The sequence below is a fragment of the Diadema antillarum genome, unplaced genomic scaffold, assembly GCF_040938485.1.
Source record: "Diadema antillarum isolate AM-2024a unplaced genomic scaffold, OU_Dant_1.0 scf00000146, whole genome shotgun sequence".
NCBI classification, from domain to species: Eukaryota; Metazoa; Echinodermata; class Echinoidea; order Diadematoida; family Diadematidae; genus Diadema; species Diadema antillarum.
Window position 1 is genome coordinate 2,430,649 of NW_027271035.1, and position 72,089 is coordinate 2,502,737.

A 72,089-nucleotide genomic window follows, 5' to 3' on the forward strand; every position below is an offset into this window, starting at 1 on the left:
TGAACTCAATCAGGACAATCCTGTCGGGTCGTATTTGAACGGCAGACCAGATCGTGACAGATCGTATCGCTTGAAATAGACCAATCGTGACCATATCGCATCCAAGCGTACCAACACGTATTGACTCGCATAACCTCGTATCCAAACGTGAAATTTCAGACGAGTTCAACAAATTTCCCACGATCAGTTACGAATGTCCAATCGTGGCATTCGCAATGGATCGCACGATAGTGGGAACCCCGCTTAATGTAGCTATAGTCTGAACTCCCCTAATGCAGATGGAAAACATGCTTTGTTTTAAAGGGGAAGATCAATAGTTGAATAGAGGGCACTCTAGAATAACAATTAAATAAATTTGGCAATTTCAAGCAAAGAGAACTATCAGCATGTATGCTTTTTATTGAATTCTGATTGCTTTCAGCGCTTACAGTATTTGAGAAAAATTAATTCAGAACCGAAAGAAATATGCACAATCTGAAGCTGTGAATTTTGTAAAGAAAATGTATGTGTGGCCTCCGTACAGAATCAAGATTTCAAAAATATCTGCTAAATATGTGCTCTGAAGGATGTACCCTTATGACGCCTACAATAACATGCAAACTTGTATGATTTCTCTCTTATGAAAGAAACCATACTGTAAACACTATTTTTTTACGTACATGATTTTTTGCAGAAGTGGCATTCATGCATCGCGACTTGCGAAATTTGTAATAAAAAACCCCAGCAAAATATATGGCAGTATTCAAGCACTGTTGCGGGAATTTAAGAAGTAGGGATTTTTCTTCAAACATATCAAGGTATTGATTATAAATCAATCAATTAGGGTTAATCCACATCAAATCAACCAATTTTCAGACAATTGTTAACCTGACCCCCAGAGATTTTGCTTAAATTTGCGCCAAATCTTACCAAAAGCATTTCATGAAGAATGGTGACATAATTACCCGTCATTTGGTTGCATCCTCTCCTTGTACATAATGCCATATTGATGCTTGTGGCTTGAAAAGTACCAAAAAAGGAACTCTATTTAAATGAATTAAAATGAAGAATGAATTCAAGAATGAATGTTTTCTGAACAACGGGTGTTAAAGTATTGTTAAGTTAATTGTGTACAATTGTACTTTTGAATTATCAACTGCACCTGTTTTTATGTGTATTTATGTATGTCGATAAATACATTGGCTGCCTTATTTTTATTTACTACTTCCAGTTGCAGTTCCAGGTCATACCTCCCCTAATCATGAACATAAACCGACACCCTTGACTACCCCCCCCCCTTAATTTCCAAAGCGAAAAAATATAGCTACAAACGGCAGTTTTTGGACTGTAAAATGTCAAAATTTTCAAGCTCGCTCGATCGTATCTAATCGTTATGCCATTCTCCCGATGTTGCTGCCAGTAATTGTCAGCAGTTGCGCCCGGTGCGCCCCCCCCCCTTTATTTATAAAGCGCAAAAATATAGCTACAAACGGCAGTTTGGGGACTGTAAAGTGTCAAAGTTTTCAAGCTCGCTCGCTTCACTCGCTCGCATCTAATCGCTATGCCATTCTCCTGATGTTGCTGCCAGTAATTGCCAGCAGTTGCGCCAGGTGCGCCCCCGTCTTAATTTCCAAACCAAAATAATATACAGTGTAGCTACAAATGGCAGTTTTTGGACTGCAAACTGTCAAAATTTTAAAGCTCGCTCGCTCCGCTCGCTCGCATCTAATCGTTATGCCATTCTCCTGATGTTGTTGCCAGTAATTACCAGAATTTGCGCCAGGTGCGACCCCTCTTAATTTCCAAAGCGAAAAAATATAGCTACAAACGGCAATTTTGGGACTGTAAAATGTCACAAATTTCAAGCTCGCTCGCTCCGCTCGCTCGCATCTATTCGTTATGTCATTTTCCTGATGTTGCTGCCAGTAATTGTCAGCAGTTGCGCCCGGTGCGCCCTCCCCCCTTTATTTCCAAAGCGAAGAAATATAGCTACAAATGGCAGTTTTTGGACTGCAAACTGTCCAAATTTTAAAGCTCGCTCGCATCTAATCGTTATGCCATTCTCCTGATGTTGCTGCCAGTAATTGCCAGCAGTTGCGCCAGGTGCGACCCCTCTTAATTTCCAAAGCGAAAAAAATATAGCTACAAACGGCAATTTTGGGACTGTAAAATGTCACAATTTTCAAGCTCGCTCGCTTCGCTCGCTCGCATCTGTTCGTTATGCCAGTCTCCTGGTGTTGCTGCCAGTAATTGTCAGCAGTTGCTCCCGGTGCGCCCCCTTAATTTCCAACGCGAAAAAGTATAGCTACAAACGGCAGTTTTGGGACTGTAAAATGTCAAAATTTTCAAGCTCGCTCGCATCTAATCGTTATGCCATTCTCCTGATGTTGCTGTCAGTAATTGCCAGCAGTTGCGCCCGGTGCGCCTCTTCCCCCCTTCCCTTCCTTAAATTCCAAAGCGAAAAAATATAGCTACAAACGGCAATTTTTAGGCTGTAAACTGTCAAAATTTTCAAGCTCGCTCGCTCCCATCGCTTGCATTTATTCGTTATGCCATTCTCCTAATGTTGCTGCCAATAATTGCCAGCAGTTGCACCCGGTGCGCCACCGCTTACAACATCAAAATGCAAAAAGTTCTCACCGTAGGAGGGGGAACATCCCTGTCCCACACCCTCACCCTCACCCTCCTCCCTCGCTCGGGTTAGGTCGCGTTCATGATAATCAGTGTAAGGATCAATACAAGAAGTTTATTTATGATACCATTTTATAGCTAGATTGTTTAATAATAATCGACATTTGAATATATTGCTACCTTAAACAATTGGGACAGTTTCAAGTCGACAAAACGCGCAAAAACATGCATCAAATTGCACCATTTACAACATTAAAATGCAAAAAGTTCTCACCGTGGGAGCGGGAACATCCCCCTCCCACACCCTCGCCCCCCCCCCCCCCTCCACCATTTACAACATCACAATGCAAACAGTTCTCACCGGTATAGGAGGGGGAACATCCCCGTCCAGCATCCTCACCCTCACCCTCATCCCCCCCCCTCCCTCGCTTGGGTTAAATCGCGTTCATGATATTCAGTGTAAGAATTAATGCAAGAAGTTTATTCATATGATACCATTTTATAGCCAAATTGTTTAATAATAATCGACATCAAAATATATTGCTTCCTTAAACAAGTGGGACTGTTTCAAGTCGACAAAACGCGCAAAAACATGCACCGCTCCTCGCACAGGTATTTCAAAAAAATAAGTCTTCTTACTAAAAAAAAAAGTGTGTGTGTGTGGGGGGGGGGGGGGCACCAAGCTTTACCAAGCCCCCCCCCCCCCCAAAGGCTGCGCCGGTCCGCTTATGGGCTTGTAATCGTGGTGATGTTGACTATCCGATCATCCCCCCCCCCCCCCCACTCCTCAGTACGGATTTACGCCGTTGCTATAGACCACATCTTTTCACGCATCATTTGCTCTAACATAAATGATTCCACGAACAGACACGAGGTTTGCTCGTCCCATTTATATTACGAAGGAGATTTCCAACCTGAGCGTCAGTCCATTGCAAAATCAATCAACTAATTGAACGCAGAGATGCACCATTAAAAGGGCCTATGAGGGAATCGTCATATCCACACAGACACCGAAATATTCGCCAAAGGATCATTTTCCTTTATATGCATTGTCAAAACGTGCATGTACATATGTTGCTACGAAATTGCTTATTTTGTCCTTATAAAGGCCATAATGTTAAAAAAAAAATCATGTGCATGAATAGCCACTAGAGTTACCATTGTAAAAAAAAAAAGGAAAAACGAATCACTTCGAAAATTGTTCATTACTGTGTCAATAGGACAAAACTCTACAGGTGATGATGAGAAAGATAATATTATTTAAATCAGGACTGCACAACTATTTCGATTTAAGCTGAACAAATTCATGAACAAATGAGAAATTGCTAGAGAGAGAAAAATGACTATCATCAATATAATGTAGAATAGGTCTTCGCTCCCTCCGTCATAATACTTATTAATATGACAGAAACATGCGGAAAGAACACAGTGTCCCACATTGAGTTCACAGTGTGTTCACAGTGTGTTCATAATAGTCGACTTTGTGAAAATGCTCGAATTCAACAGTGTGAAGATGATTTCACACTGTGGTGTGGTTTTCACAGAGTGTTCACATACTAATGCTTTGTTTCACACTGTGAATTAACGACTCACATTGTGTTCACACTGTCAAGACTCTCGAATTTAACAATGTGAGATGTCACAGTGTACGTGTTCACGATGTGTTCATACTGTGTTAACGCTTTGTTCACACTGTGGTTATCACACTCTGAAATGCTGTGTTCTTTGCAGCAGGGCATGTACATAAAACGACCATGATAATGGATTTGAAAGAGGAAGCAGAGGGAGTTCAAAAGGTACAGCGATCTTTAATATAGGCACAGGAAGAAATGAGAAAACAGACTATTTTGACAAGTAAATAAAATTAGACGAAGTATACTTAAATGAAATCACAATGAATGGCAGGTCACAGGCTAATAGCCCGGTAAATGTAATGATACACTGTTACTGTAATCAGCGGTTAATATTTTCATCCACGCCTTTTACACTAATTTGAAAAGGTGGTGTAATCCTATATTACCACCTCAGGATAGACCTTTTATCAAAAGCATCAGTTTCTATTTATCATGAAGAAAATATCTAACCATACGTCCTACGGATTGATTTGCACAAGTCACCGCCATTGCGTCCAAACCCTGCTTTTCATTTCAAGCGCTAAGGTTCGTTCAACCTCTTCTAAAAGGTCATATTACTAAAATGCTGAATGAAAACCGTAGGTAAACATATCCTTTAATGTATGTAACTGATAGCTTTGCCCACATCGGGCAAGATATGTGCATAGTAATAACACACCTCCGTTTTCCGTATACAGTGGGAGAAGGAGAAAGAGAGAGAGAGAGAGAGAAGAGAAGAAACTTCCATCACTCAGATCTTGCTCTACTTTGATCTTTTGAAACGTTGTAGAGATTAAACCATATCATAATATGTTTCATCAAAAAGACTGATGAACTTGAATAGAAGGAAACTAATACTATTTCATATACATTATACACACATACATAGGTACAGGTATATTCATAATATGTTGCTATTTTATTATAGACAAAATGATCTTCGCTTAGCAGAATTTTCTCAGTATCAGCACTGCCACTAAATCGATGCATTTCAATGCATTTCAATAAACTTAGTGGCATATCATCAATCAGGTTTTCTCCCCTATTTTCAGTTTCACCGTATTGATATATGTCTGGATCTGGATCTGGATGAATACGCTGAAAATCTCTGGATAGAGTATCACTCAGCACTGTGGTGTGTGATGTGCAGCTAATCACAACGGAGGTGACGCTGGAGCGCTTCTTTGAATGTGTCAAATTTATGAATCTGCTTTATGTTACTCGGCAGATTATTCCAATCCTTCGCTGTTCTATGGAAGAAGGAGTTGGCGAGAGCAGTTGAGGAACCGTGTAAAGTAGAGTAATTATCCGGATGATAACTTCGGGTTGTCATACCTCTCGGTGCTTGAGCAGGACTGATATAATCCTCGAGATTTAAATCAATATTGCCGTGCTTTATTTTATGAAATATTGATAGCCTTAAAAGCTTGCGTCGTTCTGGGAGTGGATGAAGTTTGAGATCCTTTATCATTCCGGAGACGGAAGATTGCCACTTGTAATCATTACAGATGAATCTGGCTGCTCTATTTTGTACTGCTTGAATCTTGGAGATGTTACGTTGAGTGAAGGGGTCCCATACTGCACAGCAATACTCCAAGTGGGGACGCACTAGGCTCTTGTATGCTTGTAATTTAACATTTCTCGGTGCATTATGTAGATTACGACGGAGAAAGCCAATCATGCTGCTTGCTCTGGCTGTAGTTATATCAATATGTCTATTCCATTTTAAATTGTCTGATAAGACAACTCCTAGGTATTTGTGACTGGACACTGTTTCTATCTGGTGACCGGCTAAGGTGTACGTGTGATGAATGGGACGAGACTTCCTTGTAAAGCGCATAACGTTGCATTTGTCCAGCTTGTATTTCATTTGCCATTTTTTCCCCCAAACCTCTAAGGTACGTAGATCTTGTTGAAGTATGACACAATCTTTATGTGTCTTAATGGGACGGTAAACTACACAATCGTCTGCGAATAGGCAGACGTTGGATGAAACTTGTTCAGGGAGGTTATTAATATATGATAAGAAAAGCAATGGGCCCAGAACAGTGCCTTGGGGCACTCCTGAAGAAACATGAACGGGTCTTGAGGATGACCCTTGGACTACGACTGTTTGTTCCCTTTCTGTGAGAAATTGTGAAATCCATGAAAGTAATGAGCCCTGGATTCCAAGATACTTGAGGCGATGAAGGAGCCTCTGATGTGATACAGTATCAAACGCTTTTGCAAAGTCTAACACAACAGCGTCAACTTGCTTAATGGTTTCGACAGAGGAGAAAATATGATGAATTGTTGTAATCAGTTGGGACTCACACGACCGTCTGGATCTGAATCCATGTTGTGTGTTACTGAGGATATTGTTATCCTCCAGATGGCTCATAATGTGGCGATAAATGATATGTTCTAAGACTTTGCAGCAGGTGGATGTGAGGGATACCGGCCTGTAGTTGGCTGGATTGGATCTACTACCATTCTTATACAGAGCATTTATATTAGCTTGTCTCCAATCTCGGGGTAGCGTGCCAGTCCGAAGACTTTGCGTAAATATGACTTGCAATATAGGTGCTACTTGTGCAGCTATTATGTGTAATAACGAGTAGAGACAACTTACTTTTAAACAGACTATATATGCTGCTTTTATTGAGAACATCAAACTTGTGTGGCTATCGTTTTGCGAGTATGGGGGCAGAAGAAGTTTGACATGCAGTCGCCATTTAGCAATCAACAATGTACCTAAGCAGAGTTCCTCCTTGTCAGATTATATTTCTTCTTTCTAATTGACTTCATATACCGGGTGTCCCAAAAAAAGCGGAACGGTGGATTTTCAGTACCTTGCGGTCTTAAAGTTATATATCCTCTGACATCATTTGAAAGAGCATCTTCCGCAGAAGACTATGATACCAAAATCATTAAATTTGGTTCAGTACTTTTTATTCTATGCCAATTTTTGAAAATGCAGTCTTTGTCAAATTTCGCCGGATTTTTGCGACTTATGAGATAATAATTTGAGTGCGACACGCGATCCATACAGTGAATATTGTGTAAGCTCGGTGATCCATGTCAACAAAAGATACAGCTTTCACATTGGGCACGGGACAGGAAAAAACAGTGTGTGTGTGTGTGTGTGTGTCTGTGTGTGTGTGTGTGTGTGCGCGCGCGCTCCCAATATGAAAGCGTTATCTTTTGTTGACATGGATCAACGAGCTTACACAATTCACCGTATGGAACGCGTGTCGCACCCAAATCATTATCTCATAAGTCGCAAAAAATTGAAAATGACTGCATTTACAGAAATTGGCGTATGATAAAAAGTCCTGAACAAAATTTAATGATTTTGGTATCATGGTCTTCTGCGGAAGATGTTCTTTCTAATGATGTCAAAAAATATATCACTTTTAGAACGCAAGGTACTGAAAATCCACCGTTCCGCTTTTTTTGGGACACCCGGTATAGTGTCGTTTCCGCTACTGTCCAGTATTCGATCAATTCACTTGGCTAGAAGCATGGGTGTTAAATTTGTCGCGTGTAGTCGCGTTCCCGCCAATATAAGTTTCTTGTTTTTCCTTTAAAAAAAAGAACAAACACCGAGAGAATATTGAAGAGGACCTTCTGCGTGTTCGCGCGTGCGCGTGTGCGAGCAGTTCTGTAAATTGGTACAATTTACTTGCGCGTGTGTGTTCGGCGAATGTATAAATAGGCCAGTTCGAGAGAGGCCGGTACATCGACCTACATGATCAAACAGCATAGCAGGAAATTATTGTTATATCTCTCCGAGTTGAATGTTTCAGTAGTTTCCGTTTCTCAATTAACCGATTTCTCTGTTTGCTATTCATCGCGCCACGAAGTGACATTGTCAAACTTGCTGAAATGCGGTGACGGGTCTTCGCTTCATCAATAGCTTCCCTCACCGTGACGTCATCCTAGATCGATGTCAACCGCTGTCAGAGCGACTTCTTTAATCTCAAGTCCAGCTCAAAATACCCCCACTTGGCTGCGTATTCGTGAGCAGAACGTTGCTACCCCCATTGGTCTCGCTGCTCCGGCATAGGATCGAATCACTTTTGGCGGTCAAAACTTTTGGCGGTCAAAATCAACTACACAACGAATCAGACTGAGATGTGGAGTAATTGGACATTAGAACAATGACGCCAGCATCGCGTAATTATCTGCCGTGATTGCTGAATGTTTATGTAGATAGTGTACCACCCAGCTGAGCTAGATTAAGAATGAGTTTTTGAGAAAATGAATTGTGCGTCCATGACTGAGCTCTGTTTCATACTTTCCGTCAATCTGCATTTTTACTCTAGCTTCTTGAAAGACACAAGAAACCGATAGTTTTCATGCACGTGTGTGTTACGTCAGGAGATTCCACAGATTACAGTAATATGCTGCTCTTTGTATTTTTGAAGGGGTACCACTAAGGTTTCCTGCATTGTTTTGATAGTTGACGTAAAAACGGCGTTTCTCCTCATCAGTTGCCATCATGGAGTACTCTACGGCACAAGAGCTCGATGAACTCTGTTTGGCAGACGGACACATGATGATTAATCTATCGAAAGAGGAAGCCGAAAGTCTCCTTCCGGATGAAGTGGAAGTGGTCATCAAAGCCTATGTGCTCCCTTGCGTGCTGGCCGTCGGCCTTTTCGGTAACATTCTCTTTCTTATCGTCGTGGCGCGTGTCCCGTCCATACGGACAATCACAAACTTTTACCTTGTCAACCTCGCTGTGGCGGACTTGATCTACCTGACAGTCGGTGTAGGCGAGAAGCTCTGGCGTTTTCACTCATCGCTGCTGGGAGACGATCCTACGCTTACAGGTTCTGGGTGTTCAACGATCTCCTTCGTCGTCGACTTCGCATGCAACGCCTCAGTCCTGCTTATTACTGCGGTGACGATCGAGCGGTATTATGCGATTTGCAAACCGTTCTGGCATCGACGGATCGCAACCTGGGGTAGAACAAGGAGAATTGTTTTCGCTACCTGGCTCCTAAGCTGTGTGTTCGCGGCTTTGCTCATTCCGGGAAACTTCAAAATGATCTTTATCTGCCTAGTATACCCCGACGAGCCTGCCTACGAAGATTTTCCGACTTTGATTGGCATATGTCAAGCCGTTTCGCTCACGTGGGTGGCTATTGCTAATGCGCTCCAGTTGATTCCGTTTTTCCTTGCCCTGATCGTCAACTCGATCCTCTACGCACTCATCATCCGGAGCCTGACGGCTCGCATCAAGACCGAAGCGGCCCTCCACACAGATCGCTATCGCTATACCAAGGAGCGAAACGCCGTGACACGAATGCTCGTCATCACAGGTGTTTTATTTTTCCTCCTGTACTTCCCATACCACGTGGTAATTCTCGCCCTCCTGGTTGCTGGGATGATCGGTGACGATACTTACTTCGCTTTCAGGCACAAAGTCAATCCTTTTTTCCCCATCTTTCAGACTCTCATGTACATAAATTCTGCAAACAACCCCTACATTTACGGCGCCACCAATGCCCGTTACCGTCGGGCGCTGAAGAAAACATTCTATAGCAAACGCGCAAGACGGGAGGACACAGTCGTACGTGTAGTATGCATGCAGCTAGCAAGCTTTGAGCAGACGGCACGGTAGCGTTCATCCATGATGAAAGGATCTATTATAAAATGGCTAAGTAATTTCCAGCTTGCTGATTGGTCAAAGCGTACCACATGATCATTCGCGAAAAAGTTTCTATCCCTGCACGCCCGTGGATTTTCGCGCACCCAAATTGTCTAATTCACGGTTTTGGCGCATGCGCAGTGTCTCAAAAAGTCAAGATTTCGATTTGTACCAGCTTATGCTCAATGAGGTCACGTACAATGAAAAATGAACTTTTCATAAACTAATTTCAGTCATGCACTAGTAATATAAAAAGAGACTCAATGTTGTGTTTAACCGAAAATTGACTCGTGTCCGGTCCACGACAGTCTGCCGTATACACAGGCACAACACTCAAATCGTCCTGATCCACCAGATCATGTTGAAAAAGAAATTGAATTTATGACACAAATTCATCGATCGCCAGGGACGTACCGACGATTTTTCAGCGGAAACTCAGTAAAAATAACATTTCTTCATTTAACCAGATAGTTTCAAGGCCATCACTCACATTATTTTATAGGATTTAAAACTTGTGCTATCAAAAATTAACTCCTGCTGGAATAAGATTTTTTATGGCTCTTCGTTTTTACTGACTTTGATCTAGTCTATCTCACGATCGACGATCTAGATTACTGATTGGCTTAAGTTTCGTCGCTGTAGCCAGCCTTTGTTTTGTGCGTCCACTCTGTTTTGAAATCACAACTCATTCGGAAACCTTTAGATATGGCGTCTGTGAATCAAAGAAAGGAGGACTTTTCCATCTCCTTCCAAGTTATGACAGATGAAGAGATTGACCGACTGTTGTACGACATGGACAGCAAAGGGACAAAGAAGGTATTGAAATTTGCTAAAAGTAAACTCATGGACTTTGCCAAATTCACTGGAACTGATTTGGAAGAAATCGCCAAGGATACCAAAGATTTGGACAAGTTTTTGACCAAATTCTACTCTGGAATAAGGAAGGACAATGGAGAGTCATAGAAACAAGGTCGCTACAAAACATTAGGTTCGGTGTTCAGAGATACTTTGTCAAAAACTATGGAATAGATATTGGTGATAGCAGCAAGTTTCCTCGAGCAAACCGCGTTTTCAAAGCGATGAAAGTGAAGGCAAAGAAAGAAGGTAAAGGATCCGTTGTACACAAACCCGTGATTTCGTCAGACGACATGAGCAAGATACAAGAGTCACTAGACCTGTCCACCCCCAGAGGCCTGCAGGATAAGGTTTTCTTGGACGTTCTCACCTTTTACTGTATTCGAGGACGGGAGAACATTCGTGGGATGAAAGCTGAAGACTTTACCATCAAAGCAGATGATTCCGGACGGAAATACGTACAAATGAGAGACTTTCTAACAAAAAACAACCGCGAAAATGTCATCCGAGAATTCGATGCTGGCTTGATGTTTGAAATGCCTGAACTGGGTGAAAGGTGTCCGGTAGCCACATTTGAGAAATATGTAGCGAAGTTGAACCCCGAAAACCCTTGGAGGTGGCAAAGGCCAAAAGATGTTTCTAAGAAGGAGCTGGCACAAGATACCCCATGGTTCGACAATGCCCCATTAGGCGTTTACACGATTGGCAACAAACTGAAAAATCTGTCACAAAAGGCCGGATGCAAGCAAACGTACACCAATCACTGTCTAAGGGCAACCAGCATCACAACTCTCGATGCCTGTGGATACGAGGCTCGCGATATTCAGAGTGTCAGCGGGCACAAATCGGCAGATTCGCTGAAGCACTATTCCAAAACAAGCCAAACGAAACTGAAAAAAATGTCTGAATCGTTGGCCACTTGCCTATACTCGGATGTCAACAAGGACAATAAGAACCAGGAGCTGGGCGACGAGTATGAGAGCGATATCCGGCAGGATAACATCGTTCTAACCCAAAACCAAACTATTAGTACACAGTCGAGATCGTCAATCACGGTCAGGAGGAACACCAGTCACGTTCGTTCGGAGAGCGGTGGAAACGTTTTCCACTTCCACGGATGTAACGTGACTATGAACAACTAAGATCTAGGCAGTATAAGCTGTCAGATCTGCTGTAAATAGCTGTAAATATGTTGAGTTCTTGAGAGTTGGAACATTTTCAATTTCATGTGTTGGATTTGAAACTTTGGAATAGACCTCATATCACAGATTCAGCACATGCTGGGATAATCTCGGAGAAAGCCTACTCTGTAGTCTGGACCATTTTCCAACGGTAAGTACAATTTTAAAATCTTTGATATTTGATTTATTTCATTATTTCTTTCTCATACAAGGTATATTCACCTCGCGTTTGAAATTACTTAGCCATCTTATAAAAGGAATAACGCATTTTCCCGTCATTGTTAAGCGAGTATGCAGTGCACACGAGGTTTCTTCTTCGTGGATCGCATGCACACATGCATTTGGTATGTAGAAAGTTTCAAGATAACTTGAGCCACTTCCAAGATATGGAGGAAAAAGTTAGTTCAGCACTTTCCCTTGATCTTTGACCTTTTGACCTTTGAGGCAAAAAAAAAGAAAGTTTCCTGAGATTCTCTATTAGGTTATACATGCATACAAGTGTAAAAAAAAAATAATCCTGCTGGCATTGCATAAATGAGGGAAATAGTAAAATTTTGAAGTGTTGCCCTTGACCTTTGACCCCTGACCTTTGACCCCATGAACCCTAAATTCTCTAGATAATCACTGCCAGTCAGTACATGTATATATATATATACTATGTTCCATGAAGATACCTTGAACAATTTCCAAGTTATGGAGAAAAAAGTCAAGTTTTAATATTTTTACTTGACCTTTTGACCTTTGACCTCATGACCCCAAACTTTCACCAGAGAATCTTAATTGGGTAATACATGTATACACTACAGTAAGTTTCAAGAAAATATCTTCAGGCATTGCCTAGATATGGTGGAAATAGTGAAATTTTACGTATTTGACCTTAACCTTTTGACCTTTGACCTTGAACATGTGCACCCAAAAGTTGATAGGCACAACTTCACCCCCTAATACACATACATGCCAAGTTTCATTAGAATACCTCAAAAGGTTTTTTAGTTACGCTGTCCACAAAATTCATTACGGACGGACGGAAGGACGGACGGACGGACGGACGGACGGACGGACGGACAACCCGAAAACATAACGCCTCCGGCACCACTTCGTGGCGGAGGCATAAAAACTAATGTTACAGTAGACCTGTTGAGAGGTTCTTAGTATAGGCCCTAACACTTAACACTAAACAGCCTCATCTGATCTGGGTTAGCCCTACAGCCCAACTGTTACAGGAATAGGTGGTAGCTCAAGTCAACACAGTTGTCAATAAATATCTTGCATTAACACAACAAGAAAGGGCTGTGGTCTATGATCTGAGTCTCAGCTAATTTCAAAGTATAAAGGGCTAAAAAGGCTTCCAAAATATTTCTCAGAATACTAACGTTAACAATAACAGTTAGAGGTAACGTTAGAACCTATTTACATTAGGCATACAGGTACATCTTTCATATAGGCCCTACCACATTTTTCATTCATTTTGTAACACTGATGTCCTGTAGAATCGTCAGTGCAATGAGTGTGTGGATGTCATCACTAAACTTTGGATTTTATATAAAGCCTTTTCCCCCACTATTAAGTCTTACTCTTAGAAACATGAAGTACCAGTACTCAGTAGAACCACATCTGAACTGTTTAGTTTAGTACCAACCATTTTTGTACCAAAATTTATCATGATTCGAAGACTTACAAGAGCAAACTCCATTGGCTATGGTATTGAAGTGGTGACTGTTATTAGAAGAAAATTATTTAAGATTAATATAGGGCCTAGAGGTCTACTGTAAGTTTGAATCAAACTCAATGAGACTGAGAGCTAGCTAGGCCAGACCCTAGCCTGGCCTAGGCTAGTCTAGTCCCTAGACTGTAATAAATCCCAGTGCCATGTGTACATAGTGCTACTGTAGTCTGTACTGCATGTAGTGTGCTGCTGCTGCAATTCCTGCAAAATCTACACAGTCTTCTACTCATGTCATTCAAGAATGATGTGATACAGTCACTGCCATCTTTGTTTCGAAGATTGACGACGTGAGCTGTCAATCAACAGTGTAGACTGGCGGTCAAGGATCATGATCGGGGGGTTGCTTAGATTGCGTTCTGAAGGGGGTGTGCGGCCGAAGCCTCCAAACCCATACCCATGTTTAAGTGTTATTTAGCCAGAAACCATACCCATTATTAAGGATTTTTTTTTTTCGTGTGAAATGTGACCCCTTTTTAGTAAAAGTGGGGGCATTTTTAAAGATTTAAGTAAAAAGAGGCGCAGGTTTAAGGATTTTGAAGTCCAAACCCGAACCATGTTTAGGGATTGTCGTGAAAGATTTACCCATTTGCACCGCACATCCTGCGCGTTCACCTTACTACATGAGAACGCCACCCCCCCCCCCCCCCCCGATCAAGATCAGGGGTTTGCGGTTGCCCATGTGCAACATGTTCTTGTTTACATTTCAGTCATGTTTTCTTTGAATACAGTAGGCGGGGCCAGCCATGTCACTCCATTATTATATGTTGTCTGTGTTCATTAGCTAATGGTAATTCACGAGCTAACTGTGTTTCAACGTGATAAGATTTGTTGACATTTCACTTGGGTGAAGTGGGCAGAGCCAGCCAAGATCGGCTGCTGTGCTGACGCGAGATTGATGTAACCTCGGCACATTTACAATGTACCCTGAGAACCATTTATTCCGGTGCTCGGAACATGGTATTTGCGTATAAAAGTGGTGATGTGTTCGCATGACATGGGTGTCACTGATACAATTTTGTAGGTAAAATGCACTCTCTGCCAGTACACAACTATCAAACAACGCCCTTTTGAATGCCATAGTTTTTCCATAGAACCTTTAGTGCAATTTCAATTACCCTTTTACTACTTAGGGCCTTTTATTAGGTTTGTAACTTTGTTTACAATGCTTATAGTTTTCCAGTGAAAATATTGAATAGTGATCGAGGATTGGGAATTCTATGCGAGCACTTTTGAAAGTACAGAAGTTAGGTGATGCGATATGCATAGTAATATTTCTGAAAATAGATTATATACTAGATTGTTTTGAATCTGTGCCAATCATTCCACAATCTGTTATTAGTTGATGTTATTTTCTATAATTTGCATTAAAAAAAAAAACTTCAGTTTTGCTAGAGTGCAAATATTAGGGGTTGGTTTGGGCAAAGCCCATTGCACCACAACTATTGGCGCTTTACTAAAAATACTGGAGTGGAAATAGTGAGGGTCAAGATTTAATGCAAACAATACTTAAAGATGTTGAAAGGTGACTGAAATGACATGATTATGCATGGCATTATTTCTGAAAAAGAGAAAAAAAACTTGTATAGGCAGTTTAATCATCTTAATCAGCAACATTCACTTCACAATCTGGTGTAAGTTTATTTCATGTGGTAAGTTTCCATATATTTCAAACTAGCATGCAGTGGATGTTTTGGGCACGTTAGTCTAGTGATATTGATATATTTGGGCTTATGACTATACTTAGTAGTATACAAGGGTAAAAGGCTATTTAAGGCACTTCAGTGAGCGACCACCTATTAAGTTAGTTCAGATCTACCCAAGATCTACACCGTGTGACAGACACTGCATCCACAAGTCAAGTCTCATGTAGAATCTACTACTGTATCATGAAAAACCTGTCATTAAAGGACTCAGACACGGCATTCAAGAGGGTGTTGTTTGAAAGTTGTGTACTGGCAAATATTGCATGCTGTTAACCATTGACGCCCATGCTATCCGATCATATCAATACTTAGATGCAAATGCCATGTTTCCAGCGCCCGAATAGCGCCGATCTCGGGCAAACCGTAAATGTGCCGAGGTTACATTCAGTCTCGCTTCGGCTTGGCTGCAGATCCTGGCTGGCTCCTCCAACTATATTGCCATTGGAGCATACGCGAGCAAAATGTCAACAACCTGAATTACATTGAGAGACAGCCAACTCATGACTAAGTCATGAATAACCATTACTTGTAGCTACACTCTAATGAACATATAATGTATCACAGTCAGAGACTCCAACCCAAGCATGCACCTTCTGATCTGGAGATTCTCCCGCCTGAAACCCTGGCAAACGGGAGACTCCAACTTGATGTGCGCGAAGTGCGGAATTCCTTGTGGCCGGGGTCCAGTTCGAGGGTTCCAGATGTTATGTCATGCTATCTAAGGCTTATTTTTCAACATACGCTGCCACTAAGTAGGAAATCATTTCAAGCGGGAGAACAGGAGATTTTGAAAAAATGGGCTGTCAGCGGGAGAGTTGGAGTTTCTGCACAGTTAGGCTCTTAACTGTCATGCTGTTTTTGGTTGGCTGCGCCTAAACACAATTTAGGCGGAAAAATTAAAAAAACATAATTAAAATGTCAACAAGATCATATGCATACGTGAATGCACAACTCTGAAGCCATTATCATGATCCATGACCTACTCTGTTAATTGACAGCTCACATCATCACTCTATGTTGCGAAGATGGCGGTGACTTTATCACATCATTCTTGAATGCTGGGTCAACCGTCAATTGTTCTTAATGTAGCTATAGTCTGAACTCCCCTAATGCAGATGGAAAACATTCTTTGTTTTAAAGGGGAAGATCAATAGTTGAATAGAGGGCACTCTAGAATAACAATTAAATAAATTTGGCAATTTCAAGCAAAGAGAACTATCAGCATGTATGCTTTTTATTGAATTCTGATTGCTTTCAGCGCTTACAGTATTTGAGAAAAATTAATTCAGAACCGAAAGAAATATGCACAATCTGAAGCTGTGAATTTTGTAAAGAAAATGTATGTGTGGCCTCCGTACAGAATCAAGATTTCAAAAATATCTGCTAAATATGTGCTCTGAAGGATGTACCCTTATGACGCCTACAATAACATGCAAACTTGTATGATTTCTCTCTTATGAAAGAAACCATACTGTAAACACTATTTTTTTTTGCGTACATGATTTTTTGCAGAAGTGGCATTCATGCATCGCGACTTGCGAAATTTGTAATAAAAAGCCCCAGCAAAATATATGGCAGTATTCAAGCACTGCTGCGGGAATTTAAGAAGTAGGGATTTTTCTTCAAACATATCAATGTATTGATTATAAATCAATCAATTAGGGTTAATCCACATCAAATCAACCAATTTTCAGACAATTGTTAACCTGACCCCCAGAGATTTTGCTTAAATTTGCGCCAAATCTTACCAAAAGCATTTCATGAAGAATGGTGACATAATTTTACCCGTCATTTGGTTGCATCCTCTCCTTGTACATAATGCCATATTGATGCTTGTGGCTTGAAAAGTACCAAAAAGGAACTCTATTTAAATGAATTAAAATGAAGAATGAATTCAAGAATGAATGTTTTCTGAACAACGGGTGTTAAAGTATTGTTAAGTTAATTGTGTACAATTGTACTTTTGAATTATCAACAGCACCTGTTTTTATGTGTATTTATGTATGTCGATAAATACATTGGCTGCCTTATTTTTATTTACTACTTCCAGTTGCAGTTCCAAGGAAACGATTTGCCAGAAGTTCGGGTTTCAAAGGTAAGACCACTTCTACAAATTATAATTCATATTCATAATTGATTGTAACATTTATTCTATTCATTCTACTCTCTAAAAAAAAAAATCGAGTGAAAATATTCACTCTTAAAAGAGTGAATATAAAAAAGAGTGACTTTAGAGTGAGATTGGAGTGAATTTTGAGTGAAAATGTTCATTTTCACTCATTTTGGAGTGACCTCAGGGATCACTCGAAGATTTTGGAGTGATCCCTAAGGTCACTCCAAAACGAGTGAAAATGAAGATTTTCACTCAAAATTCACTCCAATTTCACTCTAAATTCACTCTTTTTGTATTCACTCTATTAAGAGTGAATATTTTCACTCGGTTTTTTTTAGAGAGTATAATACAGACAAAAGTCATAGATAAAGCGACAGTCATAGGTAGAAGGCTTCATGTTACACCACATATTCTTTCTGGAGTATGTGAGTGGCCCTGAAAAGGGCCTTCCCAATCCCGACATTTCGGCAAGCATGTTCTCGTTGTTCTCAAGGGAATGAGAAGGGCAAGAACATGCTTGCCAAAACGTCGGGATGGGGTAGGCCCTTTTCAGGGCCACTCACATACTCCAGAAAGAATATGTTGTGCACCGTGAAGCCTTCTACCACCCAACGTTCTACCACCACGGAAGCCTTCAAAGATTTCGACAGTCATAGATTTTCACAAAGCCATATTCATGAAGTGTACTAGAATTACTGCTTGGTGAAATAATCTTCTTGACTAAAATATAACTGGTTGAAGTTAAGAGGAGAAAGTGAGCTGAAGTTATGAATAGTTATATGATATTCTATCCTACAAAATCCAGAGTTCCTTCATGTAATCGTTTAGAGAAGTGCCCGAAATGTGTGTGTGTGTGTGTGTGTGTGTGTGTGTGTGTGTGTGTGGAGGTGGGGGGATCGCAGAGCTGCTTCCGCTGGTAAATATCCTGTTAATTTTTTTTTCGAAGATTAGTTCCTTAAATTTGCATTTTTAAGATATGAATTATAAAAAAATTATAATCCAAAGTACGTGCTGGGCATTTCAATGAGGAAGGGGACATTACCCTAAATGTTTAAGGCTCTATCTAAAAGTCACATTTTGTTTTTTAAGTTCTTTCCTGTCGGTATAGCTGAGATAAGGGTGCAAAACAATTTGCACTTTAGGCCCCGTTAAATGAAGTATGTCACAGAACATTTCCATGTACCACTACCCTGGGATTAATGTCCTGAAATATTCCGTAGTATCTGATCTTGGTCTTTATTTTACAAGCGCCAAGAAAAATGGACTGGGGGGGATTGAGGACAATATACAAAATTTTCTAAAACTGAAATGGCAATAATTACTTACCTTAGAACAAATGAACTTTGTATTTAAAATTTATTTAATGAATTTGTGTCCCATTCTTGATACAGCGCCAAATAAATTATCATTACATTTTTTTTTCACTCCAAAATTCTGTTGGTGGATGTTATTGTCCTTTGGCATGTCATTTTAGGTCCTTTGACGTGCCATTTAAGCTTAATGCTTGTAAGGGATGTACGTGCAGAGAAATACAAGGATTTCTCAAAGGTTGCCTGTGTAAAGTTAGGTTTGTTTAATGGAGTAACTGTACAAACTTACAAACACTGGTGTCGATATGTAAGAATTTCTTTTCACCAGGGGGATGAATGAATAGGTCATCCCCCTCCCCGCTGAACAAGAGAAACCGCTCGCAGATAGACACCCATGCAGTTACAAAGTTGTACTTCCTTTGCATCTGATGAAATGATGGTTATTATACCCCCATCTACACATAGTGTGTAGGCGGGTGGTCGGGCGGTCGGTCCGTTGCAAAATCTTGTGGGTCGAACTCCTCTCTCATTTTTTGAGCAATTGACCCCAAATTTGGCATGTGTGACCGCTATCAAAGGTAGATGTGCAAGACACCTTTTTCGTTAGTATCGCATAATGCGTTGCCATGGAAACGGCATATTTTCGTAAAAACTTGTGGATCGAACTACTCTCTCATTTTTTGAGCAATTATCCCCAAATTTAGCATGTGTGACTGCTATCAAAGGGAGATGTGCAAGACACCTTTTTCGTTAGTATTGCATAATGAGTTGCCATGGCAACGGCAAATTTTTAAAAAATCTAGCAAAATGTTGTGGATTGAACTCCTCTCTCAATTTTTGAGCAATTGACCCCAAATTTGGCATGTGTGACTGCTATCAAAGGTAGATGTGCAAGACACCTTTTTTATTAGTATCGCATAATGCGTTGCCATGGCAACGGCATATTTTCATAAAAACTTGTGGATCGAACAACTTTCTCAATTTTTGAGCAATTGACCCCAAATTTGGCATGTGTGACTGCTATCAAAGGTAGATGTGCAAGACACCTTTTTTTTATTAGTATCGCATAATGCGTTGCCATGGCAACGGCATATTTTCATAAAAACTTGTGGATCGAACAACTTTCTCATTTTTTGAGCAATCAACTTCAAATTTGGCATGTGTGACCGCTATCACAGGCAGATGTGCAAGAGACCTTTTTCGTGAGTATTTCATAATGCGTTGCCATGGCAACGGAAGATTTTCATATAAATCTTACAAAATGTTGTGGATTGCTCAAATCTCTTAGTTTTGTAGCAATTCATTTTGAATTTGGGATATGCGATCAATGTAATGTATATTTGTGCAAAACACATTTGATGTGTGTGGTGATGAATCTGTTGCCATGGCAACAGATTTTTTTTTTTACCAATCATACAAAATGTGTGGATTAGCCTAACTTCTTCAGTGTTCAAGCATTTGGCTTAAAAATTGGCACATGTGACCACTATTGTATGTAGATGTGCATACTTACTACTTCGTCATATTTTATCTATGTGTTGCCATGGTAACAGCATAGTTTGAATGAAAGTCATACGAAAATATTGTGGATGAAGTTAACTCCCTCAGTCTTAGAGCATTTGACTTGAAATTTGGCACACATGACCACTATAGTATATAGATGTGCAAACTTAATCTTTCGTCAGTAATGAACAATGCGTTGCCATGGTAACAGCTTTTTTTTAAACCAAAAAACATACAAAAATATTGTGGATTCAGCTAACTTTCTTTAGTCTTCAAGCGTTTAGCTAGAAATTTGGCACACATTACCACTGTGGTACGTAGATGTGCAAAGGTAATCTTTCGTCAGTGGTGTTCAATGCGTTGCCATGGTAACGGCATATTTTGAATGAAAATCATACAAAAATATCGTGGATTTAGTTAAATCCCTCACTCTTTGAGCATTTGGCTTGAAATTTGGCACATGCATGCAACCACTATAGCATATAGATGTGCAAACTTAATCTTTCGTCAGTGGTGAACAATGGGTTGCCATGGTAACAGCAGCTTTTCACTAAAATGCATACACAAATATTGTGAATTCAGGTAATACCTCAGTCTTTGAGCATTAAGCTTGAAATTTGGCACATGTGACCACTATAGTACGTAGATGAGCATACATAGTCTTTGGTCATTGTTGATCAATGTGTTGCCATGGTAACAGTATATTTTGAATGAAAATCATGCAAAAATATTTTGGATCCAGTTAACTCCCTCAGTCTTTGAGCATTTGGCTTGAAATTTGGCACAGGTGACCACTATAGCATATAGATGTTCAAACTTAATCTGTCATTATTGTTGAACAATGCGTTGCCATGGTAACAACATTTTTTCACCAAAAAGCATGTGGATTCCGCCAACTCTCTCAGTCTTTGAGCATTTAGCTTGAAATTTGGCACACCTGACCACTATAGTATGTAGATGTGCAAACTTAACTTTTTGTCATTGTTGATCATTGTGTTGCCATGGTAACAGCATAGTTTGAATGAAAATCAATATAAAAATATTGTGTATTCAGGTAACTCCCTCAGTCTTTGAGCATTTGGCTTGAAATTTGGCACATGCAACCATTGTAGTACAGAGATATGCAAACTTTGTATTTCATCATTGTTGAACAATGTGTTGCCATGGTAACAGTGCATTTTGAATGAAAATCATACAAACATTTCAATTAGATCCTAACTCTCTGTTTAGAGCATTTGGCTTCATATTTGGCACATGTTACCTCTACATTACCTAGATGTGCAAAAACTCTTTTGTCAGTGTTGAAAATGTGTTGCCATGGTAACAGTATATTTTGAATGAAAATGATACACTAATATTGTGAATTCAACGAAGCCCCTCATCCTGTTAGCATTTGGCTTGAAATTTGGCACATGTGATGGCTATGATATATAGTTCTGCAAACCTTTTTTTTTTCTTAATATCCAACATTGTGTTGCGCCATGGTTATACAATTTTTGATAAAAACCATAGAAATCGTCAGTTTATTGATCTTGCTCACTCAGTTTTCGAGCACTTGACTTGAGATGTGGGACATTTGACTAACAGTGAGCAATACATTTATTTACTGTTGGACAGTGCATTGCCTTGGTTTTTTTTTCAATAAAAAGTTAAAAAAATCCTGGTTGAGCTAATTTCCTCAGTTGTGGATGGGGGTATATTAATCACAATGAGTGATAGTTCTAGTTAGAAATAAAAAATTAAATGTACATTCACAATTTTGATTTTGATTTTGATTTTATTGTTCCACATTTCAAACATCAAACATGATACGATCTATTGAACATAAGATTGAACATAGCGTCGTAAATTACAAAAAATACAAGAGAAGACAATTTAACAAACATGAAATGTGGGGACCTACTAAAAAGCAAAGCTTGTAATGTATAGGTCCCTGTATATATGAAAGTGTTGGTCTTCTTAAACAACCTAAAAACGAAAACTATGAAAGGAAGGAAAGGGACGTAAAAGAAAAGAGAGCAAAAAGAGCAAAAGAAAGGAATAAAATATATAATAAGATATAGGTCTACAATTGCCCAGGTCGTCCTGTCTGCCTTTCTTAAAAACAGGAATAATCTTGGCAACTTTCATTTTACTAGGAAAAACACCAGTCATTAAAGACAAATTGAATACATGGGTCAAAGGTGCGGCTACTTCATAAATGATTTGTTTAAGAAGAAACATTGAAATACCATCATAGCCTGAGCTTTGTTTAGCTTTAAAATTATTTACAATATCAATGACATCCAATGCATCTACGGGCGTGAAAAATATAGAACTAGGATTGGGATTCACAAGAAATGAATGAAATGTTTTTTCCGTTAAAGGAATATTTCTGGCCAAATTTGACCCAATATTTACAAAACACGTGTTGAATGCTTCAGCAATACCACGGGAGTCATCAATTATCGTTCCATTTTGTATTATTTTATCAATTCCCAGTTTCTTTCCATCATTCTTTTTTAATACACCATTTATAACTTTCCAAATAGACTTGATATCATTTTTATGGATTTGAAATTGTGCAGAAAAATAATCTTTTTTTGCTTTACGTAGCACAGAAGTCAAAGTATTTCGGTAAGCTGAGTATTTACGTTTTGCTTCTTCTGTACCACTAGACTTATATCTATAAAATAAATTGTTTTTACGATTTATAGATCTCAAAATTGATTTGGTGATCCAAGGACTTCTTGGGATTTTTTTATAATTCAATTTGATCGATGAAACTGGGAAATGAGCATCATATAAACGCAAAACAATTTCATTGAATATATCAAACGCTATATCAGCGTCATTCATATTATAAACAGCAGACCAGTCGGTATGATCAAGACTCATTTTAAAACTTTCTATACGTTGTTGTGACATTACTCGAAATCCCTTTTTATTATAATTTGTTTTACCTTTTTCAAAAATATCGTGTAACGTCACAAATATAGGGAAGTGATCCGATATATCAGAAACAATGATTCCTTGATCAGCAACGTAAGATAAATTTGTAAATATGTTGTCAATTAGTGACGAAGTTGTATCAGAAACCCTTGTTGGTTTCGTGATACAAGGTATAAATGAATTGTACATCATTGTATCTAAGAATTCCTGACACTGGGGCTTTTCATTATAACAAAATAAGTTAACATTAAAGTCTCCCATTAATATACAATGCTTGTTCATAAGAGAGGGAGAGTCAAGTATAGTTTGCAGTACACCGACAAAATCGTTAAAATTACTATTTGGTGGCCTGTAAATTTCTCCAACTATAAGGTTTTTCGCATTCGGTATAACAATTTCTATAAAGACACATTCAATCATATCAGAAACTTGGCAAAATGTTTCCATAACATTAAACTTGACATCATCTTTAACAAACAAGGCCACACCACCACCATGCTTACGTGTTCTATCCTTTGAAACTAAAGTGTAACCGTCAATACATACCAGCGAATGAAGCGGATCATGCAACCAAGTTTCGCAAAGACCAATAACTGAAAAAGTAACTGATGAAAGATTTAAAAGTAATTTTAATTGATCAAAATTTTTACTTAAACTTCTCACATTATGATGCATTACAGAAAAACTATTACGTGAAGAAAAAGTTTCGCGGTGTACCAGTTGTTGTGGTAAAACATATTCAGTGGTTATATGAGGTACAGCTGCATCATTTTCGTCATATATTAAATGTAAGTCAGGCATTTGCTCATGTAAACGATGAATAACATCAGACTGAAAATACACCTCATTTGTTTTGTGAGACGTAGTATAATTACTGGCAAGAACTGCTTCTACAAAATCATCGTTTGACAGTGACTGCATTGGAAGACTATCCATTATGATGAACTATCGGGGAATCAACACAACGGATTGCAAAAGTGTAGAGAATTCCATCTCCATGACTACCACGCAATTCACGAATAGCAAAGAACACTATCAACAAGTACTCAGTGTGTAATATCAATGCTTGCTTACAATCAGTGTTACGTAATCGAATGCTGATGAAAAGGAAGGTAGGTTGCTCGGGTGACTCGGGCTTTATGTGAATACATGAAATTTGGTTACGGCGCATGACATTTACATATCGTATAACAGGTGCGAGAAATGGTACCCGGTCATTTACCAGTGAGAAGGATTCATACATTACAAAGTAAATTGCTATCACTAAAGAATAGAGGGAGTGGAACATTGTCATATCGTCACCCTGTGTACGAGGTAAAACTCCAGGTACAAACTCAAAATTTGTACAGCACAGGGATTCACAAAATGAAATAAAGAATGCTACCGACACGATACGAACGCACAAAACCATGACCTTAACGGGTACTGATTGAGCTAAAAAAAACAACAACAACAAAGGAGGTTCAATCCACCTGTATCAGAATATGAATATTGTGCTGTTACATTTATTTATAAGCAACAACTACGACAAATATCATGTGTTATATGCTGCTATTTTAAGAGAATAAAATAAATGTGCCTACTTTACATGAATATCAGCAACTTTCAATGTAAATTAAATTTACCTATAGTATCAATTTTGTCACACCCACCAAAATTTCAGAATGCCCTGGGGGTGTTTCACTAACACTAAGTTCAACTTAAGTTGGAATAAAGCACAACCGGTGAGCCTTTTTTTTTTTGGTACAAAAATAAAAATGCCAAATCATTTAGCATAAGAAAGGATCACCAGTCGTGCTTAAGTTGAACTTTAGTCTTTTATAGTGAAACACTGACCTTTTTATGCCTCCGCCACGAAGTGGTGCCGGAGGCATTATATTTTCGGGTTGTCCGTCCGTCCGTACGTCCGTCCGTCCGTCCGTACGTCCGTCCGCTTTCGTTTACGCGATAACTTGAGTAATATTTACTGGAATTTTACCAAACTAGGTCCAAGTATGAAGTATGATGGGGCAATTATTTGATAAGATTTTGGGTGAAATCGGCTAAAGGTCAAAGGTCAAGGTCAAATCACGAAATTGTATCCGTTTACGCAATAACTCAAGACTGGATGGAGCAAATTTCACCAAACTTTGTTGGAGGATGATGTATGATGGGACAATTACTTGATTAGTTTTTCAGTGAAATCGGACAGAGGTCAAAGGTCAAAGATGAAGGTCAAATCCTAAAATTTATCTGTTTACGTGATAACTCAAAACTGGATGAAGCAGCTTTCACTAAACTTGGTCCAAGGATGATGTATGATGGGACAATTAGTTGAGTAGATTTTAGTGACATTGGCAAGAGGTCAAAGGTCAAAAGGTCAAGGTCAAATGCTACAAATGTTGCAATTTCCCCCATATCTATGCAATGCCCAAAGGTATTTTCTTGAAACTTGGTGTGGACATGTACTAATGCGTAAAGATTCTCCAGAGAGAGTTTCATGTCATAAGGTCAAAGGTCAAATGGTCAAAGGTTAGGTGAAATTGTTGCAATATCACTTTTTCTCGCAAATGGTTCAATGTATCTTCGTGGAACTTGGTACATACGCATGTACTGACGGGCAGGGATTATCTAGGGAATGTAGGGGTCATGGGTCAATAGTCAGGGGTCAAAGGTCAAGGTAAACTCCTCAAAATTTTACTATTCCCCTCATATACTAGTATATATATGCAATGTTTGCATTATTAGTTTTAAAACTTAATACATGCATTACCTAATGGAGATTCTCTGGGAAATTTCCAGTTCAAGACATTTCTGACAAACCTGCCATTTCAATATTTTGCCAGTTATGTGAAACTGTCATAGATCACACATTGTGAGGACATTGTACTATACGCCTATTGAGAGAATCATGCATTATGGCTGAGGCATCAGTCGCCATAGCGACATTTCTATTTTTTTTTATAATACTGGGTGGCCAAGAAAGAATATTACAAAATAACTTTGAATTACTGTCTAAAGAATTGAATGACTGAATGAATTTATAGTTTGTAGTATTCAGTAGAAAAACATTTGAAGTTTTATTTGGCACCAAGGTAATCAATTTTCATAAAGGTGTTTTAATTCTTTGATCATCTTATTACTGAAAAGTTGCGATTTCAACATGTTTTACTTGTTTGGTCTACGAATTCATTCTTGACTGAACATAAGCGATTCATGACTTTAAATCTCAACATAAATGACCTTTGCTAGCCTATAGAAAACGAACACAAAGACTGGCTGTTACTGTTTGTAATCCCAATCAAAAAGTTACAAAATCAATCCCATAAGTAGTAGCCAGTCTTTTCTTCTTCTTTTTTTAAAGGTTAGCACAGGCAATTTCAATTTGTATTTGTCATGAGTCATGAATCACTAATGCTCAGTCAAGACTGAATTCGTAGACCAAAGAAGTGATTTTTTGAAATCACTACTTTTCAGTAAAATGGCCAAAGAATTAATATGCCTTTATGAAAATTGATTATCTTGATGGGAAACTGCAAATATTTTTATATCAAATACTACAAACAATACATTTTTTCAGTCATTCAATTCTTTGTAATTTAGAATTGATTTTTGTAATATTCTTTCTGGGCCATCCGGTATCATCTCTTATATTTTGGCATCTCTTTGTGTGGCAGTGTAATGTGTGCACTCCCTGGAAATAATGAAGCATTTCATTATCAAGTTTCAATGTAAAAAAAACATCGATTTTGCCAACCTTAATCTGCATTCAAAGTGTAACATGAGTAGCTGTGGGATTGTCCTGCTTTATGTGTGCTAAAAAAACACTGTGCATATATTTTTCTAACATTTGATGTAAATCTGTTGTATTGCTGTCCCCTTCCAGATGTAGTTCCAAGACCAATTCCAACCAATAGAAAGCTTACGTTTGGTCTTGAACCAAAGTCAAAGCAGAGCCTAAAGGGGGAAGGATGTTCAACTTCAGCAAATATCACAGGTAGGACCAGTTTTACAAGTAGATATTTATGACAGGGTGGTATTCTGAACTACATTAAGATCGCCATTAATTGTACCATTTAGTCGCATACATGTACTTAACGGCACCAGCCTAAAGGACTTGAAGATCCCTTTTGCGACCCTGAAATCTTGCAATGTATAAGAACAGTGGGGAATAGATGTTAATACAATTTATGTAGAAAGGTGTATTGTCTCTAATAGTTATTCTGTGTTACATAACACTTTCACATACTTTACCCGTTACTTATGGGAACAGGGTGGTCGTTGTGTTTACTAAACCTGTGGGATTCAGCTATTCTCGATGGCAATGGGTTAAATCTTTATGTCATGTACATCTTGGTATAGAATTTGCAAGAATGGACTTTCCAATGTGCCTTTCATACTGCAGCAAGATAAATCAGAAGATGATGAGATCTTGACGAGAACACTAATCCAGGGTCTCAAGGCCATGCAATCATTCTAGTACAGGGGCTGATACACAGAATATATATCCCAAAGTGTACAACTAATTAATGTTTATGAGTGCAATGGACTGAATATTTCTCGAGGTGAAAGGTGTAATACACGTATGATCCATTCAACAAGGCATAGCCAATTTGAATGGATCGTTTCATACCTTTCATCTCATGACAGATCATCTCAAAATCTAAGGTCAACAGACTTTAGAAGTGAGAAAAATAACAATTCTTGTTCTACGTTCATGGGCAAGACACAGTTTGGGCTAAATAATAATGCCTTTTATTTTTTTCCTGTATTTTCATTCCACCAAAACACAAAAGATATAATCTATAGTTTTTGCTTTATATGTGCTTGAGAACCCTCAAATGTGTATTTTTTTTTAATTATGCTGTTCCCCCCCCCCCCTTTCAGATGCCATTCCAAGGCAAATACCAGCAAAGAGAAAGCTTTCATTTGGTCCTGCACAAAAGGGGGAAGGCTGTCCTAGTTCAAAACATGTCACAGGTAAGACAAAGTTTGCAGGTCATTCAAACCAGACCATAAACTCTGCCAACATCTGTCTGACAGTGAGGATATTGAATTATGACAAAATGTTTAGTTGTAGTCAACAATCCACACCTAGCTATTTTCCTGCTGGCCCTTGATGTGAAGAATATGCTAATACATTCTTTCCCAGAAATAAAATCATACCTTTAACTTGTTTAAGATGTTTATATGAAAACAATGAATTTAGAAAATTGCTGTTTTCATTTGCAGGTTGATTTATATGATCATTTATGAAAACTAGTAATTTCTCCTCCTACAGGCAAAACAGTGAATGGATTTGTAATTGTTGAAATTTATCTCCCTTAATATTCATTTGAGAAAGGCTATAAATCTGAAGTACATGTATGCTTCTTGTGTGTTTGAAAACACTCGGCTTGTATTTTTTTCTCCTATTACTTGTATGGTTTCCTGTTCCCAGTTTTTCCAAGGCAAATACCAGCAAAGAGAAGGCTTACATTTGGCCTAGAACCAGAATCAAAGCGGAGCCGAAAAGATGAAAGATCTTCAACTTCATCAGGCTTTACAGGTAGGACCAAAGATGTTGCTTCTATAATTAAACCACTGTGCTCTGAATACTAATTGCTGAAGGCCGTGTCACACCTTTCCGGGCAAGCTACGCGGGCTTGTGGCGAGGAGGTAGTTTCCAGCACGTAGAAGATTTTCCGCGGGCGAACAAGAATGTTTGCAATTTTCGCATTTGTTTCTTACCTACTAGACGCGTGCTACTTAGCTTCTACTTGCGCGCATTCCTTGTGATCTGCGTGAGAGCCAGCTCCTATGAGGTGCTGCCGGTGAGAGTCTCCTACTGGTGTTCTGCGTGTACTTCTGCGAGTGAACTCCACGACTCACGATCGGAACAAGTTTTGAGCATGCTCAAGGCCTTGTTATATCGTACCTGGGGAAGTTTTGCGGCTTGACTTGCGGGGACACAAATTTGCTCCCTGGAGCTCTCCACAGTTGGTCCGCACCTGACAGTATCCCGTATCTCGCCTGTACTTGCCCGGAGGTGCTCACGCAAGTCCGATTTAACCGCAGCCAAGTTTTGAGCATGACCAAAACTTTTTCCGGGTAAGTGGCGGGATGCCCGGAGAGGTCCACGCAGAACTCCAGTAGGAGGCCCTTAGCGGCAGCACTTCGCAGGCAACTCCCACGCAGGCACATCGCAGTCCCCGTATGCAGCCAAGATAATGACATTCCGTAGGACTTCTGCCATTCCTTTAGAGGAATTCCGTCACTGAGTTGTCAGCCCCCGTGCGACTTGTACAAATGTCACACAGTATACCGGCAAGTAGAATTTAAGTAGAACGCGTCCAGCAGGTAAGACACATGCACTAACTCGCCCAAATCCTTGGTCGCCCTCAGAAATTTCCGGTATGCTGGAAAATCCCTACACGCAACAAGCCTGCATAGCTTGCCCAGAAAGGTGTGACAGGGCCTAAGCATGGTTGCGGGTAAAAAGATTTGCATGCACACCTCCGGGTGACTACGGGTGAGATACGTGCTAGGTACTGTCATGTGCGGCTCATTCCGGGGACCTCCGCGTAGTAAAAATTGTTCTTCATAAGTCACACGCAATGCTTGCTCGGAAAGGTTTGACACGGCCTGAATTCATTAATTCGTCAACACGCGTGTGCGTCGCGGTTGCTTAGGCGTTTTGGATGCATTTGGTGATCCGCTTCATCCATTCCATTTACCAGATATGACTGTCGTGATGAGGAGCTCTTATACACCATATTATTATCCTTTATGAGTTACTGATCTGATACGCTACCCGTTATCCAACCTCTACATTTTCGTAAAGATTTGCTGATCTGAAAAGATTTGCATGTGATCAAGACTGATAACACACACATGGACATCAAGTACTTTACATTTCTTTGTATTTCAAGGCCATGCCATTTCAAAGGAATGCGAATCTAACCGAATGGCAAACCGCAAATGCCCAATATTGTTGTGAGTTACTATTCAGAGTTTCGGCAGCATTAAATTCTGTCAGTGTCATATCTGGGATAGCCGGGTTACCTTAGACATTCAGGTACATGCAGTGGTATTTTGTCCCGATAAAATTACGCTAATTTAGGCTGTCAAGGTCATTGTTTCGTCTAAGTTATTGTCAACAACGAAAATGACTCTATAACAATGTAGTGATTAAGAAAAAAATGTTATTTATCTGTTTAACGACCATGATCATTCTTGTGCATTGTTTTCTGGCCAATCAGACGCGACAGTGCAAGAATGCAGCTAGACTCGTTACCAGCAGACAAGTCATACGTCATTAAGGACATGGCGTATGCGGTCACAGACTTCTACGACGTGCTGCCCAGCAAGGAGGCTAACTTCAAGCACGTCTTCCTTATCCGACGCCCAGATTGCATGTTCCCCTCATGGCGTCGGCTGCTCTTCAAGCAAATGACGGAGGGAATGTCAGCAGGCATACAGCTGGTGGAGGAAACCTTTGATATGACCAAGGACGTTCCGTTCATGATGCCTGGATATACGTACAAGTGTCAGTACGATTTGTGGAAGCACGTCCAAGAGAACATCGATCCGAACCCGACTGTGATCGATTCTGACGATTTGGCCACGAATCCGGCGCTGTATCTGCCGAAGCTGTGCGAGGCTGCCGGTGTCACAGGCGAATCGTTCCGGGATCCGGGGGAACCGATATACTGGCCGAATTCAGTCGAATTCAGTCAGGTTCCGCCAAAACGAATATACCGCACAATAGGCAGTACGCAGAAACGTTCAGCAACCGCCGATCCTATCCGGGTTGTGCGAGTAGGCCTCATTAAAAACAAAACAATATCTGCTTATTATGGATGCCTATACTAGCCCCCCCCCCCCCCAAGAAAAATAAAATGTAAGCAAGCTATTTCTTAATTTCTTAAATGATATTGATGACAAACCTATGTTTACGTTCTGATAATGTGCTTTTGATTATACTATAGCCTCGTACTTAAATTGCGCTCGAACAAGTGGCGCGAAGAAATATATTACTGTACAATGTATTAGCTAAATTGCATGCACACATACGTACGAGTCGATCATCTGGATCTGCATGTAATATGTATTTTCCATTAAAATAATGCATATACGTGTATGTATGAAACTTAATGTGTACGAAGAGATAATGTAACTTTTTTTTTGTGGAACACCAGATTTTGGACACAGGTGCACTGTTTGGATATTCAAGTTAGGGTATTATTAGAAGTCAAAAATTTACCTGAGTTTTTGATACCCCATATTTTGCATGCAATCTACTTTCTTTACACAGAAGATCTGTTTTGGGGCCGCAGTCACTATCATGAAAATGGAAGGCATTCAAGATTAAATGGATGTTACAGTATTGAATGAGAAATGGGGTTCAGGTTTCCAACTAAACAAACAATCAACAAATAAATAATAAAACCCTGCAATATAAAAGAGCATGGAATTCTTTTAGGAATTCAAAGTTCATTTGATACAGATTTGCTTCAAATTGCTATTACATCCATAAACAAAGAGGCCTTAACTAAAGGATGGACCCACCTTATCTGCCCACTACACATGTATTTTTTTTTTCAGTCCAAACCGATTTTGTATAATGTACTTTGAATTTCTCTTAGAATCGTACATGCTCTCCAATATTTCATATAGTCCAAGAGCATTAGGTCAAAATAGGCTTAAACCTGGACATTTCTGGTAACAATCTGATTTTTTTTTCAGGATAGGTCAAGAAATATGTGTAGAATAGCATGCTTAAAGTCCTCATAAATCCTCCTTGAGCGTTTTCCGCAATCCAAGATGGCGTCCAAAATGGCCGCCAATTCCTGAAATTCTTCTAACTTTTCAACCAGGGACCCCAAATACGAATTTAAATGTCTAAATATATGTTTTAAAGCATGAAGAACTCAATAAAATACATATTAAGAGATGTTTACGCACACAAGTACCGCAATCCAAGATGGCATCCAAAATGGCCGCCATTTCTTGAATATCTTTATTACCCTTCACCCAGGCAGCCCAATACAAAATTTAGGTGTCTAAATATATCATGTTTTGAACCATGAAGAACTCAATGAAATGCACAATAAGAGATGTTGACTCACTCAAGTTCCGTAATCCAAGACGGCTCCAAAATGGCAGCCATTTCCTGTTTATCTTTATTACCTTTCAGCCAGGAAGCCCAATACAAAATTTAAGTGTCTAAATATATCATGTTTTGAAGCATGCAGAACTCAATGAAAATTAAGAAATGTTGACTCACACAAGTACCGTAATCCAAGATGGCGTCCAAAATGACCGCCATTTTCTGAAATTCTTATAACCTTTCAACCAGGTAATCCATATACCAAATTTGATTTTCTAAATATATGTTTTGAAGCTTGCAGAACACACACGCACACACACGCACACACACACACACAAATCATATTAAGAGATGTTTAAGCACGCAAGTATACCGATAAAACCGCTCGAACTTTTCCTAGCATGCAAAATGGCGTGTAAAATGTCCGGCAATAACAATTTTATCTCACGATTATGTAAATACATATCAGTATATGATTAACATGTGATTTTTCATCCGAAAAATTATTCCAAAACCTTTTTTTTTTTTTAGTTAAAAATAGTTCTTATGTGTAAAGTATACAAATTAAAGATTTGAATGTTGGAATCAAGGAGTGTGTCCTTGTTACGAGAGAAACATTTCACCATTTGTTTTGTCAAATGTTTGTTGCTAAACAGACAGCCTACTAGAAGGCGATATTTTTGACCATATGGCCTATTTTCGTCACCTTAGGCACATGAGATGAAAATTTAGTGCTAGCCTCTTTCTTTTTTTTTTGCCAACGCATATGATGTCTACCATAAGGTGAGCTCCATTTGAAACTGTCAATTATCACCTAGGAAGTAAAAACAATTCTTTTTGGTATCTGTACTACATACATGTTCAAAATAAGTGTATATTACATGTGCCACAAAATAATGTGCAATTCATCACATGACAGTAAATTTCTCTGTTGCAGTCTATTGCTCCAACTAAAAACATAGTGATTAAGTTATTTCATTCATTTCATGTAGATTAGATAGATAACAGATAGAAATCAGAGGATATGACACTTGTAATTGTTGGTACATAGAGGAGAGATACTCCCCTCCCACACGAGGGATTTTTTCTCTTTTTTTTATAGACTTGAAGATGAAACATGATAGTGCACACGTTTGGTAAAATATTGAATTGTTTCCATCAAAGAGTAAGAAAAATATAAAGTAGTATTCAGAGAAACGGGCAACAGGAGGGTTTGGAAGGGGCATCAACCCTCCCCCCCCCCCCCCAACATGAGGGAGATTTTGCATTTTCAGACTTGATATTCAGACATCTGATGCACCCTATTGGTGAAATATTAGATTTTTTTGTTTCCACCAGAAGGGAACAAAAAGATATATTCATGGAAGGGTGCGGTGGTATAGGGTTGCCCCCCCCCCCCTCCTCCCACACAAGGGATATTTTTCGTATTTTCAGACTTGAAATTCAGAGATCTGGTGCACCCTTTTGGTGAAATATTCGATATTTGTTTTCTGTTAAAAAGAATGGAAAAAATATATATTCAGGATAGTGTCGGGAGGGGGTGCGGGAGGAGAATATTCTTTCCCAAACGATGGAAATTTTGTCATTTTCCAACTTGAAACTCAGAGATTTAGCGCTCTCTTTTGTTGAAATATTTCTTATTTGTTTTTATCATAAAGTAAGAAGATATACATACCCAGGGAAATATGCGGGGGAGGTGTAGGAGGTGATGCACCCTCCCATAAGAGGGAGGGTTTTTTTTTTCAAACCTGAAAAGCTCGGGTTTTATGGTGAACATTGTTGATGAAATACTACATTTCTTTTTCTATCAAAAGTGTGAGTAGAATAAAAACTAGCATATTCAAGCAATAAGCTAGTGGAAGATATGGGAAATGGAAACCCCTTTACACTGGAGAGTGTTCTTGCATTTTTATGATCGTCGTTAAACTCCCTCCTTCTCCGAGAGCGGGGGGGGGGGGGGGATAAATCCAACTCAACCCATACCCATGTTGTGCACATTTAAGGCAAAGATTCCGCTGGACCTTCAGAGTTTTTGAATCTTTAAGATTACATTGAATTTATTTGTCTTTTGAAACAAGCTAAAAACAGCAATGTGTTGATAAAACGAAGTGGCGGCTATTTTGGGCACTATTTGGGTTCCGGGAAGAACTCGCGTGTTTTGTTTTGTTTATTTGGTGTTTTTTTTTTGTACTTACGTCACGGTGTTTCAAGAGCTCTGAATAAATATTCTATTGGGTTACTTATGTCTCAAAATGTATATTTAGACATTTCAGTGCGTATCGGGGTTACATAGTCGCAGAGTTATGAGAAAGACAGGAAATGGCGGCCATTTTGGACACAATTTGGATTTCTGAAAGTGCTTAAGCGCTTTATGTTTGCTTCAGAATCTCTGAAAAAGTAATTTATTTGATTCCTTGTGACTCAAAATGTATATTTCGACATCTGAAGTGTACACAGGTGAAATCTACTTGCAAAGTTATGCGCAAAAAAAAAGAGGAAATGGCTGCCATTTTGGACTCCATCTTGGATTGTGGCACTTGCGTGCTTCAACAATTTCATTGAGTTCTTCATGCTTCAAAACATATATTTAGGCATTTAAATTTTGTATTTGGGCTACCTGGTTGTACAGTTATAAGAATTTTGGAAAATGGGGGCCATTTTGGACGCCATCTTGGATTGCGGAAAACGCTCAAAGAGGATTTATGAGGGCTTTAACTATGTTATTTTAGACACATTCTTGGAGCTGTCCTGAAATAAATCAGCTTGTTACCGGAAATATCCAGGTTAAAACTAATACTCTTTGCCTAATATGTGCTTTCTAATTATCTTGCAAAACGTTAAATTTTCAATCGCCCATCTCAACTAAAACTATAGTATCCCTTTAGAATACCTTTCCTGTTTGAAGTTATCTCTGTGTAAGACATTAATAACCCAGAAGAGATAGACCGCCCCCACACACAAACACACACTTTCATGTGCACATTCACACGGACACAAAAAAGAACAAAGACAACTGAACACACAAAAACAAAATTCACCCCGTCATTTGAAGTTGTTACAACTGATTTAAAAAATAATTTTAAAAAAATGCATGTATAGACGTTGGCGATTATATGGGTCGTTATATCGTACTAAATGATTAGATTCTGAGCGCTGAAAATCATTAAAATGAAGGTGGGCTCTTTGAGCTCATATTGTATTTAATATGAAGCTCCTTGTAGTACAGTAGTTAACATGAAGCATGCCGAACATCCCGACTATACAGTAACTCATTCGATCTGTTCAAGACGATTCAAATCAGACGTCAGAGAGAGGTTGGCATGACCAACGTCATATCGGTACCCGGTGCGTGCATGTACTGTATCATGGCCACCATGAGATTAGGGAGAAAAAAAAAGAATCGCTTTGTACAGTCCGGGTCTCAAATTGGCAACTTTGTTCGACTTGCTGGTCAGAGAGATTTGGAGAAGGACTCACACCCGTAAATACAATGGAATGTCCCAGACCCCTTCACAAATTCGTACCAAAGATACCAAAAAAAAAAAAAATGAAGAAAAAAATTAATTAAAAATCAATGATGTAGTTTGGCAAAAAAACTGAATAGCTGCAGATATTGAGTATGAATTCCTCTACAAATTGCATTTTGGTTGAATGATGAAAGCTTTTCTGGTGGAATTAGAGGGGACTATCTATTTCATTGAGTTCGTGTACGGAAAATGGGTGATTTTTTTTTGAGTGACAAGAACTCGTAGTCTGGCTTTGCGGCCCCCTGGACAGAATTTGAACTGAAGAATCCACCCTGAAAATTTGATGGATGAAAGGGTATATCTAACTTATCCAGATTATAGTGAAGCTGAAACACCTCATTTCTCCCAGCTATTTTACAGAATTTTTTGGAATTTGATTTTTAACACACATCCCTATGGGGAAATATTTATGGGTGTGAGCCCAGAAGTTCCTTGGTTGTGGAGGGACACTGGAAGAGTACATTTTACTGAAGGGGTGTTTCCCCATTACCACTTTGTATAATTGTACGGTAGAGACCCGGATCGAATCGGCGGTGGGGGATCGTATCGGCGGTGAGACAAAAATCCGGGGGATCCGATATACTGGCAAAATTCCGCCGATTCGTTCCGGCGGAACTTATCTACTGGCCGGAACGGATCGCCTGTGACACCGGCATGCCGTACACTGATGCCCTTCTGGAGTGGGACGGGAGCGCGGATATTGTCAAGACGTGGCGATGCTTGATTCCTTTACAGGAGAAAATGCACGAGATGACCTTAAAGAGCACCGGGTTCCAGACCCCGAAGCCGGCGCCACCCCGGAGCGAGATGAAACCGGATACCATTAAATGCATCGACGCCACTCAACAATATTATGACGAGATGGCAGCCTTTAAGCTTTAAGCTCGTGTGGTTCTTCTATTCCCTACCTAGCGTTGCTTTAATTGCTAGTTTGTATTCCTCGGTAACTACTCTTTAAAGACAGTGTCAGGACGGGTATGGCAATCTTTGGCGATGTTTAGGTTAATAATGAGTCACAAGTTAGTGTTTGAAAACTAGCAAGGAGAGGAAATACAAGCTTTAGAACCCTATGATAGGACTAAGACGTGTACTTATCTCATTCATTCGATGGTCATAAAACAAGTCTGTATGAAAAGGCAATGATGAACAAGTATATCGGTGGTTGTATTAGCCAGTATCGGCATATATCGGCACGTCATTCTTGTGAACCACTAATAGAGCAAGTTATTGACATTCTACTCAAATTTGACATTTTATTTTTTTAACCAGGTTGGGGAGGGGAAAATACTCAAGGGGGGGTAACGCCCCCGTTTATCGTCTTTTCATTACAGACGAGCGGACGATTCCGAGTTACAGGCAGAGACATGGCGGCTTTAATCTCATACCTTGGAAACATCCCTTTGAAGGTGTATCAACATTTATTTTTCTATCATAGAACAATATTAAATTGTGTTTGCTCAACTTGTGTCTCAGAGAATCTTAGTGCCTTATTAATGACGTCCGATTAGATTGTGGATATGTCTCTGCGTATAAGCGTAGGGTTTACTGTATGTCAAACTGCACAAATTATACTGTTTTATAGAGCCTGTGATTTGGAATTGATACGATGAAGTCTACAGCATAATGTCAATTCAAGACTGAGAATTCAATGGGCCCTGTTACTATAAGAATTGATAGGTTTCAAAGATAATTGAAAAGTGAAATACAATTGTAGAATGTAGGCTTTTTGAACATTTATAGCTTGCATCATGTTCCTCATGAGGCTGCTTTTGAATGAAAAAAAATCTAGCAAATGGTACCATAAGCAGCTTACTTTAAACTTATTGACGTTGAGCCACGCGATACTCTCAAACACACAAAAATATATAACATTTCGTACTAAGTACTTTGTAGCATATCGCGGCTCTACTTCCATATTTCGCCCTTGTGCCTCTTGGCTGTCATCTTCTTGTCATACTTAAGCAATGATAGGCCTATCAATTGGAAATCCTATACATGACTGGTATAAGTTTTGTATACACGCGCATAATATGTGCAAATCATGCCTACAGGTGTGTTTTCACATATTGTGATGATTTGATTCACTTCAAGTTCTCGATGTAGGCCTACAAGTAATGTCCACTTCGATTGTGTTTAAGCTGTACCAGACATTAAATTGTAATACTCCTTGCTTATGCAAATCACGTAATAGCCTTATGAGTTTTACTTTCTGTAACACGTAGGCCTATATTATTTTCTATCTTCTACGTGGAGTATGAATGATTAAAAATGTGCATCTTTTGAGTCACTTCATCACATCGTATAACATGAACCGTTTTGATTTGATTTGATTTGATTTATTGGTTTCTGTATCATCATTGTACATATACACATTCATGTACAAACATAAATATCATAATATATATAAGTATTTTCTTGTTCATTGCCTGTGTACAATGTACAGCAAAAGTACAACAAAACATACTACAATGAATAATACAGAGGGGCTACAGCATAAGCGTAGCTTGATTTGCGTGCAGCCCCCGTAGCATAACATAATATATAATGTACATCGGAAGGAGAATAGGAGGGAGGGATGACTTGCGTAGAGATAGGATAGTTGAAAGGAGAAAGGGAAGGGAGAGGCTTGTCTGCTTTCACTAAAGGTTTATACAAAATAAAATCACCTGTATTACTGATTAGCAAGACATGACAAAATATTTCTTCAACGAGGTACAGGTGGACAGTTGATACAGGTCATGGTCGGATACATAATCATTATTACATAATAGATTAATTGTGTCGATATTTGTACGAAAGAATTTCGTGTATATAACAAGACAATGGAATTACTGATATTCAGATAACAACATCGTTTTTACAGCCTTCCTAAAAGAATACGTGGACTTTAAACTTCGAATTTCAGAAGGAAGAGAATTCCAAACATCGGGTCCGGTGTGTCTGACAGATTTCAGAGCCATCACTGTTTTGGGATTGTACAAGTGAAACTTATCAGATTGTCTTGTTGGATAAGAATGTATCTCCTTATTTAATTGAAATAATGAGTAAAAAGAAGATGGCAACTGACCATTATGTAAGCGAAACATAAAGAGTGAGTTTTGCAAAAAATTAATGTCATTTACCTTAAGTGTTCTTAATTCTGCGAATAAAGGATCTGAATGGTCTCGATAACCTGAGTTGGTGCATTATTGTACGTATTGCTTTCTTTTGCAAAAGTAATATACTATCAATGTGGCTTTTTGATGTTGCCCATACAATGTTGCAATAAGAAATGTGCGATAATATCAATGAATTATATAACATAAATAAAATATTCTGAGGGACATAATACTTTAACTTTTGAAGTATACCAACATTACGAGATACTTTATCAGAGATATATTGTACATGAACATTCCATTTCATATTTTCATTTATATATATTCCGAGGAATTTAATACTCTGTTTTTGTTCCAATAATACACCATCCACTATAATATTTAAATGTTGCATTTTATTGTTGTGCTTCTTGTTATAGAAATACATAAAATTTGTCTTTTTCAGATTAAGTGATAATCTATTACTCTTAAACTACATAGATAATTTCGGTAATTCAGTGTTAAGAGTTCTTAGGAGCGAATGAAAATCAGAATTGGAACAAAACACATTGGTGTCATCAGCAAACATAATATATTGCAGTGACTTAGATGGGTTTGAAATATCATTTACATACACTAGAAATAATAACGGTCCCAATATGGATCCTTGTGGGACTCCACATTGTATAGGTAATACTTCAGAGTTAACAGATTCATAGTACACATATTGCTTTCTATTTAACAAGTAGTCTCTAAACCATTCAAGTGGAATGCCACGAACACCATAAGACTGCAATTTACGTATGAGGATAGTGTGGTCAAGAGTGTCGAATGCCTTGCTTAGGTCCATGAAAACACCGATGACATGTTTTTGTTCAGCTAAGGCAGTCGACACTCTATCGTATAATTGGGCTAGTGCCATATCTGTTGAATGAAATTGCCTGGAACCATACTGGTCTTGGTTAAATATATCATATTGTGTCAAAAAATCATACAATCTGTTATATACAAGCCTTTCTATTACCTTAGATATACTAGGAAGAATAGAAATAGGACGGTAATTTGATACAAAAGAAGAGTCATCTTTTTTTATATATTGAAATAACTTTAGCAATTTTACATGCATTCGGAAATATACCAGTTGAGAGTGACAAATTACAAATGTACACTAAGGGTGTCAGTATACTGCCAATAATCTGTTTTAAAAAATACGTACTCATTTCATCATGACCAGTTGCATAACTTGATTTTAGTGAGTGAACAATGTCAAGAATCTCACCATAATCTGTTGGTTTAAAAAATAGTGAATTATCATTTGACGCACCTAAATACTGCGAAAAATCAGTTTGTGTGGGACCTATTTTTGAAGCTTGACTTGGACCTATAGCAACAAAATACTCATTGAAACAACATGCTACATCCCTAGGGTTACAGAGTGTTTGACCGTCACGCATAATTTGAAATGTTGACATATTCTTTTGCTTACCAATAACATTATTGATAACTTTCCAAGTGGCTGACATATTTCCAGTAGCATTTTGAAAGGCTTCTGTATAAAACATCCTACGGGAAAGCCTTATAATTTGTCTCAATTTATTTCTATATAATTTATATCGATTAACATTATCATTATTAGGATACCGTAAACTGCATTTATATAACATATTTCTTTTCTTTATTGATCGGAAAATTCCTTTTGTTATCCATGGATTTTTAATTTTTCTATTACTTTTCCTTTCAATTGCGGGGATATGTTTGTTAAAATAAGAAAGAAATATATTCCAAAACGTATCATAAGCAATATTTGGGTCTGCGCAAAGCAATACATCATCCCATGTCTCCGAGATTAAATCGTCGTTGAGTAATGATATATTTTCTGATGTGAATTTGCACTTCTTCTTACTTTCTGTTTGCTTGACATGGGAATGTTGTATCTCGTCACAGATAAAAAATATAGGTAAATGATCAGATATATCACTATACAAAAGACCAGATTTCGAATGATCTGTGTCAATATTAGTAACAATATTATCAATCAATGTTGATGAGTTAATCGTCATTCTCGAGGGCTTATCTATAGTGACATTACAGAAATTTGCTTGCAAAATATTGCAAAACTTATTCTTAGCATTACTTCCTTGATTCAAAAGATCAATATTGAAATCACCCATCAAGTAAACATCTTTGTTTTCTTGATTGATCAGCTCAAATAAAACATCCAAATTTTCCAAAAATAAATTACTGTCTGTATGAGGGGGCCTGTATACAACACAAAGTATTATATTTCTTGTATTACATATATTGATTTCAACACACATGCAATCAAATTCATTTCCGTTATATATCAAATCAGGTCTTACTTTAAACGATAACGAGTGGGATAAGAACAAAGCAACTCCGCCCCCTCGTCCGCATTTTCTATCAGACCGGACAACAGAATATCCATCAATGTTATATAAAGGGGGAGATTTGTCGTTAAGCCATGTTTCTGTGACACCAATAACTGAAAATTTCATATCTATCGCAGACAACAATAATTGCATATTTTCAAAATTTCTTTGAAGACTGCGAGCATTAACGTGTAATATACTGAGAGAATGTTCGTTGCTAGAAAATTCTGAATTAAACTCGTCAGGTAAATAATACCGACATTGGACATTTTTATGCGTACATAGATTTATTTCATCCATATTTTATATAGGAACAACATATTGACCATAACATGATCATAAATACTTGCTTACAAATTACTGAAAGCAGACAAGAAGGGAAGGAAGGAATAAGGCAAGTCATACAGAATGTGCGTGTGAAAGTATGTGTGCTGATGGATGAGTGCGAGGTGCGACATGGTATATCATCATGGCACCTCATTAAATTACGAACTACAAAATTAGCGATTGTTTTGCACATCTCAACTGAATTATTTTCAATGAAACATAAGGACGCTCCACAGCGATCAAAAGTACATACTTAAAAAAAAAGCTCAATTTCGAATCGAGCTCTGTTTGTCGAGAAGACTATAACAAACAAAGTCATTATTATTATGGTGTAACAAACTTGTCATTATAGCTGACAACTCGCAGCGGCAATGACAGCAAAACATAAATTACTTAATATCGTTTAACATTTATCCAATCTCAGCAACATTCATTTAATTTCTAAATTATTCATATCGTTTATATTCATCCAATCTCACCAATGATCTTTTAATTGTGGAAAAAACATTCAAAATATATTTATTTTATGTAGGTATATGAAATTCATATCAAATACGGAAAAAGAAAAATGTCCGTTTAAAACGGAAAAAGAAGAAAAAACAACAAGCGAGGCATGTTGAGGTCTGGTGTGACATGGAATAAATAGCCCAGCAGTGGAGTTACACTGATATGGATACATGTACAAAAAAGAAAAGGAATTCAAGAGGAGCCAAGCTGGCGTGTATTAAGAGCACGTCCGTCCAATGAGTACACAAATTACAATTACGGTATTATTCCGCCCAGCTGACAAAGAGAACGGGAAATGCTTGTAGGACAATAACAGGGCAGATACCAAAGTGGCGAAGTTCCAGAGTTCATGAACCTTGTACTATCGGTCCTTTAAATGCTCATAAGAAATGAGAGAAAAAAAAACGAAAACAAAAGCAAAACTGAATTTCATTATGATATAGGTTAACTAGGTGACAAACACTTCTTACATGAGTGTGTACAGTCCATTCTAAGGGTAATGAACAATGTAAGAAGGCTTAGGCTGATATGAATACATGTACAAAAAAAAAATGGAATTCAAAGGAGCCAAGCGGGCGTGCATGAAGAGCTTATACACATACACATTGGGTACACAAATTACATTTGAGGGATTGCTCCGCTCACCTGAAAAAAATGGTGTTGCATAACCTATGTACTAACATTTGCTGTAATTAGACTTGTTGTATGAAAGTATAAGATTGCTGAATATAAGAACGGCTGACGTAAAGGCAACGGAATTCAGGTACGAGAAGTCAATGTAAATGCTTTAGAAAGTACCTCTGATCGATACGCAGAAGACATACTGTATGCATTCTACTCGTGTTGTGCATTTTATATACCTGTCCTCTTTCCGTGATGACACATTGACTCAGTTAATAATCAATGCGGTAAAATAAGATCAGATAATCATAATATTACGATATCATACTATCGTCATTTCTCAACTGCTTTGTACATTGTGGCGTGCTTATTTAAAGATGTCTCAAATTTCGAGTCTGAGAAACGCTGCTCGTGCATTATGAGCCATATCACGATCAAAAGTTATCCGCTCTTACATATCGTAAAAAGAATGGAGCACAGCTATCCATAAAAAAGTGTGCAATAATATGAAAATACAAATGCTGTCATTGTATTACACATGCACAAAGCAAGGAGATGTACGATGATGGTCACAATATTTTACGTACGGCACTGTTGAAGGAATGCAGAGGACGCCACCTTCGGTGGATCGTTGATATTGTAGCAGTTCCATATCTTGCTTGTGGAGCAATCAATGGTATAGTATGGTCTGTCGTTTTTGTTTTTTACTGTCACTTCTTCACGTTAACGTGACTCTATTGCAAAACATACGCACACACATGCACGCACATGCCCCGCCCTTTACACAAAATAAAAAATCAGTTGGTGTAAATTAGGATAACGGTTAACGAATTCTCCCAGTCTCGATCATGTCCCGAAGTAATTGAATCGTTACTGAAGAATTGAATCGTTACTGACGAAAAGAATCGTTTCTGAAGTAATTGAATAGTTACAGTATAGAGCAATGTGGAACACAACAAAAGCACCATAGATTCAGCAATATGAATGCGAAGTCACAAAAAGCAGGATGGTGTGGACCACCACACTTGCACGAAGAAAGGAAAATTGATAAACTATAGAAATAACCCTCGATGGACAATATGACAATTTCGGAAAGAGAATCCATAATTTATTGCGAGTGCCATCATGATTTTGCAAATTAAAGTCGTTGTAGTAAATTTCCCCTTCCCTGATTACTTCCTTCGTGGCCGAGGGAGACGGGGACGATGATCATGAAACTCGTCTTCACGAGGGCGATTCATCGTCAATAATTAACACTTGAACTTCGAGTTGCGCAAGGCCGACGCTGTGAGGAGCCCTATAAACGGAGTTTAATCGCCTGTTACGCACGGGGTAACTACAGCGGAATGTGCGCCGAATTGAATAACCGTGGCACATTTTATTGCGTCGTAATTTGCAAAATTAGGTCCGTCTTAATTGATAATTCCAGTGTTGTTAGTTTACAGGACGATCAATTAGTGTACACTTAGTTGACGTTTTAGGTCGCAATGGGGTTTTCTCTCTCATAAAAAGGAACTGTTTTGAAAACACCAGCCCTTTAATTTGAGTTTTATAAAGATGATTACGTGAAATTAGTGTTAAAGATTTATATGATACTGCGAGAAAGGAGATTTGAAAAGGCAGCAAAATGATATAAACCGTATCCACGCTTTTGCTTCAGATTGCAAATCATGACTACTCACGACAGTGAGTGTAATTATGATTTTTTTGTTTCTTAATGTCTATTTCACGAAGGGAATGAAATGTACAGAAGGAGTCGAGAAGGATTGTAAATGTGTCAATTTTCTATATATAACATTAAAAGTTATGAAATATAATGTTTAATTAAAGGTAGAATCTACATGTACAAATTAGAAGAGGTGTGATAATTGGGACATAGTAGTTTCCCCATGACCTACACACAAATCCTCACTTCACATTTTTTTTTCTTGACATGAAATGAAATAAAAAAAAAATTTGCATCCTCCGTCCGCGCTTTTTTTTTTTTGCTTTTGTAATAGGTTATTCACAAAATGTGTATTCCATTATTTTTCAAATTAACGGTACACATTCCTTTGAATTATTACTGATACGTGTTCAGAGTGACTACATCCTTCACGCCTAATGAAGGCAATTCTATATTGTTTTGTCAGTATGTTAGAAAAAATCTAATATTTCCTTATCTTTTATTTATTCTATATATTCCACTACAGTCCCGTATGTAATTAAGATTGTTTTCCTAATCGGGGAGTGGGGTTCAAAGAAGTAGATCCTTATGATAGACAAATATGCCCCTTTAATACATGTCGTTTGTTTTGACGTAATATCAGCTATGAAGAAAAGCCTCTGACCATCTTCGTGTCTACTGAATTGATATAACCTATTATCTATACCACGTTCAGCATTATCCTTGGATTTGTGCTACTGAAGATGTCATTCACCCCCTTTCAAGTTGATCACTTCCTGGTAATGAATGTGATGGAGTGCGAGAGACGCTACTCGAGTTCATGGCCGTATACGCAGTAATGTGTTCATGTGGTGCAAGAACAATATGTTCAATATTCGAGGAAACGCACAAGGGAGGATGTCTGGGATGGGGTATACTTCGGTTATAATGTACATGTACTTGAATCTTGAATCTTAAATCTTGAATGTATTCATGTTGCAAGAAAAGGCGTCAAACAAAATAGAGTTATTGTTTTATGATTTTTTTTTTATTTACCGATCAATGTATTTGAAAATGTAATATGCAAGCGCAGCGACCGAGCGGTGCAAGGGTTTGGGAGGGGGATACCCTCATGTAGCGACCATGACGAGGGAGCTTTTGCGTTTTTTAAAGTTGAAATTCAGCTCTCTTTGAGTTAAGGAACTTCCGGAATAGAGAACCTCTTTTCATTTTCGGTTTAGCGAACCTCCGTATAGTAAAGAACCCTACTTCATTTCCGTTTTTAACGGACCTTCGGGATATCATTCGAACCTTATGTCATTTCCTAAATTATAATTCTTTGGAATCGTGAACCTTCGGAATCGTGAACCTTCGGAAGAACCTTCGGAATGATTTTAACCCGTATGGGGTACCGATCTCACCTGAAGACTTTCTACTTTTGCCAAGTCTTGTGGCTTTTCACAATAATCTGATTCCCTATGGCTTCTAACACTCTGTGCTCCGTTTGATGGCATACCCGAAAGAACTCAACAATCTGAGCCCCGAGACCCCCTCCTCCCTCAAGACGACAATTAGTCGGCTTGTAAGATAACTTGGCTGTCTTAACCATGGTGTGTGCGTGAGGAACTCAATAGCCTTAAGTGAGAGAGCGAACAATGTGAACGTTCCTTTCAATCCGGAATGTCTGTTATATAAGAATATCATATAAACTTTCATGACTATTCACATACAATGTATCTGATGTATACGGTACATGTATTAGTGTTTGATGCAGTGTCTGTTTCCATCGTCCTGCTATTGTGTAGAGGCATCTTTGTTCTGTCACGTCGAAATCACTGTACGTGACGTCACAAGAAATGGCGCCAACATTCATCGGCGACCGATGGAGAGCGTGATCGACAATTTGACATTGACATGATTGCTACGTGCCGTGTGCAAGGATAGGAAAGGTCAGTGTGAGCACAAATACTCCAAGTTTGTGGAACGTGCCCGGAATATCCAGATGTGTGAAGGACTATCAAATAAGTCAGTGGTGTCCTAATAGACCACATCTTTTCACGCATCCTTTGCTCTAACATGAATAATTCCACAAACAGACACGAGGTCTGCTCGTCCCCTTTATATTACGAAGGAGATTTCCAACATGAGCGTCAATCCATCGCAAAATCAATCAACTAATTGAACGCAGAGATGCACCATTAAAAGGGCCTACGAGGGAATCGTTATATCCACACAGACACCAAAATATTCGCCAAAGGATCATTTTCCTTTATATGCATTGTCAAAACGTGCATGTATGTTGCTACGAAATTGCTTATTTTGTCCTTATAAAGGCTATAATGTTTTACCAAAAACAAACAAACAAACAAACATGTGCATGAATAGCCACTAGAGTTACCATTGAAAAAAAAGGAAAAACGAATCACTTCGAAAATTGTTCATTACTGTGTCAATAGGACAAAACTATACAGGTGATGATGAGAAAGATAAAATTATTCAAATCAGGACTGCACAACTATTCCGATTTAAGCTGAACAAAGGCAAGATATTCATGGAGCAACAGAATATTGTTGTATAATCTCGGGCAAAACAAACATGCGTCACAAATCCTCGGCCATGTTGGATTCTGATAATATTTGCTCTGCTTGTTATAAATCATGGCGACGGGTAATTAAAAGCTATGACGGTTTGTTCAGGGGGACTGGGGAAACGAAGAGAATATATGGTTGCGAACAATACTAAGGCCCGTCTCAATAACACAGACACACGAAAACATGCAGACACAAAAAAATACAGACAAATAAAGAGAGAGAAATCAGGGTTAAATAAAAAGAATCACAAATATCAGCTGCATTTTCTTTACTCAACCGGCTTCGATTCAAACGCTAAGAAATTACTCAATCTGGAAAGAGTCCAGCCTGAAAGCTTGGTAAGTAGAAAAGTAATACATGTACTGTACATAACCTGTTATGCAACCGCTGCGGCCGTGTTAGGAACGGAGCCGTATAGACAACGGAGCTTCATGAAAGAGCAAATAGAAAATAGTCATAGCACCCTAAGCGCTTGTGGAGGAATAACTTAACAGCCCTAACTCTCGCCTTTTCTCTCAAATATGACGTGTGCCCCATTTTACTTCACACACCATATACAAACATCCAGAGAAAGGTATGGGGTACATAGTACGTAAAGGAAGAGTGCGCCTTTATCGTTTAGAACCACTGCCATCCTGATCACGTTGTCTTTGTAGTTATCTGAAACCTATTATCACAGTCTTTATCATTATCATGCTTCTTGAAATATTCATTTTCATTTATTGCAATCGCACACTTTCTTAACAAGCAGATAGTAATTTCATGAACAAATGCGAAATTGCTTGAGAGAGAAAAATGACTATCATCAGTATATAATGTAGAATAGGTCTTCGCTCCCTCCGTCATAATACTTATTAGTATGATAGAAACATGCGGAAAGAACACAGTGTCCCACATTGAGTTCACAGTGTGTTCATAATAGTCGACTATGTGAAAATGCTCGAAATCAACAGTGTGAATATGATTTCACATTGTGGTGTGGTTTTCACAGTGTTCACATACTAATGCTTTGTTTCACACTGTGAATTAACGACTCACATTGTGTTCACACTGTCAAGAACCTCGAATTTAACAATGTGAGGAGATGTCACAGTGTACGTGTTCACGATGTGTTCATACTGTGTTAACACTTTGTTCACACTGTGTTCATCACACTGTGAAACGCTGTGTTCATCACACTGTGAAACACCGTGTTCTATCCAGTAGGGCATGCGCATAAAACGACCATGATAATGGATTTGAGAGAGGAAGCAGAGGGAGTTCAAAAAGGTACAGCGATCTTAGAGGCACAGGAAGAAATGAGAAAACAGACTATTTTGACAAGTAAATAAAATTAGACGAAGTATACTTAAATGAAATCAAAATGAATGGCAGATCACAGGCTAATAGCCCGGTAAATGTAATGATACACTGTTACTGTAATCAGCGGTTGATATTTTCATCCAGGCTTTTTACACTAATTTGAAAAGGTGGTGTAATCCTATATTACCACCTCTTGCAGGATAGACCTTTTATCATAAGTATCAGTTTCTATTTATCATGAAGAAAATATCTAACCATACGTCCTGTGGATTGATTAGCACAAGTCACCGCCATTGTGTCCAAACTCTGCTTTTCATTTCAAGCGCTAAGGTTCGTTCAACCTCTTCTAAAAGGTCATATTACTTAAATGCTGAGTAAAAACCGTAGGTAAACATATCCTTTAATGTATGTAACTGATAGCTTTGCCTTCATCAGGCAAGATATGTGCATAGTAATAACACACCTCCGTTTTCCCGATACAGTGGGAGAGAGAGAGAGAGAGGGGGGGGGGGGGGGGGGAGAGAGAAGAAAACTTCCATCACTCAGAACTTGCTCTACTTTGATCTTTTGAAACGTTGCAGAGATTAAACCATATTATATGTTTCATCAAAAAGACTGATAAACTTGAATAGAAGCAAACTAATACTATTTCATATACCATATATTAAATACACACATACATAGGTATATTCATAATGTTGCTATATTAGTATAGACAAAATGATCTTCGCTTAGCAGAATTTTCTCAGTATCAGCACTACCACTAAATCGATGCATTTCAATGCATTTGAATAAACTTAGTGGCATATCAATCAGGTTTTCTCCCCTATGTTTAGTTTCACCGTATTGATATATATGTAATGACGAGTAGAGACAACTTACTTTTAAACAGACTATATGCTGCTTTTACTGAGAACATCAAACCTGTGTGGCTATCGTTTTGCGAGTATGGGGGCAGAAGAAGTTTGACATGCAGTCGCCATTTAGCAATCAACAATGTACCTAAGCAGAGTTCCTCCTTGTCAGATTATATTTCTTCTCTCTAATTGACTTCATATAAAGTGTCGTTTCCGCTTGTGTCCAGTCTTCGATCAATTCACTTTGCTAGAAGCATGGGTGTTAATTTTGTCGCGTGTAGTCGCGTTCCCGCCAATATAAGTTTCTTGTTTTTCCTTTTAAAAAATTATTAAAAAAAAACACCGAGAGAATATTGTAGAGGACTTTCTGTGTGTTCGCGCGTGCGCGTGTGCGAGCAATTGTGTAAATTGGTGCAATTTACTTGCGCGAGTGTGTTCGGCGAATGTATAAATAGGCCAGTTCAAGAGAGGCTGGTACATCGACCTACATGATCAGACAGTATAACAGGAAATTATTGTTAAATCTCTCCGAGTTGAATGTTTCAGTAGTTTCCGTTTCTCAATTAACCGATTTCTCTGTTTGCTATTCATCGCGCCACGAGGTGACATTGTCAAACTTGCTGAAATGCGGTGACGGGTCTTCGCTGCATCAATAGCTTCCCTCACCGTGACGTCATCCTAAATCGATGTCAACCGCTGTCAGAGCGACTTCTTTAATCTCAAGTCCAGCTCAAAATACCCCCACTTGGCTGCGTATTCGTGAGCAGAACGTCGCTACCCCCAACGGTCTCGCTGCTCCGGCATAGGATCGAATCACTTTTGGCGGTCAAAACTTTTGGCGGTCAAAATCAACTACACAACGAATCAGACTGAGATGTGCAGTAATTGGACGTAAGAACTATGACGCCAGCATCGCGTACTGCCTTACTTGCTGAATGTTTATGTAGATAGTGTACCACCCAGCTGAACTAGATGAAGAATGAGTTTTTGGAGAAAATGAATTGTGCGTCCATGACTGAGCTCTGTTTCATACTTTCCATCAATCTGCATTTTTACTCGAGCTTCTTGAAGCGTGTGTGTTACGTCAGGAGATTTCCACAGATTACAGTAATAGGCTGCTCTTTGTATTTTTGAAGGGGTAAAGACAGACCTAATTAAAAAGCTCTTTGACTAAGGTTTCTTGCATTGTTTTGATAGTTGACGTAAAAACGGCGTTTCTCCTCATCAGTTACCATCATGGAGTACTCCACGGCACAAGAGCTCGATGAACTCTGTTTGGCAGACGGACACATGATGGTGAATCTATCGAAAGAGGAAGCCGAAGGTCTCCTTCCGGATGAGGTGGAAGTGGTCATCAAAGCCTACGTGCTCCCTTGCGTGCTGGCCGTCGGCCTTTTCGGTAACATTCTCTTTCTTATCGTCGTGGTTCGTGTCCCGTCTATACGGACAATCACAAACTTTTACCTTGTCAACCTCGCTGTGGCGGACTTGATCTACCTGACAGTCGGTGTAGGCGAGAAGCTCTGGCGTTTTCACTCATCGCCGCTGGGAAACGATCATACGCCTAAAGGCTCTGTTGGGTGTTCAACGATCTCCTTCGTCGTCGACTTCGCATACAACGCCTCAGTCCTGCTTATTACTGCGGTGACGATCGAGCGGTATTATGCCATTTGCAAGCCGTTTTGGCATCGACGGATCGCAACCTGGGGTAGAACAAGGAGAATTGTTTTCGCTACCTGGCTCCTAAGCTGTGTGTTCGCGGCTTTGCTCATTCCAGGACACTTCGATATGATCTTTTACTGCCTAGTATACCCCGACGAGCCTGCCTACGAAGATTTTCCGTCTTTGTATGGCCTATGTCAAGCCGTTTCGCGCACGTGGGTGGATATCGCTAATGCGCTCCAGTTGATTCCGTTTTTCCTCGCCCTGATCGTCAACTCGATCCTCTACGCACTCATCATCCGGAGCCTAACGGCTCGCATCAAGACCGAAGCGGCCCTCCACACAGATCGCTATCGCTACACCAAGGAGCGAAACGCCGTGACACGAATGCTCGTCATCACAGGTGTTCTATTTTTCCTCCTGTACTCCCCATACCACGTGGTAACGCTCGCCCTCGTGGTTGCTGGGATGATCGGTGACGATACTTACTTCGCTTTCAGCGACAAAGTCAATCCTTATTTCCCCATCTTTCAGACTCTCATGTACATAAATTCTGCAAACAATCCCTACATTTACGGCGCCACCAATGCCCGTTACCGTCGGGCGCTGAAGAAAACATTCTATCGCAAACGCGCAAGACGGGAGGACACTGTCAACTCCATCACGATGAAATCGTCAACACAAACCATAAACGAAATTGTTTATGACGCAGATTGAACATAACGGAGAATGATGTGACATGCAAACATTTTTAAATCGATCGTTAATCAGAACTGATTTCAATTTTCTCTAAATTTCATGGGTTTCCACAGGGAGATGATGATTAAAGCGGAAATTTCATCAGATGTCATGGAAAACTCCACTATGACAGATAACCTGAAAGATGTCGAGTCAGCCCTACACCTTTAATTCTCAGTTGCTAAATACGAGTGAGTGCTGTACACCATGGTACACACAGTGGCTTGACATGAGACATGGCTATAAGTGCGGATCGTTACAAGTGGTTTTCTCTACATTATGAGCAAATAACAGGGCCTGACAAATGAATATTGCCGATTCCATATCAAGAGCTCTCTTATTGCGAACTGCAAACAGTACCACCGACCAAGATGTGGAATGAAGAACAATTTAAAAAAAATGTAGACGCGTGCTCGAAATGCTTTCTCGAAAATCTAAACATGAACGCCGCCGATATTTTGTGGATTTTGCGCGCCGTCCAAATATTTTTGCTTTGAACATGAATAGACATAAAGTAAATTGAAGAGACACTCATGTCTAATGCTCTCAGAAATGACTGAGACAGCAGAAAGCTCGTTTGTCAAAACGAAATGAAGTAACATCAGAAGTTTTATCTTCTGTTCATGTTCAGAGATAGGAGAATATGCAAAAAATATTTACTGATTGTGGAACTCTTTACCACAGCTTTATTGTAAGTCTAGTGCTATTCGTAAATCTATCATCACTCTCGCATTGCAATGTAATAGGATAAGAGAATTCTGTGTTTTCAGAGAAAAATTATTGTCCTGAATGAAGTTTCATCTCTACAGTTTCCCCCATTATCTCAAATAGTGTCATTGTATAAGAGAGAAGGATCTTAAGATATCTCTATAAATGTCTCATATCGAAACTATAATCCTTGTCTCGGGAGTGAAGCCAAATTCTATTTGCTGTCGAAATACCTATGACATAGTCAAGTGATGTGTGAAGGATGATATTGCGTTAGTGCATCAGACTCTGTCACTATAATCATGGTCATGGTATGGAGGTTTAAATGCTGGATCGTTCAATGGCCATATAGACTGATAGAGCTGTGTCAGGTCCATTATTCATGGTATAGAAATCTTCATTCTGAAAGGTGTATTTACCACCCCCCCCCCCCCCCCCTTGAGACGTGGCATCTTTTGCCGAAAAATCTTCAACCGCTACAGACGCAGGGAGTGGAGATAGTGCATTAGACTCTGTCACTGTAATCATGGTCATGGTATGGAGGTTTAAAAGCTGGATCGTTCAATGGCCCTACAGAGCTGTGTCAGGTCCATTATTCATGGTATAGAAATCTTCATTCTGAAAGGTGTATTTACCATCCCCCCCCCCCCCCCCTTGAGACGTGGCATCTTTTGCCGAAAAATCTTCAACCGCTACAGACGCAGGGAGCGGAGATAAAGATACAAAATATGCACTTATCCTTATTTCAGCCCGCGACTATTATTTCAGCAGGCTGTCTTATCTTCAAGCTATAATAAGCTAATTTGACGACAGTCTTCTGCATTCACAATCCCAACACATGCGCTATAATTCAGTAATATCATTAACCTTGATTCACTACATCCCGAGTGGTCCCCAATTGACATGTTTTCTTATTCTTTTCTTCAATCTGTACACGTATATCTCAATTATGTTGGGATGCACACACTGTATGCTTTATTGTCTTGAAAATAAAAAGAAATGACTGCACTTCATTTGTAATATATTCAATGCAGAAAATTCCTAATAAATTCATTTGAATTGTATTGAATTAGATTGACTAAGATTGAGGCAGAGTTGTTAAACTTCGTTTATACCAATGGTAACATGCTTGCACACAATGTCAATGCCGCTTTGAGGTAGGTAGAACATTACTCTATAAGGGAGTGACTGAGTTAAGAAGTTGGGAAATGGGTCATAACCGGTCGACATTGTATATGTATTTCAGTCACCATTAAAGTTAGCAGTGACGTCAATTCTTCCCTGAGATAGGGAACCAAGTTTGGACAATGTCCGTTCAATGTTGTGTCTCAATTGTTTGAACAAAGCTCATATTAGCCCATTTTAAACAAGCATGCCTGGTCATACTTAGTCGATGCACTATATCTCATGGGATCATCCCAGGAAGCACATGTATAAGATTGTGACAAAAGGACTTCAAATATTTGTTTCGTATCATTTCGTTGACGTTTCATTAATCTACGGCAACAAATGTAATATAAACGACGAGGTAGGGGTAGGCCCTTCCATTTGACCACAACTCAAACTTGGATTAGCTACACAAATAATTACTTACTGCAGCTCCTCTCTCGACAATCTTTAAAAAATCAACATTGACACAAACATTCAACCATACGGCTTTGTAATTAATAACCACCAGTTAATGAGAAATTGTCGCTCATGAGCAACGCCACATGCACCAAACCCTAGTCACTGAGAGAAGAAAGCATGTTATTCCATCAGGGCACGACGCTAAAAGTTCCTTCAACTCTGAAACCTGAACATTGACGTGGTATATACTATTCTTATCACGAAAATGCCTTAAGCTCGAGGTAAGTCTCTCTGATGAAAGTATGCCACTTGACTTTTGTCTTGAAGCTCTGGAAGATTAATAACAAATATTGCGCGGGATCCAAAGTGAATGTGGCACTTTGTTGCTTACAAATGAGTCTGTCACAGAGCGTGACACATGAACAAACACTGAATTGAATATAAGAGGTAAAAAGATGAGATATTTGTCATTATGTTTTATGGTGACCGGAGGACACGTCTAATTCTCAAGTGAGAATAATTGAACGGAAATATTCGCGACGAGGAAACATTTAGAGTTAAAGGAGAATTAAAAATGGCATGTACATTAACAATGTGAAGAGGGTTATTTCACAAGGCTCATATCAATGAAATAAGAAAGCGACATTTTATGTTGAAGTTTCATTTCTATACCAAGAACCTGTATCATCTGTTCACACCGACAACTTTAGAAAAATAATATGCACAATTATAATAATTTGCTAAAACAGAAGTTTGGTATGTTGCTTGCAGCCGTTTCATTGTAAACGAACTAAAGTTTTAGGTAAGCCCCGTTTTTGTTTTGTTTTGTTTTTGTTTTTGCTTTTGGCTTTGATCAAGGGCTGTTCCTGTAAAGCTTCTCACTTACTGATTGATACATGTCAACTCAAGTTCGAGGTAGGAGTAAGCTATTGTAAATAGTCTGAGAGGACTTTAACGCTCATTAGAACAAACTCGGGAGTGACAGCCTGAGTGAGGCAGACAACGCCCTATTAAAGTGCCATGCAACCCTGTTTTTAAGAAGCACTTTAATTCTTTTTTTAATAAGTCAAGAATAAACTGAATGACTATCTCTAATCGTCTGATTAATTATTATAACTGGAAGCATTATCTTCAGATAGTCAGGCGAACCTTTAACATTTTGTGACACAAAAATACTAAAATAATGAATCCGATTGTTGTGAAACTCCTTCTTCTTGTTTGATAGGTTTTATAATATGCATGTATTTCAAAGTCGAATTAAACATGGAGTGGATCTGTACTTTAAATACAGCAGAAAGATACTTGTATGCAATATAAGGGTTAGTGTTAGGTTTTACTCGACCAGACGTTTACAAGTAAGAGTCCGTGCATATCAAAGGGATCTTGGGTAGTTTTGTATTGGACAGTCCACTATAGGATTTCATAAAAGCACTGGATATGACCCAAGGATAAATTCATCAATTCATCCATCGGGCAAGCAAGATACCCCCCCCCCCCCTCCTCCTTTACAAGTCCCCCCACTCTCCCATATTCAGGACGTTGCCCGTCACCCACTCCACCGTATTCAGGACGAAATTGATGAGCGCGAAATGGTCATGTGCTATTTTATCCATATTTCTGAGTTTTCTCTCGTTTGTTTGTGTATGTGTACGTGTATGTGTATGTGTGTGTGTGTGTGTGTGTGTGTGTGTGTGTGTATGTGTATGTGTATGTGTATGTGTATATGTATATGTATGTGTGTGTGTGTGTGTGTGTGTGTTTTATTATGTTTGTGTCATATTGAATGTGGAAATATATAAATGACATTCAGACAAACTGGATTTCTTGAGGAACAATAGTTTTTTTTTCGTGAATCACAATGTCAAATATAGGCCGCCGCTATGAGAAATATCTTCAGTGTTTTGTCAGTGCATTGTATGTGCATGCTTAATATCTCATCATACCCATCAACGCCTATGTCACACATGCGCAAAATAATACACTCTAGGGGGAAAAAAACGCTGGCAACAGATTTCATATAGCTCAGAGGAAAGGGTGGCCATGCACCGCAGGATTATAGATGATAGCAAAGTTCATTTCACTGTGAATTATTGATTCGCTCCGTTCTTGCTCCTTTCCCCTCTCCTCCATTTCCCCACCCTACCCCTTTAACGCATTGTGCAAATCATCGCTGCCCCATCCCGATCAAATACACATAAAAATTACACTCCTTCAACGGAGAATTTCATGCCGTCATCAGGGGTGTATCCAGAAATTCTGTTAAGGGGAGGCGCCTTTGCAAAATTAAAGGGGGCGCACGCACCCCCTCCCTTTTTTCTTTTTATTTCTTTTGTTTTAGCCAAAAATGAAGAGGTGCGCGCGCCCGTTGAGCCCTCCTCTGGATCCGCCACTGCTGGTATGGCGTCAGTCCGTTGAGCTTGGCGAAGCAAAATTTGTGTACATTCCCAACATGATGATCAATGCTCTATTCTTGGTCACGCGAGCGTATTGTTTGCGCACCCGTCCAATATTAATAATGAACCGATCGCATTGTCCGATCGCTTTGCCCAGGAAGACCAGTCCGCAGCAAATAGCTTACCGGGCATGTCAGATGATGCAATCCAATTAACTCGCAAAATCCCGAGCAGACCTGAGCCGATCGGTCCACGTTCATAACGTCTCAGCAGCTGGGAACGACAGCTTATTTAAACATCCATTTCGAAGTGGTGTGACAGTTTAGGCAGATCGTGATCACGGTAGAATCAGAACCAGAAAAGTGTCAGATTTTGCTACGTTGCGATGGAACGCCCATGTGTGTGTATAAGTATACATTATTCACTCCGTTTTTCCGGCTCATTAAAAAAGTGAAGTATGCGCTTGTTTGCTGAACACTCAACAGAACATTAGAGTTTGATCGACAGTTGAGCCAGTGGAACATTAAAGTTTGATTGTCTGTCAAGAGGACAGGTTTCGTCACTCGTGGAGCTGAAGCGACACGTCCTTTGTTCAGGATCCCTGAGCCAACAAAGAGTAGTATAAGGACCTAAATCAACGACAGGAAGTAGAGTCATCGTCGCGCAAACACTTCACCAAGGCAAGGTAGTAAATGAAAATTGTACCCCATCGAAAGTCTCTCGCAATGAGGATAATGCTCGATGATATTTGTGCTAAAATATTAGATTTATACTGACAAACGGGACAAATCTATATACATTGTACAGATATAACCTGCTTTACCGCCCTTAGCTGTCTCGTCTGGAGCTAAAAAGAGGGAAATGTTTCTCTTTGAAAAGCTCAAACATCTACACACTTAACAGTACTGCTTGACTTCAAAGTTCTGATGTAGTGGCGTCTTAACAACATCTGCATCACAGATCGATAGCTCAGTCGAACTTTCAAGAGCGGCTCAAAAATACTGTGCGTCAACTTGACAAAACGAAGGATGTAACGAAAGTGGACCCGGATCAACTAAACAAGCCGCTGTTTTGTCATCATATTCGAACAAGGAATTCTAGATTGATTTTTGATATTTGAAGTAGACGAGGGATCTACAGTTCACTACAGCTCACCACAATTTTTAGAGACATTGAGATTTGGTTGACTCCTTTGCAACAATGAGCTACTAGATATAGTATAGCCATTGAACAGTTGGGATCATCATATTCGGTAGGGCAGCAGAAAAAAAAAATCTTCTGCATCGTGAGCGGGAGCTACGAGGACTGCTTGAAACAATCTGGTTTTTATTTTAAGCAGGATGAGATAACAATAACAGGAAACGAAGACAAGATAACAACAAACAAGTATATGCAGCATCACACTTAACCAGGGCAAGTATTCAATTTTACAGAATTGAGGCAAATTACAAAGTTCATCAGGAAAATGTCCCTGAGTTGGATTTGTTCAAGGTTGGACAAGAAGTGCCAGCGAAATTCAATAAGATTACAAACTGCTATCGACTGAATCTTAATCAAGTTGCCACGGAGCGTACGTCATCATTCAGATTTCCAGCATGAATTACACACTCTTCGACAACGACGAACAAGTTTGTGATGGGGTACGCAATCTGACCCTAGTTGATGAAGAGGAGTTTCTTCCGAATGAAGTTGAAGTGGTCATCAAAACCTACGTGCTCCCTTGCGTGCTGGCAGTCGGCCTTTTCGGTAACATTCTCTTTCTTATCGTCGTGGTTCGTGTCCCGTCCATACGGACAATCACAAACTTTTACCTTGTCAACCTCGCTGTGGCGGACTTGATCTACCTGACGGTTGGTGTAGGCGAGAAACTGTGGCGTTTTCAGGTATCACCATTGGCCAACGACCACACTCCTAAAGGTCCTATAGGGTGTCCAACGATCTCTTTTGTCATAGACCTCGCCTACAACGCGTCCGTTTTGCTCATCACGGCCGTGACAATCGAACGATACTACGCCATCTGCAAGCCGTTCTGGCATCTCAAGATTACTACGTGGAGGAGAACGCGTCGCATCGTCTTTCTGAATTGGACAGCCAGTGTTGTCCTAGCAGGGGTGCTGGTCCCCGGTCGTTGTATCATGCAATACACGTGCCTGATCTACCCAGACGATCCCAGTTACGACGACTTTCCAACGCTTTCTGGCACTTGTGGGACTCCATGGCCCTTTTTCTTAGTCCTTGGAAACGCACTGGAACTGATTCCATTTTTCATTGCCTTGTTCCTGAACTCCGTCCTCTACACGAACATCGTAAGAAGTCTCACAGATCGCATTAAGACCGATCTATCGTCACACAACGATCGATGTCGCTTCACGAAAGATCGCAATACCGTAACACGCATGCTCGTCGTAAGTGGCGTGATGTTCCTGCTGCTCCACACCCCATACCATGTGGTAACTCTTGTTTTTGCGATCATGGGAACGCTGGGAGCGGATGCTTACTATTCATTACACAGCGAGGTATCGGCCTACTGGCCTGTTTTCCAGACACTGATGTACATAAATTCTGCCAGCAACGCCTATATTTACGGCGCCACCAACGCTAAGTATCGCCAGGCGCTATTTGAAACATTTTCCCGTCATCAGGAGGAAACAAAAGATGTAATCGATTCAATAGCCAAGAAATCTTCAACAACACCTTCTACAATCTCAGATGATAGCGCTATTGATAGACATTGACGTTTATGACGAACATGAAAATTTCGCATGCATCATTATCTAAACGGAATGTTTGACATTAGAAAAAGTACTGTCAGTGCTTTGTTGAAACACACACACATATCAGTCACAACTTGGTATTTCATATATGTGCATGTATGTGTGTGCGTGTGTGTGAGAGATAAGGGTAGAGTATTAGGAGAAAACTGAAAATGAAGAAAAGAAGAGCAACTGAAAATGAAGAAAAGAAGAGCAACTGATATTAATAGTCCCCTACTGCAGACGTTTCGCTTGCAAATTGATTTAGATATAACTCTATTAGTGGAATGTAATTTCGCTTCAAAATGTTTCTTGGCACAATGCGTGTTGCAGTGTATCAAGATGAGTATTGTTCTGCTCTCCAAATGTCCAGCAGGATAAAAGGACAATGAAATAAATAAAGAAGTAGAAAATTTGTTGAGTCACATATGTCTTGGCTGTCACGTGAGTGAAATGAATTGTACATCAGGGTCTGCCACAAGTACCTGTTGCTAGTATGTGTCCGTGTGTGGGGGGTGGGGATCACTAGTTATCCATTCCTCCGTGTTAAAATCAGTGTTTCAGGACTCCCCCTTACATATTTTATTGATTAGACACATAGAAATAGAAAACGATACGAGTGGAGCAAACGTAAAACCATTTATTGTATTTTGGACGCACGCATCCTCGATCTGTGTGTACATGGGCCAGCTACTCCAAGCCCTGCTAATATTGACGTATGCATTTTCCCGCTTCGCCCAAGTCTATACACCGTTCCCTAGATAACTAAAGAATCTGACGATCGGTGTGTATGTGTGTGTGTGTGTGTGGGGGGGGGGGTGTAATTTCGATGAAATTCAATGAAAAAGGATATTCAAATGAAATTTTCAAGAGTATATAAATCTAATGGACTAGCGTACACGCTTTATAAATATACAGTTGATACAGAGCTGAAATTCGATTTGCGTGCTTGAAATCGAGGGATAAGAAGTGTCGAATGTTGTTGGTGGTATTTTGTATCTTTAGATATCGGTCTTAACATATCGTGGCTTTCTAGTATCGAGCAAAACAGATTTCACCTCCCCCTCTTCCCCCCCCCCCCCCAAAAAAAAAAAAATATATATATTCGTTATATTTTGAATCGTTACTTTTTGGATATCAAAACATTGCTCTTTAAAGAACGTTACGACCACCACCCATTAAGCCGACTGGATTTTTCGATCTTTGAGGTTGATTTGCTATCTCGATCATCATCAAAGGACATTCATATAAATCAAAGATACTCCCACTATGCTAAATTTAGTGGGTAAGTTCAAGAAATAGAGACAACTTGCATTTGTTTGAAGAACAGCTCGAACATGGCGTCTAGAGCTCCCTCTTATGAACTTAAATAAACTTCTTCATCCGCTTCACAACTGTACGTGCAATCTGAAAAAAAAATAGATGAATTTAAAAATATCAAAAAGATGTTCAGTAACATCCGAAACAATTATCATTTGACTCTCGGTAAGAATGGGCCTACATATATGTTTCTCTCTCTGCACAAATTTGATTTCATATGCACTCATATTTTAACAACGTTTCATGTTATATCACAGAAAAGAAATTTTATTTACGTATGAAATTATGTTGAAGAAAATAAAATCAAACAAACAAACGCATAAAGAAAGGCATACACTAGTATTCGCTCTCCGCTTTTATCACTCGATCGATCTCGGTCAAAGTAATGCACACGAGAATTCACAAAGGTATGAGTTTAAAACTAGTCCATGTGTAATGCAAAATCAATTTCGATTGATTGTATATATGCACGTGACAAACACCTCGCGTAAACTTGTGAAGAGGCAGTCAGTAATGAATGCCTACTGGCACGGGCATGTTCAAGGTATTCCTATTGCGGGCTTGTTTTTAGTCCGTAGAGTACTGTAAACGTCAATATTTTCGCGCGATTAATTTTTCGCGCTGAGCGGCTCGAAAACGTATTCGCGGGTTCTTAAATTCGCGCTCCGCAGCAGGTTACTTTACTGTAGTACACATTCACTGCTTTCATCCAAAGCCTCTGCTACATAGCTTGCTATGCCAGCGTACGACAAGCGACGTAGCGAGCGGCTCGACTGCGAGTACAAGCACTCAAATACGTAGTACAGCTGTGACTCTAGTACCGTAGTCACGGGGGACTGTAGCATCGATGCGTGCGGTGCACACATGCATGCTACAGTACACAGCAATCTAGGGTATCGTCTCTTCGCACAGTACTAGTAGCGTAAACATGCCTGTACATTGTACTACGTAGCAGTATCATCGATGAAGCGCACACAATTCATCCCGTTCAAAATGTGCGTAGAAAATTGTGAAGATATATTCGCGCGTTTTTGAATTCGCGCTAGCCGAGCGTAGCGCGAAATCCGCGAAAATTAATGTACCGCGAAAATTTCCACGTTTACAGTATCGGACCATTGGCATTGTGACGTAACTCGTCAGGATATTATACCTTAACATCAATCCGAATGTGTTCAGAAAAAAAAATAACTAAAAGAAAAGCTGAACAAAATGTCACCCTGTGGCTTGACATTTATTTAATGGTGATTATGTATGTATATGATATAGGCCTAATTATATAGATACATACATGTATGCATATGAGCAAAGTGAAATCAAATACGAAATCAAATCAAATATGAACAGTATTCATATTGATAGTAGAAGTACTGAGAGAATCCGTTACTATTGTGTAGTAAAAGAAATGAGAATAATGATATCAATTATGATAAAAATGTTATCTTTATTATTGTCATCATTATCGCCAGTATCATAATTGCTGTTTTATGACCATTGATATTCTATCAATTACTTATCTACGAGTCAAGACAGTTATTACTAGCGGTTTTTAATTTTGGTATCGTAATTCTAAATAAAATAAAATTCCAGTACCCTTTATAGGGTCAAGGATATAAAGACGCCTAGCCAAATGATCTACATTCTTCATTTTGCAGCTTTGATTTGTTTTTATTCTGTGTTTTTTTCAACCGAATTAACAGCTAAGTGAAAGTAAAAATTCGTTTGTCATGGTAACTCCACTTGCATTGGACTTTCCGTTCATTTTGGCAGTGCTGGCAATTTCCGCGCCAATAGTGCTGACTCGATGATAGCAAACAATGAAAGCTGGGAATGACGTTGAAATTGATCTCATCTTTGGCGGGAAAGGTTAAATACCTTTTTACATATCAAATAAACGTCTCGATGATATCTGGAGCGGGCAAACAGAATGATCCAGCGTAATTTGAAGATGGTGATTGATTTGCACTTAGCTGTACATAATAAATTAAAGGCTTTTGTAACACTAGGCCTCCATCACTAGTCCTGAATTTTTTTTTAATTTTTTTTTTTGGGGGGGGGAGTATGCATGTTTGAATATATATCTATCTATCTATATATATATATATATATATATATATATATATATATATTATATAATATAGATATAGATATAGATATATACATAATATAGATATAGATATAGATATATACATAATATATAAATATATATATATATGATCCACATCACAGTAAACGACAGCAGTCTCTTTTATTTTCAGTGAGCATTTAGGATGTCACACTCTTTTTTCCACTGTTGTAATATGGCGTTACACTGTATAACAAACCAATTGCAACAAATAAAAAAATACAGTGACTCTCATTTTACAATGTTAATCATGCCATTTGTAGACCTGACGATGCATCACAAACTAAACAAAGGTATAAATCACGTGACATATTGTTCATTCCCGACATATCAGCATGGCTTGCGCAGATGCTGTGTAATAAAGAAAGAAGCATGTACATCATCACAAAAGCAATTCATCTTATCTATAATAATGTTAATAGCTACATACTATTATCTATTTACTTAAACATATAAATATAAATATAATAATACATACACAGGATATATATATATATATATATATATATATATATATATATACATATACGTATCTTTATCTGTCAATCCACTTGAAAAGCAATATAGACTTCTACTCTAAATGACCCATTTGTGTTTTTATTGAATTTTATTTTCTTTTGCGTATCGGCGGGGTGTGTTTGTGTGTAATCATAGGCGAAATCCATCATTCTGACAACTTTCTGACAGCTAGTTGGCTGTCTTTATTGTTGAGGGGAAACGAAACCAGTGACCCCAGCTCCTCAATAAATTGTTATTTTCGTAGTCAAGTCATATCTTTCTCGCTAGTCTTATCAATAGCGTATAACTACAGCATGTAGATTAGATGTCCTTACGTGCATTTCCGTAGATTTGCATAACAAAAGAATGGATCATGAGACTCGGAGAAACCTTAGGTCATTGTTCAAGCTGCGTTTGACAAAAAAGGAGCAAGCCTTGATTTGATTTATTTGATTTATCTATTTCTGAATTTTTCACAGATTAAGTATTGCATTACAGTGAATTCTGCCAAGAACAATAACTAGATATTGCGTATACAAATCACACAATATGTACTAAAATGTACCAATTTGACATTAACAATTAAATCAGTTATTACAGAGAAATTTAGGAGATCGCCATCTTAGGCGAACTTGAGTTTTACTTTGATGGCGTCCTCTGAAAAGAATGCGTATGAGTAATTTGCCATTGCATATAAAATTTGTAATAATACTTATTGTGGGGGAAAAATTTAGTATATATACACTGCAAAAAGTCCGGTGTTAAATAGTGAACACCGAGCTGGTGTTAAATTTTCGGTGCTCATTTATGGTGTTGAATTAACACCTCCGGGTGTCATTTCCAAATTTTAAACTGTTTTTTGAAGAGTTTCTTAGTAACTGCACTTCTTGTTGATTTTTAATTCAAACAAGACGATCAAGAATTCTACATTGAAATACTAGATTTTTGAAAAAATGTGAAATTAAATTTACACCAAAGTAACACCAGCTGGTGTGGTATCTTATTGAAGCTGGACGGGTGTTAAACCATTGATATTAACACCAACAAATATCAAATCAACACCATGTGGTGTCATTTTTTAATTAACACCAGTACAGTGTCAAAATAACACCAGGTACAGTGTCAAATTAACACCAAGAAGTGTCAGGTGAACACTTTTCAACACCATCACAGTGCATTTTCAACACCTGTGGGTGTGGTCCTTTATTGAAGTTTGATCGGTGTTAGATTTATTACCCGTGGTGTTAAATCTAACACCGATGTTTTTACAGTGTATAAACAAAACAAAAAAAAAAACATTTGCGCATATAGCCTAGGTGAGTGCGTGGATAGATATGCAGTTGTTTGGGGAAGGATTTGGTATGGATTGTATGCATCCAAGTCAAACATTTGTGTATATGTAAGTATCATTTGCAGTGGCGGATCCAGAAAGGGGCGCACCGGGCGCGTTCCCCCTCTTTTTTCTTTTTTCTTTTTTCTTTTTTCTTTTTTTTTTTTTGGGGGGGGGGGTTCAAACAAAAGAAATAAAAAGAAAAACCCGCCCCTGCGTTGTGCGTATACGAATATGCACACAGCTTGTGTACTACTGTATGTGAATTTGTATTAATGTGAGTGTGTGTGAATGTGTGTGTGTGTGGGGGGGGGGGGCATTGTGTCATTTCGGTGAATATGATAAACCGCGTATGTCTGTATAAACTGTGTATATGTCTTAGCATGAACTATCATAGTATTCTGATATGTTTCTAATGGGGATGAGACCAAGCGATAAACAGACAATATTTTATGCAGATCAGAGAAGTGGAGAAAATCATGGAATTTGGTAGGTTGACATGTTTTGTTTTGCTGTGTTTTTTTGACCACATTAAACAAGGCGATGGTACCATCAATTCACTAATTCAAAACGATTTTTCATATATTGGAAAATATTATTGCATAAATTATTTTCATTGATAACTTGGTAGCTTACCTAGATCTTAAAAGACAAGTTATTAATATCTATTCATTAAAACACTTCGAATCAAAAGGAATTTCAGTAAGGCGTTGTTTGCAGATAAATGAAAGACTTTGGATTCAGTCACATCATCATCATCTCGTCCATATATTATGTAAGTGTAAATGAAATTACTATTTCGTCAAGATATTTGCAACCTTGTATTTCAATACCTCTCTCTGTCTGTCTATCTGTCTGTCTATCTCTCTGACAGTAAGTGCATGCTTTATATTTTGGTGATAAGACAAGAATTCTGGCTCGCAGATAATCGAGCTGCGCTCTCTAAACGTGGTTCCTGTTTAAATAGGCCTATCTACACATGTAACAGAAATAGACTCCAAATTTCACTGAATTAGAGTTGCGAGCAATCTTCCCCATTTCACGAGCTGTGAATGTCACTTAGAAGGGCATCACTGGTTTCCATGCGAGCCAGCAAAAATAGACAAACAGCTTAACAAACAATTGTGCGTGATAACAGCTGCATCCAACATGAACATGTGAAGACAGCGGGGCATCACGATCACGGACAGGAAGTGGTCAACAGAGTTCTGTAGATGGTAATGATGGTTGTAGGCGTGGTTGTGGTGACGGTAGGTGAGATGGCGCTGTCACCAATTAAATACGGAACAGGAATTCCTCGCGTGATTGGTGATTTTAAGAACTGACAAAATAATATAAGCCCCGGATCATGAAGAGGGTGGAAATATGAAGAGCTTGATCGCAAAACGAAATAACTCCATTTGTGTCAATTTGAAATGTTTGCGATTAAGGCTGCTTAAAAAAACACGAAGTAAATTATTGGAAACTATGGGATGTTTTTGTCCATAACCTCAAGATAGAATGCTCCTTCTTCAACAAGTGAGGTATCACCACGACGGTTTTATTTTGCTCTGATAACGGACTTACTTTGAGATGTCTAAAAATGGTACTTAATCCGTTTTTCGATCAAATTTTTCATACCGTCATTTATTTGTTGGAACTAGGAGCACGTACAACTTCCTATTCTCGGTAAACATATTTGCACGTTACGTACGTCTGTTTTATTCGGCATTTTCTCCTTATTTTCATAATTACTGTCCATATTCACGGCAAGGCAGTAATCCTTGCGGTACCTATGGCTAATGGATGTACATAGTTGCATAGGTGGCGTTAAGTGTGTGTGATGGTGGCACATGTGTAGATTAGGTAGTACGCGATGTGCTTGTGGTGGCAGTTACTGTAAAATACTAGTACTGTGTATACCTTGGGAATATACATACGTATATATATATATATATACATATATATATATATATATATATATATATATATATATATATATATATTTTTTTTTTTTTTTTTTTTTTTTTTTTTTTTTTTTGGGCGGGGGGAGGAGTCATATTATGTATGTAGGAGTAGGTATGCCACAAGTAGATGAAAACTTATTGGGCATTCTTGGTGTGTGCATATTTTGTGTGTGTGTGTGTGTGTGTGTGTGTGTGTGTGTGTGTGTGTGTGTAAGTGTGTAAAACACACTTTCTGTAACATCAGAATAGTGTTAATAACTTTGTTCTAAAGTATAAAAGGTTATCACCTGTATTTACACTTGAGGATATATCTACATCATTTTAAGATTTGAAGTAGTTTAAGAATAATCAATAGGAATTTGTTCATTAATACACAAGTCAAATGATTTCAATGCCAAACATGTCAATACATGTCTACATAACATACAAATTAATGTCAACAGAATTGTACATTATCTGTCTATCACGCCATCTACCTATCAATCAATATATTATTCGCTTTATATTCCACATCTAGGGTCCTAGAAATTCCCATTTTATTCCACATCTGAAACCATTTCAGCTGTCTTTAGGTATCCTTAGGCTTAGGCTACATGTGGGCGTAGATGACAAAACAATGAATTTGCTGCGCGCACTGCGTGGCACCGAAATGAAAGTGCGTTGCACTGTGTACTATCAAGTGACCTAGGTCACATGATAGTCCACGGTGCAACGCACTTTTATTTCGCGCGTATTCATCTTGCGTTAGGATTGTGTGGACTGTGTGGAGATCAGCGAAACAAAAGGGACTATCAACATAGAGTGTAACGAACTTTTCTTCTCAGGTGATGTGATGGGCAAAACTACACGTCATCACGTGATGAGCTCTGGACCAATCCTATTGCAACATTCTTAGTATGTGGAATATAAATCTATATATCTGTATATCATATACACAGTCACTTGCTTATCTATCCATATCATCATTTATTCACCTATTCAGTGCTGATGTCTATCATAATTGTCATGCATGCAGGTCACTCAAATTACTTACAAAGCACCTGTTCTGTTATTTAAAAAAAAAACATGAAAAAAAAATGTCATGATGTTGGAAAGGACTCTGGCTACACACATACAGTCTCTATTACAAACATATGTCACAGAGATTACCACTAGAAACAGATTTCATGAAGTATTAACTTTATTACATTTACAAATTTGTACAAATATTTTTCCTGTATCTTGCAAGGAAAATAATATAATTTGTCACTGAAGACAATAACATTGACCAGTCTAAGACACACATAACTATGGAACTGGGAATACCATTTGAAGAAACACATACATTTTGTACACCAATGTTATTTACAATTGTTTCACAGATAAAAATAGACATTTGACAAAGGTTTGATATAATTAAAACTTGAAAAAATATGTTGGGCAAACAGTTTCCTCTGCTGTCACTGCATGGCAAACCATGAATTGTACAAACACAAAAAATTAATCATCTTTACATTACAGGATGAAGGACTATTTTTATCCACAAACCATTCCTTATGAATGTGAGATGAACCAAACCAAGGCATTCAAAAGAATGTGATGAAAACCAAGGCATTACAAAGAATTATTGTTTCTTTCTTTGTTTCTCATTGGTACACGGAGGACTGTATGCAGAAATTATAAACCGGGGATGTTTCATTTACTGGAGAGCAGTCCACATGAAGGGGGCAATTTAGAGAATATGCCGAGTCATGAGAGTGCTGTGTGTATCATGTAGATTTCCACACATTTTGTCATCTGTGAAGCCGCACTGTATTCCAAGTGTCACTCAAAAAGGGTATCAAGTGAAGAGGACAGTCCATTATGCAATACTTTCAACAAGCCTGCGATGCTTTAAATGAATACTTGCAGCCCTTAAAAACAGGCTATATCATGTCCATATAAGTTTTGTTTTTCTTAAACGGAAAATAGTATAGATCACCTTATGTCAAAGAGATATATCTACCTCAGTCAAAACATATTTGATCCAATGCACTCCGGTATGTACGGGGCAATGAGGAGCGATGGCATATACAGTGTATAAGACAAGTCCACAAAGATAAAATAATTGTTTGATGACTTCCAAAGAAAGTTGGATGAGGGCTAGGCTCAGAAAGAAAAGCCAGACAAAGCCAGCATGTGTTGCTTATTTTCTATCATATATTTCTCAGAAAGGCAAATTCACATGGTAAAGACTGCATTGTGTACAGATAAAGTCATCCTGATACTTCAGATTTTATGGCAAAATTGAATCAAAATTGAAAAAAAGAAAGTTGCTAACAAATTCCATTACTCAGGGGAGACTGGTCCAGGTATTAAATGTCTAAAAAAACTCAGAAGCAACATACATATAACGTGTTTCATCTGAGTTTGCATAAAAGCAACTGTAAAAAAAAAAGAATGAAAAAAACTAGGATAACACATTTCATCAGGGACGTAAGAGAGGTTGGCCCATTTGTGTGTTAGTCTGTGATGAGACAAACATTTCTGCATCTCATCAAAGTTCATCTTAGGATCATGGGAACTGGGAGAAGGAGAACAGAACACACAGGTCTCGCTCTCATCCTCTCATTCCTGAGCGGGTAGTTTCCGTGGCAACGGGCTGACCAGCATGCTTTCCACAGACTCAAACACCGTATGGGGGTCCTGGTCGGCGTTGATGTGCTGCGCGTCTTCGTAGAAGTCGCCAATCTCCTCGGCATAGGTGTAGTACGCAGACAGGCGGTTGCGGATAGTCTCCTCAAAGTCGGTCGGGTGCTGGGCAAGACGCTCCTTGATGTCCGACGTCGGGGCGGGGTTGTACAGAGCATGGAAGCGGTTGCCCGTGACAACGTCCAGGGAGCGCATGGTCAGACGCTCGTAGACAGAATCATTGGGGACATCCAGGAAGAACACTCTGGGTGAAGAAAGAAAGTCAAGAAAGGAATACACAAATCAGTTTCCTTCCTCTAATAGGCAGAGATAGTGAAGACTACACATTCAGACAGCTTTAGGACAAATGGAATGTGATTAAAATTCATATTTCATGAATAAAAGTCAACTATTTCTTTTAGTCACCATTTCACAGCTCTTCCTTCTACACAATTACTACAACAATCTGTGCTGCTGAAAATGATGCACAACTTTGATACCAAGAACTTGCGGAGGTAAGAATATTAACTTCCGGCGTTTAGCTATAATCTGAAATTATTTATGCCATAGATGACAAAAGAAGAAAAAGAATGTGCTACACATTCTCATCAATTTCATTGCAGTTTTCTTTCACCTTATTCAGGGCTTGACACTTATATTTTTCTCAAGTGACTCATTTGAGCCACTCAAATCTTAAATTTAAAATTTTGGCGACCTGGAAAGAAATGTATTGGCACATAATAAAAGGAAACATAACAATCCATTTTGAATCTAAGCTACCCAACCAAGCCACCAAAAGATGATCTTGGTGGAAATTTGGTGGCCTGACACCAATTTCTAGCGGTCCCGGGCCATTGATAATGTCGAGCCCTGCTTTATTTACATGTCATTGCAAATTACAGAACAGCGAAATCTCTGATGCTAAGCCTAGCCAGTAGTAGCTGCAAGAGCATGTTTCTTTTATAGGAGTAGGAAAAGTTTGCTTCTTTCTCAACTCCACAACTCACCTGTTTGGCTCGTGTCCTGCTGCTGTGAGGTTCTCCGCCTGCTCCCTCGTCCGGGGAAAGCCTCGGAGCACCCAGCCTCGTGTGGAACAGTCAATCTGGCTCAGCCTCTCATCCAGGATTTTCAGCATCAGGTTATCAGGGACTAGTGAGTGAGGGGAGAGAGCAAGATGAAAACATGACCCTCTTTGCATTGATCAACCATGTGACATATTGGTGCAGAATGATAATTGGAGGCAACTACATTTAAACAACCTATCCAGACACTATTGTCTGTTATCCACAGCCTGTATGATGATGATTGTTGGTGTGTGTGTGTGTGTGTTTGTGTGTGTGCTCTTTTTAAAGACATTCATTTCATTTAATCATTTTCTTTTAACCATTTCACGTACTTGGTAGAAGAATGATATTGACATTCATTTTCTTTGTTATTGCCATAAGCACTAAAATCTTTAGGCGAGTCACCACTGAAGGCATTTGGAAACTGGCCAAGCAGTTTGGTCAGCAGAACGAGCAAAAGAAGAAGACAAAAACAAAAACGTTCAATAATGTTTTTATTCTTAATTCCTCCGACAGATAGTGACTTACCAAGCATGTTCCTCTCAACGTATGGTTTGATAGCCTCTCCAATCTTGGACTCATTAGAGATGGCTTCTTTGACAAGCTGTCCTGAGGAAACTAGAAAGACAAACAGACAATAAAAAATACATGAGTATATAGAGGTTCAAGTCTTGACTCGATGTACGTTTGTTGTTACTGAAATTTTTGCATGATAACTGTGTGGCTCAGACAGCTAAAGCTACAGAAACAGGCTACTTTACTTAAAGTGTCAAGTTTTCACTATTAAAACAATTTGTGTACTGAAAATCATTATTTATCAGCAATGTACAGCACTGTTCTTGCGCTGTGTACATTCTCACTAAATTCTTTGCAGAACAGTTGTCCTTTCTATTATGCAGCATGGTCCCTCAACACTGTCAACTGTGGCAAGTTAGACAATTAAATTGAAAATAATTGAGTTTTGATTTATTTTACATGGCTTCAGGGCAAGTAAATGCTTAATAGTGAAAAGAACGAGAGGACTGATTGCTTGAAGTGGCCTTGGAAGGACTAGGAGACCAAGGAACTTAGGATTCAGACTCTGACAATAGCCTCCTCAATTTCTCTTAAAGGGACACAACGGAGTCATGAATATCAAAATAATGGTGAAATAGAGTAAAATGATTGCCACTTATCATAAGCATCGCAAAAAAAAAGAGGAAAGTGATAAAAAAGAGAAAACAAAAGAATTGCATGTATTCACGAGTACTTATGAAGGAATTGCCATTTGGAGCCGGACCAGTCACCACTCGTGGGTCTCAGCTACTCAGTACATTATGTGTGGAGACAGGCCTAGTGGGGAAAATGGAGGAGAGAAAGAGATTCACATACCATTGATGATGTTGTATTTGCTGGCCAAGAGAGCAGCCTGGACACTCTTGCCACTGCCTGTGGGGCCGAGGAGAATGATGCGGGGGTTGTGAGGGGCCAGCGACCGTGGCTTAGAGCTCAAGAAGGTGGTCACTGCAGGGAGGAATGAAAAATAGACAACATGAGAATACACATAAAAGGTACAGGATGACTTACTAATAATTGAACAGATTTTAACCAAGTGTCATTAATGTACAGGTATTTACTATTCCATAATGTAAATCAATATATACATTTACTTCATTAATGTCAATGTAACATGATACCTTTACTGAAGACACCTCCATTTTCATTTTTTTTTTTTGGGGGGGGGGAGACATTTCTTCAGCAAATTTGTAGCCTATTTCTTTTTATTTGATATAATGAATCAACAAAATACATCATGCTGTAGAAAACGAAAAATGTGACTTATAGGGAACAGAAGATAAACTCCTGTTTTGAATATCTGAGACCTTCTTCGTTAAAGCTATAAACTAGAATGGCGGAAGCTCATTCTTGCTATGGAACTACTGGAAGTGAAGTGAATCGCTGAACAATACGTGAATCAATAGCTAGCTCTTCTCCGTACCCTGCGAGTAAACATCAGCTTTGGGCTGGTCAGCGTTAATGGCCTTGGTGTACTTCTCAAAGGCTGTCTGCAGCCCTGGGATGAATCGGTGGTACAGGACCAGACGGTCCACCATGGCAGCTTCCCCGCATCCTTCGGGGGGCTCAACAAGTCGCCTCTCCACATCTGCACTGCTTGGATAGTCAAACGTTGTGTGGTACACGTCTGGGTGATGAAAAGTGAAAGAGGGGAAGGAGGTAAGAGGACAATTCTGCTTGGTAAT

General features: G+C 38.9%; 5 protein-coding genes across 5 annotated transcripts in view; 4 read left to right on the forward strand and 1 right to left on the reverse strand.

Moving 5' to 3' along the window:
- The first annotated feature begins 8,706 nt into the window (after positions 1-8,706).
- On the forward strand, positions 8,707-11,858 carry LOC139721640 (thyrotropin-releasing hormone receptor-like). The gene is made up of 2 exons (XM_071632970.1): positions 8,707-9,749; positions 11,513-11,858. Exons 1-2 carry the CDS (start codon positions 8,707-8,709, stop codon positions 11,856-11,858), a joined length of 1,389 nt encoding a protein of 462 aa, XP_071489071.1.
- Positions 11,859-27,133: 15,275 nt separating this feature from the next.
- Positions 27,134-36,662, forward strand: LOC139721641 (uncharacterized). Its single transcript, XM_071632971.1, has 3 exons — positions 27,134-27,159; positions 30,404-30,805; positions 36,428-36,662. Exons 1-3 carry the CDS (start codon positions 27,134-27,136, stop codon positions 36,660-36,662), a joined length of 663 nt encoding a protein of 220 aa, XP_071489072.1.
- Positions 36,663-50,333: 13,671 nt separating this feature from the next.
- LOC139721643 (thyrotropin-releasing hormone receptor-like) lies at positions 50,334-51,476 on the forward strand. The gene has a single exon (XM_071632972.1). The coding sequence runs from the start codon at positions 50,334-50,336 to the stop codon at positions 51,474-51,476; it is 1,143 nt and encodes a 380-aa protein (XP_071489073.1).
- A 6,286-nt stretch (positions 51,477-57,762) lies between these two features.
- Positions 57,763-58,902, forward strand: LOC139721644 (neuromedin-U receptor 2-like). The gene has a single exon (XM_071632973.1). It carries the CDS (start codon positions 57,763-57,765, stop codon positions 58,900-58,902), a length of 1,140 nt encoding a protein of 379 aa, XP_071489074.1.
- Positions 58,903-68,722: 9,820 nt separating this feature from the next.
- The window catches only part of LOC139721606 (adenylate kinase 8-like), a 10,621-nt gene continuing 7,254 nt past the window's right edge, over positions 68,723-72,089 (reverse strand). The window contains exons 6-10 of the mRNA XM_071632938.1: positions 71,828-72,031; positions 71,221-71,352; positions 70,378-70,467; positions 69,793-69,934; positions 68,723-69,050 (exon numbers count right to left, since the gene is read on the reverse strand). Coding sequence (XP_071489039.1) covers positions 68,723-69,050; positions 69,793-69,934; positions 70,378-70,467; positions 71,221-71,352; positions 71,828-72,031 — 896 coding nt within the window. The remainder of the gene's footprint in view (positions 69,051-69,792; positions 69,935-70,377; positions 70,468-71,220; positions 71,353-71,827; positions 72,032-72,089) is intronic.

Excerpts from the sequence above, each read along its gene's own strand:
- LOC139721640 (XM_071632970.1), top strand. The coding sequence starts at position 8,707 with ATGGAGTACTCTACGGCACAAGAGCTCGATGAACTCTGTTTGGCAGAC. Across the intron at positions 9,750-11,512 it reads CGGGCGCTGAAGAAAACATT|TGCCTGTGGATACGAGGCTC; the intron begins CTATAGCAAACG and ends CACAACTCTCGA.
- LOC139721641 (XM_071632971.1), top strand. The coding sequence starts at position 27,134 with ATGTTCAACTTCAGCAAATATCACAG. Across the intron at positions 27,160-30,403 it reads AACTTCAGCAAATATCACAG|ACGCGACAGTGCAAGAATGC; the intron begins GTAGGACCAGTT and ends CTGGCCAATCAG. Across the intron at positions 30,806-36,427 it reads CTGCCGAAGCTGTGCGAGGC|CACCGGCATGCCGTACACTG; the intron begins TGCCGGTGTCAC and ends GATCGCCTGTGA.
- LOC139721643 (XM_071632972.1), top strand. The coding sequence starts at position 50,334 with ATGGAGTACTCCACGGCACAAGAGCTCGATGAACTCTGTTTGGCAGAC.
- LOC139721644 (XM_071632973.1), top strand. The coding sequence starts at position 57,763 with ATGAATTACACACTCTTCGACAACGACGAACAAGTTTGTGATGGGGTA.